Here is a 70,746-nt window from a genome sequence, read left to right as displayed (position 1 = left end):
AGCTTTGTGTCTGGGCGCCTATGGCTTGGAGTGACCGGCTAGGTCCTGAAAAGCTACGATAGGCAGGATGGTGACCAGACCCATGGTGGCACCAGTGCCAAGTTGGGCTGATTTGATAGTACCAAGTGGCTCCTGCAATCTGCCATCAAAAAGTTGGCAGGCGAGTTTTGTTTTCCAGGGAAAAGCGCCGTTGTTTCTGTTTGGGGGCCTATGGCTGGGAGTGGCCGGCTGGCTCCTTAGAATCCACGATACGCGGCATGGTTCCCAGACCAGAGGTGGCACCAGTGCCAAGTTGGGCTGGTTTGATGGTGAAAAGTGGCTCCTGCAATCTGCCATCCAGAAGCGGGGCAGCTTACTTTTGTTTCCCAGGGAAACGTGCCGAGGTTTTTCTCTGGGGGCCTATGGCTGGGAGTGACCGGCTGGCGCCTGAACAGCTACGACAGGCAGGATGGTGACCAGACCCATGGTGGCACCAGTGCCAAGTTGGGCTGATTTGATAGTAGCAAGTGGCTCCTGCAATCTGCCATCAAAATGTTGGCAGGCGAGTTTTGTTTTCCAGGGAAAAGCGCCGTTGTTTGTGTTTGGGGGCCTGTGGCTGGGAGTGGCCGGCTGGCTCCTTAGAATCCACGATACGCAGCATGGTTCCCAGACCAGAGGTGGCACCAGTGCCAAGTCGGGCTGGTTTGATAGTACCAAGTGGCTCCGGCAATCTGCCATCCAGAAGCGGGGTAGCTTACTTTTGTTTGCCAGGGAAACGGGCCGAGTATTGTGTCTGGGGGCCTATGGCTGCGAGTGACCGGCTGGCTCCTGAAAACTACGATAGGCAGGATGGTGACCAGACCCATGGTGGCACCAGTGCCAAGTTGGGCTGATTTGATAGTACCAAGTGGCTCCTGCAATCTGCCATCAAAGATTTGGCAGGCGAGTTTTGTTTTCCAGGGAAAAGCGACGTTGTTTGTGTCTGGGGGCCTGTGGCTGGAGTGGCCGGCTGGCTCTTTACAATGAACGATACGCAGGATGGTTCCCAGACCTGAGGTGGCACCAGTGCCAAGTCGGGCTAGTTTGATGGTGCAAAGTGGCTCCTGCAATCTGCCATCCAGAAGCGGGGTAGCTTACTTTTGTTTGCCAGGGAAACGGGCCGAGCTTTGTGTCTGGGCGCCTATGGCTTGGAGTGACCGGCTAGGTCCTGAAAAGCTACGATAGGCAGGATGGTGACCAGACCCATGGTGGCACCAGTGCCAAGTTGGGCTGGTTTGATAGTACCAAGTGGCTCCTGCAATCTGCCATCAAAAAGTTGGCAGGCGAGTTTTGTTTTCCAGGGAAAAGCGCCGTTGTTTGTGTTTGGGGGCCTGTGGCTGGGAGTGGCCGGCTGGCTCCTTAGAATCCACGATACGCGGCATGGTTCCCAGACCAGAGGTGGCACCAGTGCCAAGTTGGGCTGGTTTGATAGTACCAAGTGCGTCCTGCAATCTGCCATCCAGAAGCGGGGCAGCTTACTTTTGTTTGCCAGGGAAACGGGCCGAGGTTTGTGTCTCAGGGCCTATGGCTGGGAGTGACCGGCTGGCTCCTGAAAAGCTACGATAGGCAGGATGGTGACCAGACCCATGGTGGCACCAGTTCCAAGTTGGGCTGGTTTGATAGTACCAAGTGGCTCCTGCAATCTGCCATCAAAAAGTTGGCAGGCGAGTTTGTTATCCAGGGAAAGCGCCGTTGTTTGTGTTTGGGGGCCTGTGGCTGGGAGTGGCCGGCTGGCTCCTTAGAATCCACGATACGCAGGATGGTTCCCAGACCCAAGGTGGCACCAGTGCCAAGTCGGGCTGGTTTGATGGTGAAAAGTGGCTCCTGCAATCTGCCATCCAGAAGCGGGATAACTTACTTTTGTTTGCCAGGGAAACGGGCCGAGGTTTTTGTCTGGGGGCCAATGGCTGGGAGTGTTTGGCTGGCTCCTGAAAAGCTACGATAGGCAGGATGGTGACCAGACCCATGGTGGCACCAGTGCCAAGTTGGGCTGGTTTGATAGTACCAAGTGGCTCCTGCAATCTGCCATCAAAAAGTTGGCAGGCGAGTTTTGTTTTCCAGGGAAAAGCGCCGTTGTTTGTGTTTGGGGGCCTGTGGCTGGGAGTGGCCGGCTGTCTCCTTAGAATCCACGATACGCAGGATGGTTCCCAGACCAGAGGTGGCACCAGTGCCAAGTCGGGCTGGTTTGATGGTGCAAAGTGGTTCCTGCAATCTGCCATCCAGAAGCGGGGTAGCTTACTTTTGTTTGCCAGGGAAACGGGCCGAGGTTTGTGACTGGGGGCCTATGGCTGGGAGTGACCGGCTGGCTCCTGAAAAGCTACGATAGGCAGGATGGTTACCAGACTCATGGTGGCACCAGTGCCAAGTCGGGCTGGTTTGATGATACTAAATAGCTCCTGCAATCTGCCATCCAGACGCGGGGCAGCGGATTTTTGTTTGCTGGAGAAAAGTTCCGTGGTTTTTTTTTGGGGGTATATGGCTGGACGTGGCCGGCTGGCTCCTTAAAAAGCTCGATACGCAGGATTGTTCCCTGACCCAAGGTGGCATCAGTGCCAAGTCGGGCTGTTTTCGTAGTACCAAGTGCGTCCTGCAATTTGCCATCCAGAAGAGGGGCAGTTGAATTCTGTTTGCCAGAGCAAAGGGCCGTGGCATATGTTTGGGGGCATATGGTTGAGAGTGGCCGGCTGGCCCCTGAAAATCCACGATAGGCAGGATGGTTCACAGAACCAAGGTGGCACAAGTGCCATGTTGGCCTGGTTTGATAGTACCATGTGGCTCCTGCAATCTGCCATCCAGAAGCGGGGCTGCTTACTTTTGTTTGCCAGGGAAACGGGCCGAGGTATTTGTCAGGGGGCCTATGGCTGGGAGTGACCGGCTGGCTCCTGAAAAGCTACGATAGGCAGGATGGTGACCAGACCCATGGTGGCACCACTGCCAAGTTGGGCTGGTTTGATAGTACCAAGTGGCTCCTGCAATCTGCCATCAAAAAGTTGTAAGGCGAGTTTTGTTTTCCAGGGAAAAGCGCCGTTGTTTTTGTTTAGAGGCCTGTGGCTGGGACTGGCCGGCTGCCTCCTTTGAACCCAGGATACGTAGGATGGTTCCCAGAGCCAAGGTGGCACCAGTGCAAAATTGGGCTGGTTTGATAGTACCAAGTGTCTCCTGCAATCTGCCATCAAAAAGTTGTCAGGCGAGTATTGTTTTCCAGGGAAAAGCGCCGTTGCTTTTGTTTAGAGGCCTGTGGCAGGGAGTGGCCGCCTGTCCTCGTAGAATCTACGTTACGCAGCATGGTTCCCAGAGCCAAGGTGGCACCAGGGCCAAGTCGGGCTGGTTTGATAGTACCAAGTGCATCCTGCAATCAGCCATCCAAAAGCGGGGCAGCTTACTTTTGTTTGCCAGGGAAACGGGCCGAGGTTTGTGTCTGGGGGCCTATGGCTGGGAGGTACCGGCTGGCTCCTGAAAAGCTACGATAGGCAGGATTGTGACCAGACCCATGGTGGCTCCAGTGCCAAGTTGGGCTGGTTTGATAGTACCAAGTGGCTCCTGCAATCTGCCATCAAAATGTTGGCAGGCGAGTTTTGTTTTCCAGGGAAAAGCGCCGTTGTTTGTGTTTGGGGGCCTGTGGCTCAGAGTGGCCGGGTGGCTGCTTAGAATCCACGATACGCAGGATGGTTCCCAGACCCAAGGTGGCACCAGTGCCAAGTCGGGCTGGTTTGACACTACCAAGTGCGTCCTGCACTCTGCCATCCAGAATCGGGGCAGCTTAATTTTGTTTGCCAGGGAAACGGTCCGAGGTTTGTGTCTGGGGGCCTATGGCTGGGAGTGACCGGCTGGCTCCTGAAAAGCTACGATAGGCAGGATGTTTCCCAGATCCAAGATGGCACCAGTGCCAAGTCGGGGTGATTTGATGGTGCAAAGTGGCTCCTGCAATCTGCCATCCTGACGCGGGGCAGCGGATTTTTGTTTCCAAGAGAAATGGTCTGTGGTTTGTTTTTGGGGCTATATGGCTGGGCGTGCCTGCTGGCTCCTTAAAAAGCTACGATAGGCAGGATGGTTCCCTGACCCAAGGTGGCACCAGTGCCAAGTCGGGCGGTTTTCGTAGTACAAAGTGCGTCCTAAAATTTGCCATCCAGAAGAGGGTCAGTTGAGTTTTGTTTACCAGAGAAAAGGGCCGTGGTTTTTTTTTGGGGGCATATGGCTGATAGTGGCCGTCTGGCCCCTGAAAATCCACGATAGGCAGGATGGTTCCCAGACCAGAGGTGGCACCAGTGCCAAGTCGGGCTGGTTTGATAGTACTAAATAGCACCTGCAATCTGCCATGCAGAAGCAGGGCAGCTTACTTTTGTTTGCCAGGGAAACGGGCCGAGGTTTGTGTCTGGGGGCCTATGGCTGGGAGTGACAGCCTGGCTCCTGAAAAGCTACGATAGGCAGGATGGTGACCAGACCCATGGTGGCACCAGTGCCAAGTTGGGCTGGTTTGATAGTACCAAGTGGCTCCTGCAATCTGCCATCAAAAAGTTGGCAGGCGAGTTTTGTTTTCCAGGGAAAAGCGCCGTTGTTTGTGTTTGGGGGTCTGTGGGTGGGAGTGGCCGGCTGGCTCCTTAGAACACACGATACGCAGGATGGTTCCCAGACCCAAGGTGGCACCAGTGCCACGTCGGGCTGGTTTGATGGTGAAAAGTGGCTCCTGCAATCTGCCATCCTGAAGCGGGGTAGCTTACATTTGTGTACCAGGGAAACGGGCCGAGGTTTATGACTGGGGGCCTAGGGCTAGGAGTGACCGGCTGGCTCCTGAAAAGCAACAATAGGCAGGATGGTTCCCAGACCCAAGGTGGCACCAGTGTCAAGTTGGGCTGGTTTGATGGTACCAACTGGCTCCTGCAATCTGCCATCTAAAAGATGTCAGGCGAGTTTTGTTTTCCAGGGAAAAGCGCCGTTGATTTTGTTTGGAGGCCGGTGGCTGGCAGTGGCTGCCTGTCGTCTTAGAATCCGGGTTACGCAGCATGGTTCCCAGAGCCAAGGTGGCACCAGTGTCAAGTTGGGCTGGTTTGATAGTACCAAGTGGCTCCTGCAATCTGCCATCCAGAAGCGGGGCAGCTTACTTTTGTTTGCCAGGGAAACGGGCCGAGGTATTTGTCTGGGGACCTATGGCTGGGAGTGACCGGCTGGCTCCTGAAAAGCTACGATAGGCAGGATGGTGACCAGACCCATGGTGGCACCAGTGCCAAGTTGGGCTGGTTTGATAGTACCAAGTGGCTCCTGCAATCTGCCATCAAAAAGTTGGCAGGCCAGTTTTGTTTTCCAGGGAAAAGCGCCATTGTTTGTGTTTGGGGGACTGTGGCTGGGAGTGGCCGGCTGGCTCCTTAGAACACACGATACGCAGGATGGTTCCCAGACCCAAGGTGGCACCAGTGCCAAGTCGGGCTGGTTTGATAACACCAAGTGGCTCCTGCAATCTGCCATCCAGAAGCAGGGCAGCTTACTTTTTTTTTCCAGGGAAACGGACCGAGGTTTTTTTCTGGGGGCCTATGGCTGGGAGTGAAGGGCTGGCTCCTGAAAAGCTACGATAGGCAGGATGGTGACCAGACCCATGGTGGCACCAGTGCCAAGTTGGGCTGGTTTGATAGTACCAAGTGGCTCCTGCACTCTGCCATCAAAATGTTGGCAGGCGAGTTTTGTTTTCCAGGGAAAAGCGCCGTTGTTTGTGTTTGGAGACCTGTGGCTGGGAGTGGCCGGCTGGCTCCTTAGAATCCACGATACGCAGCATGGTTCCCAGACCAGAGGTGGCACCAGTGCCAAGTCGGGCTGGTTTGATGGTGCAAAGTGGCTCCTGCAATCTGCCATCCAGAAGTGCGGTAGCTTACTTTTGTGTGCCAGGGAAACAGGCCGAGGTTTGTGTCTGGGGGCCTATGGCTGGGAGTGACCGGCTGGCTCCTGAAAAGCTACGATAGGCAGGATGGTGACCAGACCCATGGTGGCACCAGTGCCAAGTTGGGCTGGTTTGATAGTACCAAGTGGCTCCTGCAATCTGCCATCAAAAAGTTGGCAGGCGAGTTTTGTTTTCCAGGGAAATGCGCCGTTGTGTGTGTTTTGGGGCCTGTGGCTGGGAGTGGCCAGCTGGCTCCTTAGAATCCACGATACGCAGGATGGTTCCCAGACCAGAGGTGGCACCAGTGCCAAGTCGGGCTGGTTTGTTAGTACCAAGTGGTTCCTGCAATCTTCCATCCAGAAGCGGGGCAGCTGAATTTTGTTTGCCAGAGAAAAAGGCTGTTGTTTGTGTTTCGGGGCCTGTGGCTGGCAGTGGACGGCTGGCTCCTTAAAATCCATGATACGCAGCATGGTTCCCAGACCCAAGGTGGCACCAGTGCCAAGTAGGGCTGGTTTCATAGTACCCAGTGTCTCCTGCAATCTGCCATCCAGAAGAGGGGCAGTTGAGTTTTGTTTTCCAGAGAAAAGGGCCGTGGTTTGTGTTTGGGGCCTATGGCTGAGAGTGACCGGCTGACCCCTGAAAATCCACTATACGCCGGATGGTTCCCAGATCCAAGGTGGCACCAGTGCCATGTTGTGCTGGTGTGATAGTCCCAAGTGGCTCCTGCAATCTGCCATCCAGAAGTGGGGCAGCTGAATTTTGTTTGCCAGAGAAAAAGGCTGTGGTTTTTGTTTGGGGGCCTATGGCTGGGAGTGGCCGGCTGGCTCCTGAAAATCCATGATACGCAGCATGGTTCCCAGACCCAAGGTGGCACCAGTGCCAAGTGGGGCTGGTTTCACAGTGTCATGTGCCTCCTTCAATCTCCCATCCAGAAGCGGGGCAGCTGAGTTTTGTTTGCCTGTGAAACGGGCCGTTGTTTTTGATTGGGGTCTGTGGCCGAGAGTGTTCAGCTGGCTCCTGACAATCCACAATACGCAGGATGGTTCCCAGACCCAAGGTGGCACCAGTGCCAAGTCGTGCTGGTTTGATAGTACCAAGTGGCTCCTGCAATCTGCCATCCAGAAGCGGTGCAGCTGAGTTTTGATTGCCAGAGGACAGGGCCGTGGGTTGTGTTCGGGGGCATATGGCTGGGAGTGGCCGGCTGTCTCATTAAAAAGATCGATACGCACGATGGTTCCCAGACCCAAGGTGGCACCAGTGCCAAGTCGGGCTGTTTTTATAGTACCAAGTGCGTCCTGCAATTTGCCATCCAGAAGAGGGGCAGTTGAGTTTTGTTTGCCAGAGAAAAGCGCCGTTGTTTGTGTTTGGGGGCTTGTGGCTGGGAGTGGCCGACTGGCGCCTTAGAATCTGCGATACGCAGCATGGTTCCCAGACCCAAGGTGGCACCAGTTCCAAGTTGGGCTGGTTTGATAGTACCAAGTGGCTCCTGCAATCTGCCATCCAGAAGCGGGGTAGCTTAGTTTTGTTTGCCAGGGAAACGGGCCGAGGTTTGTGACTGGGGGCCTATGGCTGGGAGTGACCGGCTGGCTCCTGAAAAGCTACGATAGGCAGGATGGTGACCAGACCCATGGTGGCACCAGTGCCAAGTTGGGCTGGTTTGATAGTACCAAGTGGCTCCTGCAATCTGCCATCAAAAAGTTGGCAGGCGAGTTTTGTTTTCCAGGGAAAAGCGCCGTTGTTTGTGTCAGGGGGCCTGTGGCTGGAGTGACCGGCTGGCTAATTAGAATCCACGATACGCAGGATGGTTCCCAGACCAGAGGTGGCACCAGTGCCAAGTCGGGCTGGTTTGATACTACCAAGCGCGTCCTGCAATCTGCCATGCAGAAGCGGGGCAGCTTACTTTTGTTTGCCAGGGAAACGGGCCGAGGTTTGTGTCTGGGGGCCTATGGCTGGGAGTGACCGCCTGGCTCCTGAAAAGCTACGATAGGCAGGATGGTGACCAGACCCATGGTGGCAACAGTGCCAAGTTGGGCTGGTTTGATAGTACCAAGTGGCTCCTGCAATCTGCCATCAAAAAGTTGTCAGGCGAGTTTTGTTTTCCAGGGAAAAGCGCCGTTGTTTGTGTTTGGGGGTCTGTGGGTGGGAGTGGCCGGCTGGCTCCTTAGAACACACGATACGCAGGATGGTTCCCAGACCCAAGGTGGCACCAGTGCCACGTCGGGCTGGTTTGATGGTGAAAAGTGGCTCCTGCAATCTGCCATCCTGAAGCGGGGTAGCTTACATTTGTGTACCAGGGAAACGGGCCGAGGTTTATGACTGGGGGCCTAGGGCTAGGAGTGACCGGCTGGCTCCTGAAAAGCAACAATAGGCAGGATGGTTCCCAGACCCAAGGTGGCACCAGTGCCAAGTTGGGCTGGTTTGATGGTACCAACTGGCTCCTGCAATCTGCCATCCAGAAGTGGGGCAGCTGAATTTTGTTTGCCAGAGAAAAAGGCTGTGGTTTTTGTTTGGGGGCCTATGGCTGGGAGTGGCCGGCTGGCTCCTGAAAATCCATGATACGCAGGATGGTTCCCAGACCCAAGGTGGCACCAGTGCCAAGTGGGGCTGGTTTCACAGTGTCAAGTGCCTCCTGCAATCTCCCATCCAGAAGCGGGGCAGCTGAGTTTTGTTTGCCTGTGAAACGGGCCGTTGTTTTTGATTGGGGTCTGTGGCCGAGAGTGTTCAGCTGGCTCCTGACAATCCACAATACGCAGGATGGTTCCCAGACCCAAGGTGGCACCAGTGCCAAGTCGTGCTGGTTTGATAGTACCAAGTGGCTCCTGCAATCTGCCATCCAGAAGCGGTGCAGCTGAGTTTTGTTTGCCAGAGGAAAGGGCCGTGGGTTGTCTTCGGGGGCATATGGCTGGGAGTGGCCAGCTGGCTCATTAAAAAGATCGATACGCACGATGGTTCCCAGACCCAAGGTGGCACCAGTGCCAAGTCGGGCTGTTTTTATAGTACCAAGTGCGTCCTGCAATTTGCCATCCAGAAGAGGGGCAGTTGAGTTTTGTTTGCCAGAGAAAAGCGCCGTTGTTTGTGTTTGGGGGCTTGTGGCTGGGAGTGGCCGACTGGCGCCTTAGAATCTGCGATACGCAGCATGGTTCCCAGACCCAAGGTGGCACCAGTGCCAAGTTGGGCTGGTTTGATAGTACCAAGTGGCTCCTGCAATCTGCCATCAAAAAGTTGGCAGGCGAGTTTTGTTTTCCAGGGAAAAGCGCCGTTGTTTTTGTCTGGGGGCCTGTGGCTGGAGTGACCGGCTGGCTCCTTAGAATCCACGATACGCAGGATGGTTCCCAGACCAGAGGTGGCACCAGTGCCAAGTTGGGCTGGTTTTATAGTACCAAGTGGTTCCTGCAATCTGCCATCCAGAAGCGGGGCAGCTTACTTTTGTGTGCCAGGGAAACGGGCCGAGCTTTGTGTCTGGGCGCCTATGGCTGGCAGTGACCGGCGAGGTCCTGAAAAGCTACGATAGGCAGGATGGTGACCACATCCATTGTGGCACCAGTGACAAGTTGGGCTGCTTTGATAGTAGCAAGTGGCTCCTGCAATCCGCCATCAAAAAGTTGGCAGGCGAGTTTTTTTTTCCAGGGAAAAGCGCCGTTGTTTGTGTTTGGGCGCCTGTGGCTGGGAGTGGCCGGCTGGCTCCTTAGAATCCACGATACGCGGCATGGTTCCCAGACCAGAGGTGGCACCAGAGACAAGTCGGGCTGGTTTGATAGTACCAAGGGCGTCCTGCAATCTGCCATCCAGAAGCGGGGCAGCTTACATTTGTTTGCCAGGGAAACGGGCCGAGGTTTGTGTCTGGGGGCCTATGGCTGGGAGTGACCGGCTGGCTCCTGAAAAGCTACGATAGGCAGGATGGTGAGCAGACCCATGGTGGCACCAGTGCCAAGTTGGGCTGGTTTGATAGTACCAAGTGGCTCCTGCAATCTGCCCTCAAAAAGTTGTCAGGCGAGTTTTGTTTTCCAGGGAAAAGCGCCGTTGTTTGTGTTTGGGGGCCTGTGGCTGGGAGTGGCCGGCTGGCTCCTTAGAATCCACGATACGCAGGATGGTTCCCAGACCTGACGTGGCACCAGTGCCAAGTCGGGCTGGTTTTATAGTACCAAGTGGTTCCTGCAATCTGCCATCCAGAAGCGGGGCAGCTTACTTTTGTTTGCCAGGGTAACGGGCCGAGGTTTTTGTCTGGGCGCCTATGGCTGGGAGTGACCTGCTAGGTCCTGAAAAGCTACGATAGGCAGGATGGTGACCATATCCATGGTGGCACCAGTGCCAAGTTGGGCTGGTTTGATAGTACCAAGTGGCTCCTGCAATCCGCCATCAAAAAGTTGGCAGGCGAGTTTTGTTTTCCAGGGAAAAGCGCCGTTGTTTGTGTTTGGGTGCCTGTGGCAGGGAGTGGCCGGCGGGCTCCTCAGAATCCACGATACGCAGGATGGTTCCCAGACCCAAGGTGGCACCAGTGCCAAGTTGGGCTGGTTTGATACTACCAAGTGCGTCCTGCAATCTGCCATCCAGAAGCGGGGTAGCTTACTTTTTTTTGCCAGGGAAACGGGCCGAGGTTTTTTTCTCGGGGCCTATGGCTGGGGGTGACCTGCTGGCTCCTGAAAAGCTACGATAGGCAGGATGGTGACCAGACCCATGGTGGCACCAGTGCCAAGTTGGGCTTATTTGATAGTACCAAGTGGCTCCTGCAATCTGCCATCAAAATGTTGGCAGGCGAGTTTTGTTTTCCAGGGAAAAGCGCCGTTGTTTGTGTTTGGGGGCCTGTGGCTGGGAGTGGCCGGCTGGCTAATTAGAATCCACGATACGCAGGATGGTTCCCAGACCAGAGGTGGCACCAGTGCCAAGTCGGGCTGGTTTGATACTACCAAGTGCGTCCTGCAATCTGCCATCCAGAAGCGGGGCAGCTTACTTTTGTTTGCCAGGGAAACGGGCCGAGGTTTGTGTCTGGGGGCCTATGGCTGGGAGTGACCGGCTGGCTCCTGAAAAGCTACGATAGGCAGGATGGTGACCAGACCCATGGTGGCACCAGTGCCAAGTTGGGCTGGTTTGATAGTACCAAGTGGCTCCTGCAATCTGCCATCAAAAAGTTGGCAGGCGAGTTTGTTATCTAGGGAAAAGCGCCGTTGTTTGTGTTTGGGGGCCTGTGGCTGGGAGTGGCCGGCTGGCTCCTTAGAATCCACGATACGCAGGATGGTTCCCAGACCCATGGTGGCACCAGTGCCAAGTTGGGCTGGTTCGATAGTACCAAGTGGCTCCTGCAATCTGCCATGAAAAATTGGCAGGCGAGTTTTGTTTTCCAGGGAAAAGCGCCATTGTTTGTGTTTGGGGGCCTGTGGGTGGGAGTGGCCGGCTGGCTCCTTAGAATCCACGATACGCAGGATGGTTCCCAGACCTGAGGTGGCACCAGTGCCAAGTCGGGCTAGTTTGATGCTGCAAAGTGGCTCCTGCAATCTGCCATCCAGAAGCGGGGTAGCTTACTTTTGTTTGCCAGGGAAACGGGCCGAGCTTTGTGTCTGGGGGCCTATGGCTGGGAGTGACCGGCTGGCTCCTGAAAAGCTACGATAGGCAGGATGGTGACCAGACCCATGGTGGCACCAGTGCCAAGTTGGGCTGGTTTGATAGTACCAAGTGGCTCCTGCAATCTGCCATCAAAATGTTGGCAGGCGAGTTTTGTTTTCCAGGGAAAAGCGCCGTTGTTTGTGTCTGGGGGCCTGTGGCTGGAGTGGCCGTCTGGTTCCTTAGACTCCACGATACGCAGCATGGTTCCCAGACCTGAGGTGGCACCAGTGCCAAGTCGGGCTAGTTTGATGGTGCAAAGTGGCTCCTGCAATCTGCCATCCAGAAGCGGGGCAGCTTACTTTTGTTTGCCAGGGAAACGGGCCGAGGTTTTTCTCTGGGGGCCTATGGCAGGGAGGGACCGGCTGGCTCCTGAAAAGCTACGATAGGAAGGATGGTGACCAGACCCATGGTGGCACCAGTGCCAAGTTGGGCTGATTTGATAGTAGCAAGTGGCTCCTGCAATCTGCCATCAAAATGTTGGCAGACGAGTTTTGTTTTCCAGGGAAAAGCGCCGTTGATTGTGTTTGGGGGCCTGTGGCTGGGAGTGACCGGCTGGCTCCTTTGAATCCACGATACGCAGGATGGTTCCCAGACCCAAGGTGGAACCACTGCCAAGTTGGGCTCGTTTGATAGTACCAAGTGATTCCTGCAATCTGCCGTCCAGATGCGGGGCAGCTTACTTTTGTTTGCCAGGGAAACGGGCCGAGCTTTGTGTCTGGGGGCCTATGGCTGGGAGTGACCGGCTGGCTCCTGAAAAGCTACGATAGGCAGGATGGTGACCAGACCCATGGTGGCACCAGTGCCAAGTTGGGCTGGTTTGATAGTACCAAGTGGCTCCTGCAATCTGCCATCAAAAAGTTGGCAGGCGAGTTTTGTTTTCCAGGGAAAAGCGCCGTTGATTGTGTTTGGGGGCCTGTGGCTGGGAGTGGCCGGCTTGCTAATTGGAATCCACGATACGCAGCATGGTTCCCAGACCTGAGGTGGCACCAGTGACAAGTCGGGCCAGTTTGATGGTGCAAAGTGGCTCCTGCAATCTGCCATCCAGAAGCGGGGCAGCTTACTTTTGTTTTCCAGGGAAAAGGGCCGAGGTTTTTCTCTGGGGGCCTATGGCTGGGAGTGACCGGCTGGCGCCTGAACAGCTACGATAGGCAGGATGGTTCCCAGACCCATGGTGGCACCAGTGCCATGTTGGGCTGATTTGATAGTACCAAGTGCCTCCTGCAATCTGCCATCAAAATGTTGGCAGGCGAGTTTTGTTTTCCAGGGAAAAGCGCTGTTGTTGTATTTGGGGGCCTGGGGCTGGGAGTGGCCGGCTGGCTCCTTAGAATGCACGATACGCAGGATGGTTCCCAGACCCAAGGTGGCACCAGTGCCAAGTTGGGCTGGTTTGATAGTACGAAGTCGTTCCTGCAATCTGCCATCCAGAAGCGGGGCAGCTTACTTTTGTTTGCCAGGGAAACGGGCCGAGGTTTTTGTCTGGGGGCCTATGGCTGGGAGTGTTTGGCTGGCTCCTGAAAAGCTACGATAGGCAGGATGGTGACCAGACCCATGGTGGCACCAGTGCCAAGTTGGGCTGGTTTGATAGTACCAAGTGGCTCCTGCAATCTGCCATCAAAAATTTGGCAGGCGAGTTTTGTTTTCCAGGGAAAAGCGCCGTTGTATGTGTTTGGGGGCCTGTGGCTGGGAGTGGCCGGCTTGCTAATTGGAATCCACGATACGCAGGATGGTTCCCAGACCCAAGGTGGCACCAGTGCCAAGTCGGGCTAGTTTGATGCTGCAAAGTGGCTCCTGCAATCTGCCATGCAGAAGCGGGGTAGCTTACTTTTGTTTGCCAGGGAAAATGTCCGAGGTTTTTGTCTGGGGGCCTATGGCTGGGAGTGACCGGCTGGCTCCTGAAAAGCTACGATAGGCAGGATGGTGACCAGACCCATGGTGGCACCAGTGCCAAGTTGGGCTGATTTGATAGTACCAAGTGGCTCCTGCAATCTGCCATCAAAATGTTGGCAGGCGAGTTTTGTTTTCCAGGGAAAAGCGCCGTTGATTTTGTTTGGGGGCCTGTGGCTGGGAGTGGCCGGCTGGCTCCTTAGAATCCACGATACGCAGGATGGTTCCCAGACCCAAGGTGGCACCACTGCCAAGTTGGGCTGGTTTCATAGTACCAAGTGCGTCCTGCAATCTGCCATCCAGAAGCGGGGTAGCTTACTTTTTCTTGCCAGGGAAACGGGCCGAGGTTTTTGTCTCGGGGCCTATGGCTGAGGGTGACCGGCTGGCTCCTGAAAAGCTACCATAGGCAGGATGGTGACCAGACCCATGGTGACACCAGTGCCAAGTTGGGCTGGTTTGATAGTACCAAGTGGCTCCTGCAATCTGCCATCAAAAAGTTGGCAGGCGAGTTTTGTTTTCCAGGGAAAAGCGCCGTTGTTTGTGTTTGGGGGCCTGTGGCTGTGAGTGGCCGGCTGGCTGCTTAGAATCCACGATACGCAGGATGGTTCCCAGACCAGAGGTGGCACCAGTGCCAAGTCGGGCTGGTCTGATAGTACCAAGTGCGTCCTGCAATCTGCCATCCAGAAGCGGGGCAGCTTAATTTTGTTTGCCAGGGAAACGGGCCGAGGTTTGTGTTTGGGGGCCTGTGGCTGGGAGTTGCCGACTGGCTCCTTAGAACCCATGATACGCAGGATGGTTCCCAGACCAGAGGTGGCACCAGTGCCAAGTTGGGCTAGTTTGATAGTACCAAGTGGCTTCTGCAATCTGCCATGCAGAAGCGGGGCAGCTTACTTTTGTTTGCCAGGGAAACGGGCCGAGGTTTGTGTCTCAGGGCCTATGGCTGGGAGTGACCGCCTGGCTCCTGAAAAGCTACGATAGGCAGGATGGTGACCAGACCCATGGTGGCAACAGTGCCAAGTTGGGCTGGTTTGATAGTACCAAGTGGCTCCTGCAATCTGCCATCAAAAAGTTGTCAGGCGAGTTTTGTTTTCCAGGGAAAAGCGCCGTTGTTTGTGTTTGGGGGTCTGTGGGTGGGAGTGGCCGGCTGGCTCCTTAGAACACACGATACGCAGGATGGTTCCCAGACCCAAGGTGGCACCAGTGCCACGTCGGGCTGGTTTGATGGTGAAAAGTGGCTCCTGCATTCTGCCATCCTGAAGCGGGGTAGCTTACATTTGTGTACCAGGGAAACGGGCCGAGGTTTATGACTGGGGGCCTAGGGCTAGGAGTGACCGGCTGGCTCCTGAAAAGCAACAATAGGCAGGATGGTTCCCAGACCCAAGGTGGCACCAGTGCCAAGTTGGGCTGGTTTGATGGTACCAACTGGCTCCTGCAATCTGCCATCTAAAAGATGTCAGGCGAGTTTTGTTTTCCAGGGAAAAGCGCCGTTGATTTTGTTTGGAGGTCGGTGGCTGGCAGTGGCTGCCTGTCGTCTTAGAATCCGGGTTACGCAGCATGGTTCCCAGAGCCAAGGTGGCACCAGTGTCAAGTTGGGCTGGTTTGATAGTACCAAGTGGCTCCTGCAATCTGCCATCCAGAAGCGGGGCAGCTTACTTTTGTTTGCCAGGGAAACGGGCCGAGGTATTTGTCTGGGGACCTATGGCTGGGAGAGACCGGCTGGCTCCTGAAAAGCTACGATAGGCAGGATGGTGACCAGACCCATGGTGGCACCAGTGCCAAGTTGGGCTGGTTTGATAGTACCAAGTGGCTCCTGCAATCTGCCATCAAAAAGTTGGCAGGCCAGTTTTGTTTTCCAGGGAAAAGCGCCATTGTTTGAGTTTGGGGGACTGTGGCTGGGAGTGGCCGGCTGGCTCCTTAGAACACACGATACGCAGGATGGTTCCCAGACCCAAGGTGGCACCAGTGCCAAGTCGGGCTGGTTTGATAACACCAAGTGGCTCCTGCAATCTGCCATCCAGAAGCAGGGCAGCTTACTTTTGTTTTCCAGGGAAACGGACCGAGGTTTTTTTCTGGGGGCCTATGGCTGGGAGTGAAGGGCTGGCTCCTGAAAAGCTACGATAGGCAGGATGGTGACCAGACCCATGGTGGCACCAGTGCCAAGTTGGGCTGGTTTGATAGTACCAAGTGGCTCCTGCACTCTGCCATCAAAATGTTGGCAGGCGAGTTTTGTTTTCCAGGGAAAAGCGCCGTTGTTTGTGTTTGGAGACCTGTGGCTGGGAGTGGCCGGCTGGCTCCTTAGAATCCACGATACGCGGCATGGTTCCCAGACCAGAGGTGGCACCAGTGCCAAGTCGGGCTGGTTTGATGGTGCAAAGTGGCTCCTGCAATCTGCCATCCAGAAGTGCGGTAGCTTACTTTTGTGTGCCAGGGAAACAGGCCGAGGTTTGTGTCTGGGGGCCTATGGCTGGGAGTGACCGGCTGGCTCCTGAAAAGCTACGATAGGCAGGATGGTGACCAGACCCATGGTGGCACCAGTGCCAAGTTGGGCTGGTTTGATAGTACCAAGTGGCTCCTGCAATCTGCCATCAAAAAGTTGGCAGGCGAGTTTTGTTTTCCAGGGAAAAGCGCCGTTGTGTGTGTTTTGGGGCCTGTGGCTGGGAGTGGCCAGCTGGCTCCTTAGAATCCACGATACGCAGGATGGTTCCCAGACCCAAGGTGGCACCAGTGCCAAGTCGGGCTGGTTTGTTAGTACCAAGTGGTTCCTGCAATCTGCCATCCAGAAGCGGGGCAGCTGAATTTTGTTTGCCAGAGAAAAAGGCTGTTGTTTGTGTTTCGGGGCCTGTGGCTGGCAGTGGACGGCTGGCTCCTGAAAATCCATGATACGCAGCATGGTTCCCAGACCCAAGGTGGCACCAGTGCCAAGTAGGGCTGGTTTCATAGTACCCAGTGTCTCCTGCAATCTGCCATCCAGAAGAGGGGCAGTTGAGTTTTGTTTTCCAGAGAAAAGGGCCGTGGTTTGTGTTTGGGGCCTATGGCTGAGAGTGACCGGCTGACCCCTGAAAATCCACTATACGCCGGATGGTTCCCAGATCCAAGGTGGCACCAGTGCCATGTTGTGCTGGTGTGATAGTCCCAAGTGGCTCCTGCAATCTGCCATCCAGAAGTGGGGCAGCTGAATTTTGTTTGCCAGAGAAAAAGGCTGTGGTTTTTGTTTGGGGGCCTATGGCTGGGAGTGGCCGGCTGGCTCCTGAAAATCCATGATACGCAGCATGGTTCCCAGACCCAAGGTGGCACCAGTGCCAAGTGGGGCTGGTTTCACAGTGTCAAGTGCCTCCTGCAATCTCCCATCCAGAAGCGGGGCAGCTGAGTTTTGTTTGCCTGTGAAACGGGCCGTTGTTTTTGATTGGGGTCTGTGGCCGAGAGTGTTCAGCTGGCTCCTGACAATCCACAATACGCAGGATGGTTCCCAGACCCAAGGTGGCACCAGTGCCAAGTCGTGCTGGTTTGATAGTACCAAGTGGCTCCTGCAATCTGCCATCCAGAAGCGGTGCAGCTGAGTATTGATTGCCAGAGGACAGGGCCGTGGGTTGTGTTCGGGGGCATATGGCTGGGAGTGGCCAGCTGGCTCATTAAAAAGATCGATACGCACGATGGTTCCCAGACCCAAGGTGGCACCAGTGCCAAGTCGGGCTGTTTTTATAGTACCAAGTGCGTCCTGCAATTTGCCATCCAGAAGAGGGGCAGTTGAGTTTTGTTTGCCAGAGAAAAGCGCCGTTGTTTGTGTTTGGGGGCTTGTGGCTGGGAGTGGCCGACTGGCGCCTTAGAATCTGCGATACGCAGCATGGTTCCCAGACCCAAGGTGGCACCAGTGCCAAGTTGGGCTGGTTTGATAGTACCAAGTGGCTCCTGCAATCTGCCATCAAAAAGTTGGCAGGCGAGTTTTGTTTTCCAGGGAAAAGCGCCGTTGTTTGTGTCTGGGGGCCTGTGGCTGGAGTGACCGGCTGGCTCCTTAGAATCCACGATACGCAGGATGGTTCCCAGACCAGAGGTGGCACCAGTGCCAAGTCGGGCTGTTTTTATAGTACCAAGTGCGTCCTGCAATTTGCCATCCAGAAGAGGGGCAGTTGAGTTTTGTTTGCCAGAGAAAAGCGCCGTTGTTTGTGTTTGGGGGCTTGTGGCTGGCAGTGGCTGCCTGTCGTCTTAGAATCCGGGTTACGCAGCATGGTTCCCAGAGCCAAGGTGGCACCAGTGTCAAGTTGGGCTGGTTTTATAGTACCAAGTGGTTCCTGCAATCTGCCATCCAGAAGCGGGGCAGCTTACTTTTGTGTGCCAGGGAAACGGGCCGAGCTTTGTGTCTGGGCGCCTATGGCTGGGAGTGACCGGCGAGGTCCTGAAAAGCTACGATAGGCAGGATGGTGACCACATCCATTGTGGCACCAGTGACAAGTTGGGCTGCTTTGATAGTAGCAAGTGGCTCCTGCAATCCGCCATCAAAAAGTTGGCAGGCGAGTTTTTTTTTCCAGGGAAAAGCGCCGTTGTTTGTGTTTGGGCGCCTGTGGCTGGGAGTGGCCGGCTGGCTCCTTAGAATCCACGATACGCGGCATGGTTCCCAGACCAGAGGTGGCACCAGAGACAAGTCGGGCTGGTTTGATAGTACCAAGGGCGTCCTGCAATCTGCCATCCAGAAGCGGGGCAGCTTACTTTTGTTTGCCAGGGAAACGGGCCGAGGTTTGTGTCTGGGGGCCTATGGCTGGGAGTGACCGGCTGGCTCCTGAAAAGCTACGATAGGCAGGATGGTGAGCAGACCCATGGTGGCACCAGTGCCAAGTTGGGCTGGTTTGATAGTACCAAGTGGCTCCTGCAATCTGCCCTCAAAAAGTTGGCAGGCGAGTTTTGTTTTCCAGGGAAAAGCGCCGTTGTTTGTGTTTGGGGGCCTGTGGGTGGGAGTGGCCGGCTGGCTCCTTAGAATCCACGATACGCAGGATGGTTCCCAGACCTGACGTGGCACCAGTGCCAAGTCGGGCTGGTTTTATAGTACCAAGTGGTTCCTGCAATCTGCCATCCAGAAGCGGGGCAGCTTACTTTTGTTTGCCAGGGTAACGGGCCGAGGTTTTTGTCTGTGCGCCTATGGCTGGGAGTGACCTGCTAGGTCCTGAAAAGCTACGATAGGCAGGATGGTGACCATATCCATGGTGGCACCAGTGCCAAGTTGGGCTGGTTTGATAGTACCAAGTGGCTCCTGCAATCCGCCATCAAAAAGTTGGCAGGCGAGTTTTGTTTTCCAGGGAAAAGCGCCGTTGTTTGTGTTTGGGTGCCTGTGGCAGGGAGTGGCCGGCGGGCTCCTCAGAATCCACGATACGCAGGATGGTTCCCAGACCCAAGGTGGCACCAGTGCCAAGTTGGGCTGGTTTGATACTACCAAGTGCGTCCTGCAATCTGCCATCCAGAAGCGGGGTAGCTTACTTTTTTTTGCCAGGGAAACGGGCCGAGGTTTTTTTCTCGGGGCCTATGGCTGGGGGTGACCTGCTGGCTCCTGAAAAGCTACGATAGGCAGGATGGTGACCAGACCCATGGTGGCACCAGTGCCAAGTTGGGCTTATTTGATAGTACCAAGTGGCTCCTGCAATCTGCCATCAAAATGTTGGCAGGCGAGTTTTGTTTTCCAGGGAAAAGCGCCGTTGTTTGTGTTTGGGGGCCTGTGGCTGGGAGTGGCCGGCTGGCTAATTAGAATCCACGATACGCAGGATGTTTCCCAGACCAGAGGTGGCACCAGTGCCAAGTCGGGCTGGTTTGATAGTACCAAGTGCGTCCTGCAATCTGCCATCCAGAAGCGGGGCAGCTTACTTTTGTTTGCCAGGGAAACGGGCCGAGGTTTGTGTCTGGGGGCCTATGGCTGGGAGTGACCGGCTGGCTCCTGAAAAGCTACGATAGGCAGGATGGTGACCAGACCCATGGTGGCACCAGTGCCAAGTTGGGCTGGTTTGATAGTACCAAGTGGCTCCTGCAATCTGCCATCAAAAAGTTGGCAGGCGAGTTTGTTATCTAGGGAAAAGCGCCGTTGTTTGTGTTTGGGGGCCTGTGGCTGGGAGTGGCCGGCTGGCTCCTTAGAATCCACGATACGCAGGATGGTTCCCCGACCCATGGTGGCACCAGTGCCAAGTTGGGCTGGTTCGAAAGTACCAAGTGGCTCCTGCAATCTGCCATGAAAAAGTTGGCAGGCGAGTTTTGTTTTCCAGGGAAAAGCGCCATTGTTTGTGTTTGGGGGCCTGTGGGTGGGAGTGGCCGGCTGGCTCCTTAGAATCCACGATACGCAGGATGGTTCCCAGACCTGAGGTGGCACCAGTGCCAAGTCGGGCTAGTTTGATGCTGCAAAGTGGCTCCTGCAATCTGCCATCCAGAAGCGGGGTAGCTTACTTTTGTTTGCCAGGGAAACGGGCCGAGCTTTGTGTCTGGGGGCCTATGGCTGGGAGTGACCGGCTGGCTCCTGAAAAGCTACGATAGGCAGGATGGTGACCAGACCCATGGTGGCACCAGTGCCAAGTTGGGCTGGTTTGATAGTACCAAGTGGCTCCTGCAATCTGCCATCAAAATGTTGGCAGGCGAGTTTTGTTTTCCAGGGAAAAGCGCCGTTGTTTGTGTCTGGGGGCCTGTGGCTGGAGTGGCCGTCTGGTTCCTTAGACTCCACGATACGCAGCATGGTTCCCAGACCTGAGGTGGCACCAGTGCCAAGTCGGGCTAGTTTGATGGTGCAAAGTGGCTCCTGCAATCTGCCATCCAGAAGCGGGGCAGCTTACTTTTGTTTGCCAGGGAAACGGGCCGAGGTTTTTCTCTGGGGGCCTATGGCAGGGAGGGACCGGCTGGCTCCTGAAAAGCTACGATAGGAAGGATGGTGACCAGACCCATAATGGCACCAGTGCCAAGTTGGGCTGATTTGATAGTACCAAGTGGCTCCTGCAATCTGCCATCAAAATGTTGGCAGGCGAGTTTTGTTTTCCAGGGAAAAGCGCCGTTGATTGTGTTTGGGGGCCTGTGGCTGGGAGTGACCGGCTGGCTCCTTTGAATCCACGATACGCAGGATGGTTCCCAGACCCAAGGTGGAACCACTGCCAAGTTGGGCTGGTTTGATAGTACCAAGTGATTCCTGCAATCTGCCGTCCAGATGCGGGGCAGCTTACTTTTGTTTGCCAGGGAAACGGGCCGAGCTTTGTGTCTGGGGGCCTATGGCTGGGAGTGACCGGCTGGCTCCTGAAAAGCTACGATAGGCAGGATGGTGACCAGACCCATGGTGGCACCAGTGCCAAGTTGGGCTGGTTTGATAGTACCAAGTGGCTCCTGCAATCTGCCATCAAAAAGTTGGCAGGCGAGTTTTGTTTTCCAGGGAAAAGCGCCGTTGTTTGTGTTTGGGGGCCTGTGGCTGGGAGTGGCCGGCTTGCTAATTGGAATCCACGATACGCAGCATGGTTCCCAGACCTGAGGTGGCACCAGTGACAAGTCGGGCCAGTTTGATGGTGCAAAGTGGCTCCTGCAATCTGCCATCCAGAAGCGGGGCAGCTTACTTTTGTTTTCCAGGGAAAAGGGCCGAGGTTTTTCTCTGGGGGCCTATGGCTGGGAGTGACCGGCTGGCGCCTGAACAGCTACGATAGGCAGGATGGTTCCCAGACCCATGGTGGCACCAGTGCCATGTTGGGCTGATTTGATAGTACCAAGTGCCTCCTGCAATCTGCCATCAAAATGTTGGCAGGCGAGTTTTGTTTTCCAGGGAAAAGCGCTGTTGTTGTATTTGGGGGCCTGTGGCTGGGAGTGGCCGGCTGGCTCCTTAGAATGCACGATACGCAGGATGGTTCCCAGACCCAAGGTGGCACCAGTGCCAAGTTGGGCTGGTTTGATAGTACCAAGTCGTTCCTGCAATCTGCCATCCAGAAGCGGGGCAGCTTACTTTTGTTTGCCAGGGAAACGGGCCGAGGTTTTTGTCTGGGGGCCTATGGCTGGGAGTGTTTGGCTGGCTCCTGAAAAGCTACGATAGGCAGGATGGTGACCAGACCCATGGTGGCACCAGTGCCAAGTTGGGCTGGTTTGATAGTACCAAGTGGCTCCTGCAATCTGCCATCAAAAATTTGGCAGGCGAGTTTTGATTTCCAGGGAAAAGTGCCGTTGTATGTGTTTGGGGGCCTGTGGCTGGGAGTGGCCGGCTTGCTAATTGGAATCCACGATACGCAGGATGGTTCCCAGACCCAAGGTGGCACCAGTGCCAAGTCGGGCTAGTTTGATGCTGCAAAGTGGCTCCTGCAATCTGCCATGCAGAAGCGGGGTAGCTTACTTTTGTTTGCCAGGGAAAATGGCCGAGGTTTTTGTCTGGGGGCCTATGGCTGGGAGTGACCGGCTGGCTCCTGAAAAGCTACGATAGGCAGGATGGTGACCAGACCCATGGTGGCACCAGTGCCAAGTTGGGCTGATTTGATAGTAGCAAGTGGCTCCTGCAATCTGCCATCAAAAAGTTGGCAGGCGAGTTTTGTTTTCCAGGGAAAAGCGCCGTTTTTTGTGTTTGGGGGCCTGTGGCTGGGAGTGACCGGCTGGCTCCTTAGAATCCACGATACGCAGGATGGTTCCCAGACCAGAGGTGGCACCAGTGCCAAGTCGGGCTGGTTTGATAGTACCAAGTGCGTCCTGCAATCTGCCATCCAGAATCGGGGTAGCTTACTTTTGTTTGCCAGGGAAACGGGCCGAGGTTTTTGTCTGGGGGCCTATAGCTGGGAGTGACTGGCTGGCTCCTGAAAAGCTACGATAGGCAGGATGGTGACCAGACCCATGGTGGCACCAGTGCCAAGTTGGGCTGATTTGATAGTACCAAGTGGCTCCTGCAATCTGCCATCAAAATGTTGGCAGGCGAGTTTTGTTTTCCAGGGAAAAGCGCCGTTGATTTTGTTTGGGGGCCTGTGGCTGGGAGTGGCCGGCTGGCTCCTTAGAATCCACGATACGCAGGATGGTTCCCAGACCCAAGGTGGCACCAGTGCCAAGTTGGGCTGGTTTCATAGTACAAAGTGCGTCCTGCAATCTGCCATCCAGAAGCGGGGTAGCTTACTTTTTCTTGCCAGGGAAACGGGCCGAGGTTTTTGTCTCGGGGCCTATGGCTGAGGGGGACCGGCTGGCTCCTGAAAAGCTACCATAGGCAGGATGGTGACCAGACCCATGGTGACACCAGTGCCAAGTTGGGCTGGTTTGATAGTACCAAGTGGCTCCTGCAATCTGCCATCAAAAAGTTGGCAGGCGAGTTTTGTTTTCCAGGGAAAAGCGCCGTTGTTTGTGTTTGGGGGCCTGTGGCTGTGAGTGGCCGGCTGGCTGCTTAGAATCCACGATACGCAGGATGGTTCCCAGACCAGAGGTGGCACCAGTGCCAAGTCGGGCTGGTCTGATAGTACCAAGTGCGTCCTGCAATCTGCCATCCAGAAGCGGGGCAGCTTAATTTTGTTTGCCAGGGAAACGGGCCGAGGTTTGTGTTTGGGGGCCTGTGGCTGGGAGTTGCCGACTGGCTCCTTAGAACCCATGATACGCAGGATGGTTCCCAGACCAGAGGTGGCACCAGTGCCAAGTTGGGCTAGTTTGATAGTACCAAGTGACTTCTGCAATCTGCCATCCAGAAGCGGGGCAGCTTACTTTTGTTTGCCAGGGAAACGGGCTGTTGTTTGTGTTTGGGGGCCTGTGGCTGGGAGTTGCCGACTGGCTCCTTAGAATCCACGATACGCGGGATGGTTCCCAGACCAGAGGTGGCACCAGTGCCTAGTCGGGCTGATTTGATAGTACCAAGTGGCTCCTGCAATCTGCCATCCAGAAGCGGGGCAGCTTACTTTTGTTTTCCAGGGAAAAGCGCCGTTGTTTGTGTTTGGGGGCCTGTGGGTGGGAGTGGCCGGATGGCTCCTTAGAATCCACGATACGCAGGATGGTTCCCAGACCAGAGGTGGCACCAGTGCCAAGTCGGGCTGGTTTGATAGTACCAAGTGGCTCCTGCAATCTGCCATCCAGAAGCGGGGCAGCTTACTTTTGTTTGCCAGGGAAACGGGCCGAGGTTTGTGTCTCAGGGCCTATGGCTGGGAGTGACCGGCTGGCTCCTGAAAAGTTACGATAGGCAGGATGGTGACCAGACCCATGGTGGCACCAGTGCCAAGTCGGGCTGGTTTGATAGTACCAAGTGGCTCCTGCAATCTGCCATGAAAAATTTGGCAGGCGAGTTTTGTTTTCCAGGGAAAAGCGCCGTTGTTTGTGTTTGGGGGCCTGTGGCCGGGAGTGGCCGGCTGGCTCCTTAGAATCCACGATACGCAGCATGGTATCCAGACCCAAGGTGGCACCAGTGCCAAGTTGGGCTGGTTTGATAATACCAAGTGGTTCCTGCAAACTCCATCAAAAAGTTGGCAGGCGTGTTTTGTTTTCCAGGGAACAGCGCCGTTGATTTTGTTTGGGGGCCTGTGGCTGGGAGTGGCCGGCTGGCTCCTTAGAATCCACGATACGCAGGATGGTTCCCAGACCCAAGGTGGCACCAGTGCCAAGTCGGGCTGGTTTGATTACACCAAGTGGCTCCTGCAATCTGCCATCCAGAAGTGAGGCAGCTAAGTTTTGTTTGCGAGAAAAAAGGGCCGTGGTTTTTGTTGGGGGCCTGTGGCTGGGAGTAGCCGGCTGGCTCCTTAAAATCCACGATAGGCAGGATGGTTCCCAGACCCAAGGTGGCACCAGTGCCAGTCGGGCTGGTTTGATAGTACCAAGTGGCTCCTGCAATCTGCCATCCAGAAGCGGGGCAGCTGAGTTTTGTTTGCCAGAGAAAAAGGCTGTGGTTTTTGTTTGGGGGCCTGTGGCTGGCAGTGGCCGGCTGGCTCCTGAAAATCCACGATACGCAGCATGGTTCCCAGACCCAAGGTGGCACCAGTACAAAGGGGGGCTCGTTTGACAGTGTCAAGTGCCTCCTGCAATCTCCCATCCAGAAGCGGGGCAGCTGAGTTTTTTTTGCCAGGGAAACGGACCTTTGTTTTTGATTGGGGTCTGTGGCCGAGAGTGGTCGGCTGTCTCCTGACAATCCACAATACGCAGGATGGTTCCCAGACCAAAGGTGGCACCAGTGCCAAGTCGGGCTGGTTTGATAGTACCAAGTGCCTCCTGCAATCTGCCATCCAGAAGCGGGGCAGCTGAGTTTTGTTTGCCAGAGAAAAGGGCCGTGGGTTGTGTTTGGGGGCATATGGCTGGGAGTGGCCACCTGGCTCCTTAAAATGCACGATACGCCGCATGGTAACCAGACGCAAGGTGGCACCAGTGCCAAGTCGGGCTGTTTTTGTAGTACCCAGTGGCTCCTGCAATTTGCCATCCAGAAGCGGGGCAGCTAAATTTTGTTTGCTAGAGAAAAGGGCTGTGGTTTGTGTTTGGGGGCCTATGGCCGAGAGTGGTAGGCTGGCCCCTGAAAATCAACGATAGGCAGGATGGTTCCCAGATCCAAGGTGGCACCAGTGCCAAGTAAGGCTGGTTGTATGGTTCAAAGTGACTCCTGCAATCTGCCATCCAGAAGCGGGACAGCTGAGTTTTTTTTGCCAGAGAAAAGGTCCGTGGTTTCTTTTTGGGGCATACGGCTGGGAATTGCCGGCTGGCTCCTTAAAATGCTCGATACGCAGGATGGTTCCCAGAGCCAAGGTGGCACCACTGCCAAGTCGGGCTCTTTTTGTAGTACCAAGTGCCTCCTGCAATTTGCCATCCAGAAGAGGGGCAGTTGAGTTTTGTTTGCCAGAGGAAAGGGCCGAGGTTTGTGTTTGGGAGCATATGGCTGGGAATGACCGGCTGGCCCCTGAAAATCCACGATACGCCGGATGGTTCCCAGATCCAAGGTGGTACCATTACCAAGTCGGGCTGGTTTGATAGTCCCAAGTGGCTCCTGCAAACTGCCATCCAGAAGCGGGGCAGCTGAGTTTTGTTTGCCAGGGAAATGGGCCGTTGTTTGTGTTTGGGGGCCTGTGGCTGGGAGTGTTCGGCTGGTTCCTGAATATGTACGATACGCAGGATTGTTCCCAGATCCAAGGTGGCAGCAGTGCCATGTTGTGCTGGTGTGATAGTCCCAAGTGGCTCCTGCAATCTGCCATCCAGAAGTGGGGCAGCTGATTTTTGTTTGCCAGAGAAAAGGTCCGTGGTTTGTGTTTGGGGGCATATGGCTGAGAGTGGCCGGCTGGCCCCTGAAAATCCACGATACACAGGATGGTTCCCAGATCCAAGGTGGCACCTGTGCCAAGTCGGGCTGATTTGATAGTACTAAGTAGCTCCTGCAATCTGCCATCCAGAAGCGGGGCAGCTTACTTTTGTTTGCCAGGGAAACGGGCCGAGGTTTCTGTTTGGGGGCCTATGGCTGGGAGTGACCGGCTGGCTCCTGAAAAGCTACAATAGGCAGGATGGTTCCCAGAGCCAAGGTGGCACCAGTGCCAAGTTGGGCTGGTTTGATAGTACCAAGTGGCTCCTGCAATCTGCCATCCAGAAGCAGGGCAGCTGAGTTTTGTTTGCCAGAGAAAAGGGCTTGGTTTGTGTTTGGGGGCATATGGCTGGGTGTGGCCAGCTGGCTCCTTAAAATGCACGATATGCAACATGGCTCCCAGACCCATAGTGGCACCAGTGCCAAGTCGGGCTGGTTTGATAGTACCAAGTGGCTCCTGCAATCTTCCATGATCACGTGGAGAAATACTTTCTGGTTTCAGCCATATGCTCTTTCTTCTCTCCCTCAACTTCTCTATCACCTCTCATCTGGTTCACATGCGCTGTCTTCAAGGTCCACAGGCTACTTTTCACAGAATCTTCTGGCCTGATGAAGTAAGAATGATGAATAGAACAGAGCTGGGATCTATTTTCCAGTTTGGATAAAATGCATTCTGCACACAAATCCAAGGAGAACGTGCTGCCTCAATGCCCAGAAAATCTTTCACTCCTGCTAGTGTTCTACGTCAACCGCAACTTAGTCTGAAAGAAAAGCTTTTTCTCTGAGAGCATCTGAGAGGTTTGCATGAAGCACTGATATCTGACATATGCAATTTTGAATAGGAGAGGAAAAAGAAAATGGCAAGGAGTTTTTAATTTTAGTGGTTTCAATTTTAATTTCCGTGCACTTTTTCAAAACTTGTCAGCTCAAATGCCCATCAACATCTTTTAGTCATCTGTAAGTCAGTATTCATATAAAATGTGCTTCAAATCCAAAGAATTTCAAATTTGCACTCCAAGCTTCTATGCCTAGATTTATGATTTCCTACACATATTAGATGAAAGGAAGGCCTTTTTTACTGTGGGAGTGCTGGAACACTGGAACAGGTTGCCCAGAGAAGTTGTGGGTGTCCCATCCCTGAAAGTATTCAAGGTCACCTTGGACGGGGCTTGGAGCAGCAACAAAGGAGAAGCTTGATGGTAGAGAAACAAAGTTGGACTATAGAAGAAACTCGGATTGAAGTATAGGATCAAGTTTTCTCTCAGCTCTTGGGGTAAATTCAAAGTTGTACAAAATGACATTTATCTGTGCTATTCACTACTGTAACAGAAAGTTTCATGAAAACTGTACAGAAGATAGTAAATTTTAAAAGAGATAAGAATTACAGCATAAAATCCATGGGATAGGTTACAACATGAGACACTCTCTAAGAGAAAATCTCTGTGTTTCAGCACTTCATCGGGGTAAGATTTCATGAAGTGCCAAAGAAGGCGGCAAAATATCATTCGGGACATTATTTACTGGAATTCAGCCTGGCCATTAGTAGGAACTGCCTTTGAACATATCATGTAGATATACCACACACGCTTTCCCTTCACTGAAAAATTACTGTTTACAACAAATAAGCAATTGACGATCAAAATTGATTGAAAGCATCTTAAACATGTCAAGTATTTCATTGTAGATGATCTGTGATCCAAATGCTTCTTCCACCTTCGAGAGGGACAGAAGAATTCTTCCATATCATGATGGTTTAAAATTGTATCAACCAATGTTTTCTGCTGAAAAGATATCATCTATTTTTTTCTATTTTTGGAAGAAAATATTCCTAGACATACAACAGGTGAGAACTAAGTAATTTTAAAGAAACAAATGAAATGAAAATATTCTGTAAATAGAATGAAATGAAAAGCTGTGTTTTAAATAGGAGCTAAATATTAAACAGAATTTTTGTACCAGGCATTTGAATTACTGCACCAGCTCTTTTGCCCATCAAGAGAGGCATTTAGCATTTCAGTCTTTTCCAAGGTGTTCATGATCTGCTATGCTGATCTCTGTGTGTGCCTAGGTGTGTGTGGAGGGGGGGGCATATGAAGGGGAGTGTGTATGTTTGCTTTACAATTGTTGTGGCAGATTCATGCCTCAGCTCCACATTTTGTTTTAAAAAGGTCACACCGAGTGGATATGAAGTTTACTATCAACAAGAGATCGATTCCCAAATCATCCATTTGACTCTCCCTTATAAATCATGTGCTTTGTTGCATATTTTATCAAATATACTTTCAAGCCAGATGGAGGAAGGAGGATGTGGGAATCCCTCCACCATCTTGCAACTTTTATGTAAGTAGGTTTTCAAGAAAATCATCATTTCTCTTTTAAATATGTCTGGAACAGGCATGATGGTAGTGTCAACCTGTTGGAGTTTTTGTTGCTGGAAGAAGTTGTACAAAAGGATTGGTTTTTACATTGACCAGTTACTGAATCAAGCGCAGGAATACATTGGAAATTTAGCTGGGGGTTCCTTTTCCCAGCAGACTACTTCTAGAACGAGCTTGTACACTGAAGCTGACTCTTTTGCTCTCTTTTTGTTTCTTTCCTATTTTCTTGGCTTCTTTGCCACTATCTAGACAATTTTGGAACTTTGTTCCCAACTAAAATGGTTTCAATAGTCTGATTGTGATCATACATTTTTACAAGGAATTTTTAAAATCTTTCCTCGAGTCCAGAAAGTCAAGGACTTAGATCTTTTTCTTCCCTTATCAATATTGCCATGAAATTGATAAATAAAGACCAACTCTTTATTTTTGTTTTTAACCCACGTAGATAATTCCCATCCATTAATCCATTTTGTGGACCAATAGCTGCCATTCTGATGGAAGCTGTCACTTCTTAACAATAGGCATTCTGTGACTATGTTGACTGCACTTTGGGTGAAGATCCTAACTGGTCTTAGATATACATAGGGAGAAATTTGCTCAGCCAGTGTCAGTCTTAAGCATGCGTATCAGAAGATCTTTCTAGAGCTGGGAATTTTCCCATGAAAGGGATTCAGTTAGGGAAGAGACACTTGTGCCAGAGTTTTACATTCTTCTTGAACACTGCTTAAGGAACTTAGATGCCATGTCCATTTGGATCTCTGTCTGCACAGAACTTTGTCATGCCAGTGCTTTGAAATGCATCTTGAAGAGAATTCACTAGCACAGAATGAAAGAGAGTGGAAGGGGTTGGTGGGGCTAACCAGGCCCAACCCCCCTGCCTAAACCAGGATACCTAGAGCCTCTTGCCCAGGATTCTATCTGGGTGTACTTTTAATGTCTTCAAAGATCCAGGCTCCACAATCTTTCTGGGCAGTCTGTGCCGTGGTTCAGTCACCCTGACAGTAAAGAAACATTTACTGATGTTCAAAGGCAATCTCCTGTATTTCAGTGTGTGCCCACTGCCTCTTGTCTTTTCCCTCAGCATCACTGAAAAGACACTGATTCCCTCCCCTTTGCACTATTGCTTCCATATGTATGTGTGATGCCATGTAGAGGTATGTCAAAAACCTCCCTGAAGCCCAGGCAGATAATATTCCCTTCATCTACCAGTCAAGTTGATTCATCAGAGGAGTTTAAAGTGATGTTCAGCATGAAATTCCCCTGAAAAATCATGCTAACTACATTATTTGGTCATCTGTCATGTGCCTGGCAAGGATTTCCAGGAAGAGCTGCTTCATCAACTTCCTGGGGATAAAAAAGAGGCTGGCTGGTTTGTACTATGGCGAGTCCTCTTAATTGCCTTTTTTGAAGATGGGTGTCATTTGCTAACATCCACTCTTTAGCCTCTCTTGTAGTCTACATCTTAGCAAAACGCTTTTCCACTATGTCTGGCTAGGAAAAACTGTGCCAGCACAGAAAACATCTCCCATCGTATTCTAGAAGTTGCACGGATGTCTGCCAAGTGTTTGGCAGGAAGAAAAGAAAAGTTGTCCAAAACAGCTTCCAATCGAATGTTCATGTGATTGGAAAAGTCAGGAGAGTGCAAAGGTACTGTTTTCTATCAGTTGGCAAGGTGCGCACACAATCCCAGTGTTGTACAGCTTGCTTCTTCACCTTCCCGAAGCTGCCGCTCTCGCCGGCTGCCGGAGCCCAAGAAGCGGCTTCTTCGCGCAAAGACGATTGTGCCGCTCACAGTGCTCTCCTTAGCGCGGCTTCTGCCGAAAGACGCCCGGCAGCGGCTCTTACCTCCGGAGAGCATCCTACCTTCGTCTTTAGCTCCTCTTCTCATCTACACCTCGGCAAAAAGCTTTTCCACTATGTCTGGCTAGGAAAAACTGTGCCAGCACAGAAAACATCTCCCATCGTGTTCTAGAAGTTGCACAGATGTCTGCCAAGTGTTTGGCAGGAAGAAAAGAAAAGTTGTCCAAAACAGCTTCCAATCGAATGTTCCTGTGATTGGAAAAGTCAGGAGAGTGCAAAGGTACTGTTTTCTATCAGTTGGCAAGGTGCGCACACAATCCCAGTGTTGTACAGCTTGCTTCTTCACCTTCCCGAAGCTGCCGCTCTCGCCGGCTGCCGGAGCCCAAGAAGCGGCTTCTTCGCGCAAAGACGATTGTGCCGCTCACAGGGCTCTCCTTAGCGCGGCTTCTGCCGAAAGACGCCCGGCAGCGGCTCTTACCTCCGGAGAGCATCCTACCTTCGTCTTTCGCGTCTTTTGTAGTCTACATCTTAGCAAAACGCTTTTCCACTATGTCTGGCTAGGAAAAACTGTGCCAGCACAGAAAACATCTCCCATCGTGTTCTAGAAGTTGCACGGATGTCTGCCAAGTGTTTGGCAGGAAGAAAAGAAAAGTTGTCCAAAACAGCTTCCAATCGAATGTTCCTGTGATTGGAAAAGTCAGGAGAGTGCAAAGGTACTGTTTTCTATCAGTTGGCAAGGTGCGCACACAATCCCAGTGTTGTACAGCTTGCTTCTTCACCTTCCCGAAGCTGCCGCTCTCGCCGGCTGCCGGAGCCCAAGAAGCGGCTTCTTCGCGCAAAGATGATTGTGCCGCTCACAGGGCTCTCCTTAGCGCGGCTTCTGCCGAAAGACGCCCGGCAGCGGCTCTTACCTCCGGAGAGCATCCTACCTTCGTCTTTAGCTCCTCTTCTCATCTACACCTCGGCAAAACGCTTTTCCACTATGTCTGGCTAGGAAAAACTGTGCCAGCACAGAAAACATCTCCCATCGTGTTCTAGAAGTTGCACGGATGTCTGCCAAGTGTTTGGCAGGAAGAAAAGAAAAGTTGTCCAAAACAGCTTCCAATCGAATGTTCCTGTGATTGGAAAAGTCAGGAGAGTGCAAAGGTACTGTTTTCTATCAGTTGGCAAGGTGCGCACACAATCCCAGTGTTGTACAGCTTGCTTCTTCACCTTCCCGAAGCTGCCGCTCTCACCGGCTGCCGGAGCCCAAGAAGCGGCTTCTTCGCGCAAAGACGATTGTGCCGCTCACAGTGCTCTCCTTAGCGCGGCTTCTGCCGAAAGACGCCCGGCAGCGGCTCTTACCTCCGGAGAGCATCCTACCTTCGTCTTTCGCGTCTTTTGTAGTCTACATCTTAGCAAAACGCTTTTCCACTATGTCTGGCTAGGAAAAACTGTGCCAGCACAGAAAACATCTCCCATCGTGTTCTAGAAGTTGCACGGATGTCTGCCAAGTGTTTGGCAGGAAGAAAAGAAAAGTTGTCCAAAACAGCTTCCAATCGAATGTTCCTGTGATTGGAAAATTCAGGAGAGTGCAAAGGTACTGTTTTCTATCAGTTGGCAAGGTGCGCACACAATCCCAGTGTTGTACAGCTTGCTTCTTCACCTTCCCGAAGCTGCCGCTCTCGCCGGCTGCCGGAGCCCAAGAAGCGGCTTCTTCGCGCAAAGACGATTGTGCCGCTCACAGTGCTCTCCTTAGCGCGGCTTCTGCCGAAAGACGCCCGGCAGCGGCTCTTACCTCCTGAGAGTGGCAGCTTCGGGAAGGTGAAGAAGCAAGCTGTACAACACTGGGATTGTGTGCGCACCTTGCCAACTGATAGAAAACAGTACCTTTGCACTCCTGACTTTTCCAATCACATGAACATTCGATTGGAAGCTGTTTTGGACAACTTTTCTTTTCTTCCTGCCAAACACTTGGCAGACATCCGTTCAACTTCTAGAACACGATGGGAGATGTTTTCTGTGCTGGCACGGTTTTTCCTAGCCAGACATAGTGGAAAAGCGTTTTGCTAAGGTGTAGACTACATAAGACGCGAAAGACGAAGGTAGGATGCTCTCCGGAGGTAAGAGCCGCTGCCGGGCGTCTTTCGGCAGAAGCCGCGCTAAGGAGAGCCCTGTGAGCGGCACAATCGTCTTTGCGCGAAGAAGCCGCTTCTTGGGCTCCGGCAGCCGGCGAGAGCGGCAGCTTCGGGAAGGTGAAGAAGCAAGCTGTACAACACTGGGATTGTGTGCGCACCTTGCCAACTGATAGAAAACAGTACCTTTGCAGTCTCCTGACTTTTCCAATCACAGGAACATTCGATTGGAAGCTGTTTTGGACAACTTTTCTTTTCTTCCTGCCAAACACTTGGCAGACATCCGTGCAACTTCTAGAACACGATGGGAGATGTTTTCTGTGCTGGCACAGTTTTTCCTAGCCAGACATAGTGGAAAAGCGTTTTGCCGAGGTGTAGATGAGAAGAGGAGCTAAAGACGAAGGTAGGATGCTCTCCGGAGGTAAGAGCCGCTGCCGGGCGTCTTTCGGCAGAAGCCGCGCTAAGGAGAGCCCTGTGAGCGGCACAATCGTCTTTGCGCGAAGAAGCCGCTTCTTGGGCTCCGGCAGCCGGCGAGAGCGGCAGCTTCGGGAAGGTGAAGAAGCAAGCTGTACAACACTGGGATTGTGTGCGCACCTTGCCAACTGATAGAAAACAGTACCTTTGCACTCTCCTGACTTTTCCAATCACAGGAACATTCGATTGGAAGCTGTTTTGGACAACTTTTCTTTTCTTCCTGCCAAACACTTGGCAGACATCCGTGCAACTTCTAGAACACGATGGGAGATGTTTTCTGTGCTGGCACAGTTTTTCCTAGCCAGACATAGTGGAAAAGCGTTTTGCCGAGGTGTAGATGAGAAGAGGAGCTAAAGACGAAGGTAGGATGCTCTCCGGAGGTAAGAGCCGCTGCCGGGCGTCTTTCGGCAGAAGCCGCGCTAAGGAGAGCCCTGTGAGCGGCACAATCGTCTTTGCGCGAAGAAGCCGCTTCTTGGGCTCCGGCAGCCGGCGAGAGCGGCAGCTTCGGGAAGGTGAAGAAGCAAGCTGTACAACACTGGGATTGTGTGCGCACCTTGCCAACTGATAGAAAACAGTACCTTTGCACTCTCCTGACTTTTCCAATCACATGAACATTCGATTGGAAGCTGTTTTGGACAACTTTTCTTTTCTTCCTGCCAAACACTTGGCAGACATCCGTGCAACTTCTAGAACACGATGGGAGATGTTTTCTGTGCTGGCACAGTTTTTCCTAGCCAGACATAGTGGAAAAGCGTTTTGCCGAGGTGTAGATGAGAAGAGGAGCTAAAGACGAAGGTAGGATGCTCTCCGGAGGTAAGAGCCGCTGCCAGGCGTCTTTCGGCAGAAGCCGCGCTAAGGAGAGCACTGTGAGCGGCACAATCGTCTTTGCGCGAAGAAGCCGCTTCTTGGGCTCCGGCAGCCGGCGAGAGCGGCAGCTTCGGGAAGGTGAAGAAGCAAGCTGTACAACACTGGGATTGTGTGCGCACCTTGCCAACTGATAGAAAACAGTACCTTTGCACTCTCCTGACTTTTCCAATCACAGGAACATTCGATTGGAAGCTGTTTTGGACAACTTTTCTTTTCTTCCTGCCAAACACTTGGCAGACATCCGTGCAACTTCTAGAACACGATGGGAGATGTTTTCTGTGCTGGCACAGTTTTTCCTAGCCAGACATAGTGGAAAAGCTTTTTGCCGAGGTGTAGATGAGAAGAGGAGCTAAAGACGAAGGTAGGATGCTCTCCGGAGGTAAGAGCCGCTGCCGGGCGTCTTTCGGCAGAAGCCGCGCTAAGGAGAGCACTGTGAGCGGCACAATCGTCTTTGCGCGAAGAAGCCGCTTCTTGGGCTCCGGCAGCCGGCGAGAGCGGCAGCTTCGGGAAGGTGAAGAAGCAAGCTGTACAACACTGGGATTGTGTGCGCACCTTGCCAACTGATAGAAAACAGTACCTTTGCACTCTACTGACTTTTCCAATCACATGAACATTCGATTGGAAGCTGTTTTGGACAACTTTTCTTTTCTTCCTGCCAAACACTTGGCAGACATCCGTGCAACTTCTCGAACACGATGGGAGATGTTTTCTGTGCTGGCACAGTTTTTCCTAGCCAGACATAGTGGAAAAGCGTTTTGGTAAGATGTAGACGACAAGAGAGGCTAAAGAGTGGATGTTAGCAAATGACACCCATCTTCAAAAAAGGCAATTAAGAGGACTCGCCATAGTACAAACCAGCCAGCCTCTTTTTTATCCCCAGGAAGTTGATGAAGCAGCTCTTCCTGGAAATCCTTGCCAGGCACATGACAGATGACCAAATAATGTAGTTAGCATGATTTTTCAGGGGAATTTCATGCTGAACATCACTTTAAACTCCTCTGATGAATCAACTTGACTGGTAGATGAAGGGAATATTATCTGCCTGGGCTTCAGGGAGGTTTTTGACATACGTCTACATGGCATCACACATACATATGGAAGCAATAGTGCAAAGGGGAGGGAATCAGTGTCTTTTCAGTGATGCTGAGGGAAAAGACAAGAGGCAGTGGGCACACACTGAAATACAGGAGATTGCCTTTGAACATCAGTAAATGTTTCTTTACTGTCAGGGTGACTGAACCACGGCACAGACTGCCCAGAAAGATTGTGGAGCCTGGATCTTTGAAGACATTAAAAGTACACCCAGATAGAATCCTGGGCAAGAGGCTCTAGGTATCCTGGTTTAGGCAGGGGGGTTGGGCCTGGTTAGCCCCACCAACCCCTTCCACTCTCTTTCATTCTGTGCTAGTGAATTCTCTTCAAGATGCATTTCAAAGCGCTGGCATGACAAAGTTCTGTGCAGACAGAGATCCAAATGGACATGGCATCTAAGTTCCTTAAGCAGTGTTCAAGAAGAATGTAAAACTCTGGCACAAGTGTCTCTTCCCTAACTGAATCCCTTTCATGGGAAAATTCCCAGCTCTAGAAAGATCTTCTGATACGCATGCTTAAGACTGACACTGGCTGAGCAAATTTCTCCCTATGTATATCTAAGACCAGTTAGGATCTTCACCCAAAGTGCAGTCAACATAGTCACAGAATGCCTATTGTTAAGAAGTGACAGCTTCCATCAGAATGGCAGCTATTGGTCCACAAAATGGATTAATGGATGGGAATTATCTACGTGGGTTAAAAACAAAAATAAAGAGTTGGTCTTTATTTATCAATTTCATGGCAATATTGATAAGGGAAGAAAAAGATCTAAGTCCTTGACTTTCTGGACTCGAGGAAAGATTTTAAAAATTCCTTGTAAAAATGTATGATCACAATCAGACTATTGAAACCATTTTAGTTGGGAACAAAGTTCCAAAATTGTCTAGATAGTGGCAAAGAAGCCAAGAAAATAGGAAAGAAACAAAAAGAGAGCAAAAGAGTCAGCTTCAGTGTACAAGCTCGTTCTAGAAGTAGTCTGCTGGGAAAAGGAACCCCCAGCTAAATTTCCAATGTATTCCTGCGCTTGATTCAGTAACTGATCAATGTAAAAACCAATCCTTTTGTACAACTTCTTCCAGCAACAAAAACTCCAACAGGTTGACACTACCATCATGCCTGTTCCAGACATATTTAAAAGAGAAATGATGATTTTCTTGAAAACCTACTTACATAAAAGTTGCAAGATGGTGGAGGGATTCCCACATCCTCCTTCCCCCATCTGGCTTGAAAGTATATTTGATAAAATATGCAACAAAGCACATGATTTATAAGGGAGAGTCAAATGGATGATTTGGGAATCGATCTCTTGTTGATAGTAAACTTCATATCCACTCGGTGTGACCTTTTTAAAACAAAATGTGGAGCTGAGGCATGAATCTGCCACAACAATTGTAAAGCAAACATACACACTCCCCTTCATATGCCCCCCCCTCCACACACACCTAGGCACACACAGAGATCAGCATAGCAGATCATGAACACCTTGGAAAAGACTGAAATGCTAAATGCCTCTCTTGATGGGCAAAAGAGCTGGTGCAGTAATTCAAATGCCTGGTACAAAAATTCTGTTTAATATTTAGCTCCTATTTAAAACACAGCTTTTCATTTCATTCTATTTACAGAATATTTTCATTTCATTTGTTTCTTTAAAATTACTTAGTTCTCACCTGTTGTATGTCTAGGAATATTTTCTTCCAAAAATAGAAAAAAATAGATGATATCTTTTCAGCAGAAAACATTGGTTGATACAATTTTAAACCATCATGATATGGAAGAATTCTTCTGTCCCTCTCGAAGGTGGAAGAAGCATTTGGATCACAGATCATCTACAATGAAATACTTGACATGTTTAAGATGCTTTCAATCAATTTTGATCGTCAATTGCTTATTTGTTGTAAAAAGTAATTTTTCAGTGAAGGGAAAGCGTGTGTGGTATATCTACATGATATGTTCAAAGGCAGTTCCTACTAATGGCCAGGCTGAATTCCAGTAAATAATGTCCCGAATGATATTTTGCCGCCTTCTTTGGCACTTCATGAAATCTTACCCCGATGAAGTGCTGAAACACAGAGATTTTCTCTTAGAGAGTGTCTCATGTTGTAACCTATCCCATGGATTTTATGCTGTAATTCTTATCTCTTTTAAAATTTACTATCTTCTGTACAGTTTTCATGAAACTTTCTGTTACAGTAGTGAATAGCACAGATAAATGTCATTTTGTACAACTTTGAATTTACCCCAAGAGCTGAGAGAAAACTTGATCCTATACTTCAATCCGAGTTTCTTCTATAGTCCAACTTTGTTTCTCTACCATCAAGCTTCTCCTTTGTTGCTGCTCCAAGCCCCGTCCAAGGTGACCTTGAATACTTTCAGGGATGGGACACCCACAACTTCTCTGGGCAACCTGTTCCAGTGTTCCAGCACTCCCACAGTAAAAAAGGCCTTCCTTTCATCTAATATGTGTAGGAAATCATAAATCTAGGCATAGAAGCTTGGAGTGCAAATTTGAAATTCTTTGGATTTGAAGCACATTTTATATGAATACTGACTTACAGATGACTAAAAGATGTTGATGGGCATTTGAGCTGACAAGTTTTGAAAAAGTGCACGGAAATTAAAATTGAAACCACTAAAATTAAAAACTCCTTGCCATTTTCTTTTTCCTCTCCTATTCAAAATTGCATATGTCAGATATCAGGGCTTCATGCAAACCTCTCAGATGCTCTCAGAGAAAAAGCTTTTCTTTCAGACTAAGTTGCGGTTGACGTAGAACACTAGCAGGAGTGAAAGATTTTCTGGGCATTGGGGCAGCACGTTCTCCTTGGATTTGTGTGCAGAATGCATTTTATCCAAACTGGAAAATAGATCCCAGCTCTGTTCTATTCATCATTCTTACTTCATCAGGCCAGAAGATTCTGTGAAAAGTAGCCTGTGGACCTTGAAGACAGCGCATGTGAACCAGATGAGAGGTGATAGAGAAGTTGAGGGAGAGAAGAAAGAGCATATGGCTGAAACCAGAAAGTATTTCTCCACGTGATCATGGAAGATTGCAGGAGCCACTTGGTACTATCAAACCAGCCCGACTTGGCACTGGTGCCACTATGGGTCTGGGAGCCATGTTGCATATCGTGCATTTTAAGGAGCCAGCTGGCCACACCCAGCCATATGCCCCCAAACACAAACCAAGCCCTTTTCTCTGGCAAACAAAACTCAGCTGCCCTGCTTCTGGATGGCAGATTGCAGGAGCCACTTGGTACTATCAAACCAGCCCAACTTGGCACTGGTGCCACCTTGGCTCTGGGAACCATCCTGCCTATTGTAGCTTTTCAGGAGCCAGCCGGTCACTCCCAGCCATAGGCCCCCAAACAGAAACCTCGGCCCGTTTCCCTGGCAAACAAAAGTAAGCTGCCCCGCTTCTGGATGGCAGATTGCAGGAGCTACTTAGTACTATCAAATCAGCCCGACTTGGCACAGGTGCCACCTTGGATCTGGGAACCATCCTGTGTATCGTGGATTTTCAGGGGCCAGCCGGCCACTCTCAGCCATATGCCCCCAAACACAAACCACGGACCTTTTCTCTGGCAAACAAAATTCAGCTGCCCCACTTCTGGATGGCAGATTGCAGGAGCCACTTGGGACTATCACACCAGCACAACATGGCACTGCTGCCACCTTGGATCTGGGAACAATCCTGCGTATCGTACATATTCAGGAACCAGCCGAACACTCCCAGCCACAGGCCCCCAAACACAAACAACGGCCCATTTCCCTGGCAAACAAAACTCAGCTGCCCCGCTTCTGGATGGCAGTTTGCAGGAGCCACTTGGGACTATCAAACCAGCCCGACTTGGTAATGGTACCACCTTGGATCTGGGAACCATCCGGCGTATCGTGGATTTTCAGGGGCCAGCCGGTCATTCCCAGCCATATGCTCCCAAACACAAACCTCGGCCCTTTTCTCTGGCAAACAAAACTCAACTGCCCCTCTTCTGGATGGCAAATTGCAGGAGGCACTTGGTACTACAAAAAGAGCCCGACTTGGCAGTGGTGCCACCTTGGCTCTGGGAACCATCCTGCGTATCGAGCATTTTAAGGAGCCAGCCGGCAATTCCCAGCCGTATGCCCCAAAAAGAAACCACGGACCTTTTCTCTGGCAAAAAAAACTCAGCTGTCCCGCTTCTGGATGGCAGATTGCAGGAGTCACTTTGAACCATACAACCAGCCTTACTTGGCACTGGTGCCACCTTGGATCTGGGAACCATCCTGCCTATCGTTGATTTTCAGGGGCCAGCCTACCACTCTCGGCCATAGGCCCCCAAACACAAACCACAGCCCTTTTCTCTAGCAAACAAAATTTAGCTGCCCCGCTTCTGGATGGCAAATTGCAGGAGCCACTGGGTACTACAAAAACAGCCCGACTTGGCACTGGTGCCACCTTGCGTCTGGTTACCATGCGGCGTATCGTGCATTTTAAGGAGCCAGGTGGCCACTCCCAGCCATATGCCCCCAAACACAACCCACGGCCCTTTCCTCTGGCAAACAAAACTCAGCTGCCCCGCTTCTGGATGGCAGATTGCAGGAGGCACTTGGTACTATCAAACCAGCCCGACTTAGCACTGGTGCCACCTTTGGTCTGGGAACCATCCTGCGTATTGTGGATTGTCAGGAGACAGCCGACCACTCTCGGCCACAGACCCCAATCAAAAACAAAGGTCCGTTTCCCTGGCAAAAAAAACTCAGCTGCCCCGCTTCTGGATGGGAGATTGCAGGAGGCACTTGACACTGTCAAACGAGCCCCACTTTGTACTGGTGCCACCTTGGGTCTGGGAACCATGCTGCGTATCGTGGATTTTCAGGAGCCAGCCGGCCACTGCCAGCCACAGGCCCCCAAACAAAAACCACAGCCTTTTTCTCTGGCAAACAAAACTCAGCTGCCCCGCTTCTGGATGGCAGATTGCAGGAGCCACTTGGTACTATCAAACCAGCCCGACTTGGCACTGGTGCCACCTTGGGTCTGGGAACCATCCTGGCTATCGTGGATTTTAAGGAGCCAGCCGGCTACTCCCAGCCACAGGCCCCCAACAAAAACCACGGCCCTTTTTTCTCGCAAACAAAACTTAGCTGCCTCACTTCTGGATGGCAGATTGCAGGAGCCACTTGGTGTAATCAAACCAGCCCGACTTGGCACTGGTGCCACCTTGGGTCTGGGAACCATCCTGCGTATCGTGGATTCTAAGGAGCCAGCCGGCCACTCCCAGCCACAGGCCCCCAAACAAAATCAACGGCGCTGTTCCCTGGAAAACAAAACACGCCTGCCAACTTTTTGATGGAGTTTGCAGGAACCACTTGGTATTATCAAACCAGCCCAACTTGGCACTGGTGCCACCTTGGGTCTGGATACCATGCTGCGTATCGTGGATTCTAAGGAGCCAGCCGGCCACTCCCAGCCACAGGCCCCCAAACACAAACAACGGCGCTTTTCCCTGGAAAACAAAACTCGCCTGCCAACTTTTTGATGGCAGATTGCAGGAGCCACTTGGTACTATCAAACCAGCCCAACTTGGCACTGGTGTCACCATGGGTCTGGTCACCATCCTGCCTATGGTAGCTTTTCAGGAGCCAGCCGGTCACCCTCAGCCATAGGCCCCGAGACAAAAACCTCGGCCCCTTTCCCTGGCAAAAAAAAGTAAGCTACCCCGCTTCTGGATGGCAGATTGCACTTGGTACTATCAAACCAGCCCAACTTGGCACTGGTGCCACCTTGGGTCTGGGAACCATCCTGCGTATCGTGGATTCTAAGGAGCCAGCCGGTCACTCCCAGCCACAGGCCCCCAAACAAAATCAACGGCGCTTTTCCCTGGAAAACAAAACTCGCCTGCCAACATTTTGATGGCAGATTGCAGGAGCCACTTGGTACTATCAAATCAGCCCAACTTGGCACTGGTGCCACCATGGGTCTGGTCACCATCCTGCCTATCGTAGCTTTTCAGGGGCCAGCCGGTCACTCCCAGCTATAGGCCCCCAGACAAAAACCTCGGCCCCTTTCCCTGGCATACAAAAGTAAGCTACCCCGCTTCTGGATGGCAGATTGCAGGAGCCACTTGGTACTATCAAACCAGCCCGACTTGGCACTGGTGCCACCTCTGGTCTGGGAACCATCCTGCGTATCGTGGATTCTAAGGAACCAGCCGGTCACTCCCAGCCACAGGCCCCCAAACAAAATCAACGGTGCTTTTCCCTGGAAAACAAAACTCGCCTGCCTACATTTTGATGGCAGATTGCAGGAGCCACTTGGTACTATCAAATCAGCCCAACTTGGCACTGGTGCCACCATGGGTCTGGTCACCATCCTGCCTATCGTAGCTTTTCAGGAGCCAGCCGGTCACTCCCAGCCATAGGCCCAGACAAAAACCTCGGCCATTTTCCCTGGCAAACAAAAGTAAGCTACCCCGCTTCTGCATGGCAGATGGCAGGAGCCACTTTGCAGCATCAAACTAGCCCGACTTGGCACTGGTGCCACCTCTGGTCTGGGAACCATCCTGCGTATCGTGGATTCCAATTAGCAAGCCGGCCACTCCCAGCCACAGGCCCCCAAACAAAAACAACGGCGCTTTTCCCTGGAAATCAAAACTCGCCTGCCAACATTTTGATGGCAGATTGCAGGAGCCACTTGGTACTATCAAACCAGCCCAACTTGGCACTGGTGCCACCATGGGTCTGGTCACCATCCTGCCTATCGTAGCTTTTCAGGAGCCAGCCGGTCACTCCCAGCCATAGGCCCCCAGACACAAAGCTCGGCCCGTTTCCCTGGCAAACAAAAGTAAGCTGCCCCGCTTCTGGATGGCAGATTGCAGGAACCACTTGGTACTATCAAACCAGACAACTTGGCACTGGTGCCACCTTGGGTCTGGGAACCATCCTGCGTATCGTGGATTCTAAGCAGCCAGCCGGCCACTCCCAGCCACAGGCCCCCAAATACAACAACGGCGCTTTTCCCTGGAAAACAAAACTCGCCTGCCAACATTTTGATGGCAGATTGCAGGAGGCACTTGGTACTATCAAACCAGCCCAACTATGCACTGGTGCCACCATGGGTCTGGGAACCATCCTGCCTATCGTAGCTGTTCACGCGCCAGCCGGTCACTCCCAGCCATAAGCCCCCAGAGAAAAACCTCGGCCTTTTTCCCTGGAAAACAAAAGTAAGCTGCCCCGCTTCTGGATGGCAGATTGCAGGAGCCACTTTGCACCATCAAACTGGCCCGACTTGTCACTGGTGCCACCTCTGGTCTGGGAACCATGCTGCGTATCGTGGATTCTAAGGAGCCAGCCGGTCACTCCCAGCCACAGGCCCCCAAACAAAATCAACGGCGCTTTTCCCTGGAAAACAAAACTCGCCTGCCAACATTTTGATGGCAGATTGCAGGAGCCACTTGGTACTATCAAATCAGCCCAACTTGGCACTGGTGCCACCATGGGTCTGGTCACCATCCTGCCTATCGTAGCTTTTCAGGGGCCAGCCGGTCACTCCCAGCTATAGGCCCCCAGACATAAACCTCGGCCCCTTTCCCTGGCATACAAAAGTAAGCTACCCCGCTTCTGGATGGCAGATTGCAGGAGCCACTTGGTACTATCAAACCAGCCCGACTTGGCACTGGTGCCACCTCTGGTCTGGGAACCATCCTGCGTATCGTGGATTCTAAGGAACCAGCCGGTCACTCCCAGCCACAGGCCCCCAAACAAAATCAACGGCGCTTTTCCCTGGAAAACAAAACTCGCCTGCCAACTTTTTGATGGCAGATTGCAGGAGCCACTTGGTACTATCAAATCATCCCAACTTGGCACTGGTGCCACCATGGGTCTGGGAACCATCCTGCCTATCGTAGCTGTTCACGCGCCAGCCGGTCACTCCCAGCCATAGGCCCCAGACAAAAACCTCGGCCATTTTCCCTGGCAAACAAAAGTAAGCTACCCCGCTTCTGCATGGCAGATTGCAGGAGCCACTTTGCAGCATCAAACTAGCCCGACTTGGCACTGGTGCCACGTCAGGTCTGAGAACCATCCTGCGTATCGTGGATTCCAATTAGCAAGCCGGCCACTCCCAGCCACAGGCCCCCAAACACAATCAACGGCGCTTTTCCCTGGAAATCAAAACTCGCCTGCCAAATTTTTGATGGCAGATTGCAGGAGCCACTTGGTACTATCAAACCAGCCCAACTTGGCACTGGTGCCACCATGGGTCTGGTCACCATCCTGCCTATCGTAGCTTTTCAGGAGCCAGCCGGTCACTCGCAGCCATAGGCCCCCAGACACAAAGCTCGGCCCGTTTCCCTGGCAAACAAAAGTAAGCTGCCCCGCTTCTTGATGGCAGATTGCAGGAACCACTTGGTACTATCAAACCAGACAACTTGGCACTGGTGCCACCTTGGGTCTGGGAACCATCCTGCGTATCGTGGATTCTAAGCAGCCAGCCGGCCACTCCCAGCCACAGGCCCCCAAATACAACAACGGCGCTTTTCCCTGGAAAACAAAACTCGCCTGCCAACATTTTGATGGCAGATTGCAGGAGGCACTTGGTACTATCAAATCAGCCCAACATGGCACTGGTGCCACCATGGGTCTGGGAACCATCCTGCCTATCGTAGCTGTTCACGCGCCAGCCGGTCACTCCCAGCCATAGGCCCCCAGAGAAAAACCTCGGCCCTTTTCCCTGGAAAACAAAAGTAAGCTGCCCCGCTTCTGGATGGCAGATTACAGGAGCCACTTTGCACCATCAAACTGGCCCGACTTGTCACTGGTGCCACCTCTGGTCTGGGAACCATGCTGCGTATCGTGGATTCTAAGGAGCCAGCCGGCCACTCCCAGCCACAGGCCCCCAAACACAAACAACGGCGCTTTTCCCTGGAAAACAAAACTCGCCTGCCAACTTTTTGATGGCAGATTGCAGGAGCCACTTGGTACTATCAAACCAGCCCAACTTGGCACTGGTGCCACCATGGGTCTGGTCCCCATCCTGCCTATCGTAGCTTTTCAGGAGCCAGCCGGTCACTCCCAGCCATAGGCCCCCAGACACAAAGCTCGGCCCGTTTCCCTGGCAAACAAAAGTAAGCTGCCCGGCATCTGGACGGCAGATTGCAGGAATCACTTGGTACTATCAAACCAGCCCAACTTGGCAGTGGTTCCACCTCTGGTCTGGGAACCATCCTGCGTATCGTGGATTCTAAGGAGCCAGCCGGTCACTCCCAGCCACAGGCCCCCAAACACAAACAACGGCGCTTTTCCCTGGAAAACAAAACTCGCCTGCCAACATTTTGATGGCAGATTGCAGGAGCCACTTGCTACTATCAAATCAGCCCAACTTGGCACTGGTGCCACCATGGGTCTGGTCACCATCCTGCCTATCGTAGCTTTTCAGGAGCCAGCCGGTCCCTCCCTGCCATAGGCCCCCAGAGAAAAACCTCGGCCTGTTTCCCTGGGAAACAAAAGTAAGCTGCCCTGCTTCTGGATGGCAGATTGCAGGAACCACTTGGTACTATCAAACCAGCAAAACTTGGCACTGGTGCCACCTTGGGTCTGGATACCATGCTGCGTATCGTGGATTCTAAGGAGACAGCCGGCCACTCCCAGCCACAGGCCCCCAAACACAAACAACGGCGCTTTTCCCTGGAAAACAAAACTCTCCTGCCAAATTTTGATGGCAGATTGCAGGAGCCACTTGGTTTTATCAAATCAGCCCAACTTGGCACTGGTGCCACCATGGGTCTGGTCACCATCCTGCCTATCGTAGCTTTTCAGGAGCCAGCCGGTCACTCCCAGCCATACGCCCCCAGACAAAAATCTCGGCCCGTTTCCCGGGCAAACAAAAGTAAGCTACCCCGCTTCTGGATGGCAGATTGCAGGAGCCACTTTGCACCATCAAACTAGCCCGTCTCGGCACTGGTCCCACCTCTGGTCTGGGAACCATCCTGCGTATCGTGGATTCTAATTAGCCAGCCGGCCACTCCCTACCACAGGCCCCCAAACACAAACAACGGCGCTTTTCCCTGGAAAACAAAACTCGCCTACCAACTATTTGATGGCAGATTACAGGAGCCACTTGGTACTATCAAACCAGCCCAACTTGGCACTGGTGCCACCATGGGTCTGGTCAGCATCCTGCCTATCGTAACTTTTCAGGAGCCAGCCGGTCACTCCCAGCCATAGGTCCCCAGTCACAAACCTCGGCCCGTTTCCCTGGCAAACAAAAGTAAGCTGCCCCGCTTCTGGATGGCAGATTGCAGGAGCCACTTGGTACTATCAAACCAGCCCGACTTGGCACTGGTGCCACCTCTGGTCTGGGAACCATGCTGCGTATCGTGGATTTTAAGGAGCCAGTCGGCAACTCCCAGCCTTACGCCTCCAAACACAAACAACGGTCCGCTTCCCTGGCAAACAAAAGTAAGCTGCCCCGCTTCTGGATGTCAGATTGCAGGAACCACTTGTTGCCAAGTTGGGGTGGTTTGATAGTACCAAGTGGCTCCTGCAATCTGCCATCAAAAAGTTGGCAAGCGAGTTTTGTTTTCCAGGGAAAAGCGCCGTTGTTTGTGTTTAGGGGCCTGTGGCTGGGAGTGGCCAGCTGTCTCCTTAGAATCCACGATACGCAGGATGGGTCCCAGACCAGAGGTGGCACCAGTGCCAAGTCGGGCTGGTTTGATGGTGCAAAGTGACTCCTGCAATCTGCCATCCAGAAGCGGGGCAGCTTACTTTTGTTTGCCAGGGAAACGGGCAGAGCTTTGTGTCTGGGGGCCTATGGCTGGGAGTGACCGCCTGGCTCCTGAAAAGCTACGATAGGCAGGATGGTGACCAGACCCATGGTGGCACCAGTGCCAAGTTGGGCTGGTTTGATAGTACCAAGTGGCTCCTGCAATCTGCCATCAAAATGTTGGCAGGTGAGTTTTGTTTTCCAGGGAAAAGCGCCGTTGTTTGTGTTTGGGGGCCTGTGGCTGGGAGTGGCCGGCTGGCCCCTGAAAATCCACGATAGGCAGGATGGTTCCCAGAACCAAGGTGGCACCAGTGCCATGTTGGCCTGGTTTGATAGTACCATGTGGCTCCTGCAATCTGCCATCCAGAAGCGGGGCTGCTTACTTTTGTTTGCCAGGGAAACGGGCCGAGATATTTGTCTGGGGACCTATGGCTGGGAGTGAGCGGCTGGCTCCTGAAAAGCTACGATAGGCAGGATGGTGACCAGACCCATGGTGGCACCAGTGCCAAGTTGGGCTGGATTGATAGTACCAAGTGGCTCCTGCAATCTGCCATCAAAAAGTAGGCAGGCGAGTTTTGTTTTCCAGGGAAAAGCGCCGTTGTTCTTGTTTAGAGGCCTGTGGCTGGGAGTGGCCGGCTGCCTCCTTTGAACCCAGGATACGCAGGATGGTTCCCAGAGCCGAGGTGGCACCAGTGCCAAGTTGGGCTGGTTTGATAGTACCAAGTGGCTCCTGCAATCTGCCATCCAGAAGCGGGACAGCTTACTTTTGTTTCCCAGGGAAATGGGCCGAGGTATTTTTCTGGGGGCCTATGGCTGGGAGTGACCGGCTGGCTACTGAAAAGCTACGATAGGCAGGATGGTTACCAGACTCATGGTGGCACCAGTGCCAAGTCGGGCTGGTTTGATAATACTAAATAGCTCCTGAAATCTGCCATTCAGACGCGGGGCAGCGGATTTTTGTTTGCTGGAGAAAAGTTCCGTGGTTTTTTTTGGGGGTATATGGCTGGACGTGGCCGGCTGGCTCCTTAAAAAGATCGATACGCAGGATTGTATCCTGACCCAAGGTGGCATCAGTGCCAAGTCGGGCTGTTTTCGTAGTACCAAGTGCGTCCTGCATTTTGCCATCCAGAATAGGGGCAGTTGAGTTTTGTTTGCCAGAGCAAAGGGCCGTGGTATGTGTTTGGGGGCATATGGCTGAGAGTGGCCGGCTGGCCCCTGAAAATCCACGATAGGCAGGATGGTTCCCAGAGCCAAGGTGGCACCAGTGCCATGTTGGCCTGGTTTGATAGTACCATGTGGCTCCTGCAATCTGCCATCCAGAAGCGGGGCAGCTTACTTTTGTTTGCCAGGGAAACGGGCCGAGATATTTGTCTGGGGGCCTATGGCTGGGAGTGACCGGCTGGCTCCTGAAAAGCTACGATAGGCAGGATGGTGACCAGACCCAAAGTGGAACCAGTACCAAGTTGGGCTGGTTTGATAGTACCAAGTGGCTCCTGCAATCTGCCATCAAAAATTTGGCAGGCGAGTTTTGTTTTCCAGGGAAAAGCGCCGTTGTTTTTGTTTAGAGGCCTGTGGCTGGGAGTGGCCGCCTGTCCTCGTAGAATCTACGTTACGCAGCATGGTTCCCAGAGCCAAGGTGGCACCAGGGCCAAGTCGGGCAGGTTTGATAGTACCAAATGCATCCTGCAATCTGCCATCCAGAAGCGGGGCAGCTTACTTTTGTTTGCCAGGGAAACGGGCCGAGGTTTGTGTCTGGGGGCCTATGGCAGGGAGTGACCGTCTGGCTCCTGAAAAGCTACGATAGGCAGGATGTTTACCAGACCCATGGTGGCACCAGTGCCAAGTTGGGCTGATTTGATAGTACCAAGTGGCTCCTGCAATCTGCCATCCAGAATCGGGGCAGCTTACTTTTGTTTTCCAGGGAAACGGGCCGAGGTTTGTGTCTGGGGGTCTATGGCTGGGAGTGACCGGCTGGCTCCTGAAAAGCTACGATAGGCAGGATGGTGACCAGACCCATGGTGGCACCAGTGCCAAGTTGGGCTGGTTTGATAGCACCAAGTGGCTCCTGCAATCTGCCATCAAAAAGTTGGCAGGCGAGTTTTGTTTTCCAGGGAAAAGCGCCGTTGTTTGTGTTTGGGCGCCTGTGGGTCAGAGTGGCCGGGTGGCTGCTTAGAATCCACGATACGCCGGATGGTTCCCAGACCCAAGGTGGCACCAGTGCCAAGTCGGGCTGGTTTGACACTACCAAGTGGCTCCTGCAATCTGCCATCCAGAATCGGGGCAGCTTACTTTTGTTTGCCAGGGAAACGGGCCGAGGTTTGTGTCTGGGGGCCTATGGCTGGGAGTGACCGGCTGGCTCCTGAAATGCTACAATAGGCAGGATGGTTCCCAGACCCATAGTGGCACCAGTGCCAAGTTGGGATGATTTGATAGTACCAAGTGGCTCCTGCAATCTGCCATCAAAAAGCTGGCAGGCGAGTTTTGTTTTCCAGGGAAAAGCGCCGTTGTTTGTGTTTGGGGGCCTGTGGCTGGGAGTGGCCGGCTGGCTCCTTAGAATCCACGATATGCAGGATGGTTCCCAGACCCAAGGTGGCACCAGTGCCAAGTCGGGCTGGTTTGATGGTGCAAAGTGGCTCCTGCAATCTGCCATCCAGACGCGGGGCAGCGGATTTTTGTTTCCATGAGAAATGGTCCGTGGTTTGTTTTTGGGGGTATATGGCTGGGCCTGGCCGGCTGGCTCCTTAAAAAGCTCGATATGCAGGATGGTTCCCTGACACAAGGTGGCACCAGTGCCACGTCGGGCGGTTTTCGTAGTACAAAGTGCGTCCTAAAATTTGCCATCCAGAAGAGGGGCAGTTGAGTTTTGTTTGCCAGAGAAAGGGCCGTGGTTTGTTTTTGGGGGCATATGGCTGATAGTGGCCGGCTGGCCCCTGAAAATCCACGATAGGCAGGATGGTTCCCAGACCAGAGGTGTCACCAGTGCCAAGTCGGGCTGGTTTGATAGTACTAAATAGCTCCTGCAATCTGCCATGCAGAAGCGGGGCAGCTTACTTTTGTTTGCCAGGGAAACGGGCCGAGGTTTGTGTCTGGGGGTCTATGGCTGCGAGTGACCGGCTGGCTCCTGAAAAGCTACGATAGGCAGGATGGTGACCAGACCCATGGTGGCACCAGTGCCAAGTTGAGCTGGTTTGATAGTACCAAGTGGCTCCGGCAATCTGCCATCAAAAAGTTGGCAGGCGAGTTTTGTTTTCCAGGGAAAAGCGCCGTTGTTTCTGTTTGGGGGCCTGTGGCTGGGAGTGGCCAGCTGGCTCCGTAGAACCCACGATACGCATGATGGTTCCCAGACCAGAGGTGGCACCAGTGCCAAGTTGGGCTGGTTTGATGGTGCAAAGTGGCTCCTGCAATCTGCCATCCAGAAGCGGGGTAGCTTACTTTTGTTTGCCAGGGAAACGGGCCGAAATATTTGTCTAGGGGCCTCTGGCTGGGGGTGGCTGGCTGGCACCTGAAAAGCTACGATAGGCAGGATGGTGACCAGACCCATGGTGGCACCAGTGCCAAGTTGGGCTGATTTGATAAAACCAAGTGGCTCCTGCAATCTGCCATCAAATGTTTGGAAGGCGAGTTTTGTTTTCCAGGGAAAAGCACAGTTGTGTGTGTTTTGGGGCCTGTGGCTGGGAGTGGCCAGATGGCTCCTTAGAATCCACGATACGCAGGATGGTTCCCAGACCCAAGGAGGCACCAGTGCCAAGTCAGGCTGGTTTGTTAGTACCAAGTGGTTTCTGCAATCTGCCATCCAGAAGCGGGGCAGCTGAATTTTGTTTGCCAGAGAAAAAGGCTGTTGTTTGTGTTTCGGGGCCTGTGGCTGGCAGTGGCCGGCTGGCTCCTGAAAATCCATGATACGCAGCATGGTTCCCAGACCCAAGGTGGCACCAGTGCCAAGTAGGGCTGGTTTCATAGTACCCAGTGGCTCCTGCAATCTCCCATCAGGAAGAGGGGCAGTTGAGTTTTGTTTTCCAGAGAAAAGGGCCGTGGTTTGTGTTTGGGGCCTATGGCTGAGAGTGGCCGGCTGGCCCCTGAAAATCCACGATAGGAAGGATGGTTCCCAGATCCAAGGTGGCAGCAGTGCCATGTTGTGCTGGTGTGATAGTCCCAAGTGGCTCCTGCAATCTGCCATCCAGAAGCGGGGCAGCTTACTTTTGTTTGCCAGAGAAAAAGGCTGTGGTTTGTGTTTGGGGGCCTGTGGCTGGGAGTAGCCGGCTGGCTCCTTAAAATCCACGATAGGCAGGATGGTTCCCAGACCCAAGGTGGCACCAGTGCCAAGTTGGGCTGGTTTTTAGGTACCAACTGGCTCCTGCAATCTGCCATCTAAAAGTTGTCAGGCGAGTTTTGTTTTCCAGGGAAAAGCGCCGTTGATTTTGTTTGGAGGGCGGTGGCTGGCAGTGGCTGCCTGTCGTCTTAGAATCCGGGTTACGCAGCATGGTTCCCAGAGCCAAGGTGGCACCAGTGTCAAGTTGGGCTGGTTTGATAGTACCAAGTGGCTCCTGCAATCTGCCATCCAGAAGCGGGGCAGCTGACTTTTGTTTGCCAGGGAAACGGGCCGAGGTATTTGTCTGGGGACCTATGGCTGGGAGTGACCGGCTGGCTCCTGAAAAGCTACGATAGGCAGGATGGTGACCAGACCCATGGTGGCACCAGTGCCAAGTTGGGCTGGTTTGATAGTACCAAGTGGCTCCTGCAATCTGCCATCAAAAATTGGCAGGCCAGTTTTGTTTTCCAGGGAAAAGCGCCGTTGTTTGTGTTTGGGGGACTGTGGCTGGGAGTGGCCGGCTGGCTCCTTAGAATCCACGATACGCAGGATGGTTCCCAGACCCAAGGTGGCACCAGTGCCAAGTCGGGCTGGTTTGATAACACCAAGTGGCTCCTGCAATCTGCCATCCAGAAGCAGGGCAGCTTACTTTTGTTTTCCAGGGAAACGGACCGAGGTTTTTTTCTGGGGGCCTATGGCTGGGAGTGACCGGCTGGCTCCTGAAAAGCTACGATAGGCAGGATGGTGACCAGACCCATGGTGGCACCAGTGCATAGTTGGGCTGGTTTGATAGTACCAAGTGGCTCCTGCACTCTGCCATCAAAATGTTGGCAGGCGAGTTTTGTTTTCCAGGGAAAAGCGCCGTTGTTTGTGTTTGGGGGCCTGTGGCTGGGAGTGGCCGGCTGGCTCCTTAGAATCCACGATACGCAGCATGGTTCCCAGACCAGAGGTGGCACCAGTGCCAAGTCGGGCTGGTTTGATGGTGCAAAGTGGCTCCTGCAATCTGCCATCCAGAAGTGCGGTAGCTTACTTTTGTGTGCCAGGGAAACAGGCCGAGGTTTGTGTCTGGCGGCCTATGGCTGGGAGTGACCGGCTGGCTCCTGAAAAGCTACGATAGGCAGGATGGTGACCAGACCCATGGTGGCACCAGTGCCAAGTTGGGCTGGTTTGATAGTACCAAGTGGCTCCTGCAATCTGCCATCAAAAAGTTGGCAGGCGAGTTTTGTTTTCCAGGGAAAAGCGCCGTTGTGTGTGTTTTGGGGCCTGTGGCTGGGAGTGGCCAGCTGGCTCCTTAGAATCCACGATACGCAGGATGGTTCCCAGACCCAAGGTGGCACCAGTGCCAAGTCGGGCTGGTTTGTTAGTACCAAATGGTTCCTGCAATCTGCCATCCAGAAGCGGGGCAGCTGAATTTTGTTTGCCAGAGAAAAAGGCTGTTGTTTGTGTTTCGGGGCCTGTGGCTGGCAGTGGACGGCTGGCTCCTGAAAATCCATGATACGCAGCATGGTTCCCAGACCCAAGGTGGCACCAGTGCCAAGTAGGGCTGGTTTCATAGTACCCAGTGTCTCCTGCAATCTGCCATCCAGAAGAGGGGCAGTTGAGTTTTGTTTTCCAGAGAAAAGGGCCGTGGTTTGTGTTTGGGGCCTATGGCTGAGAGTGACCGGCTGACCCCTGAAAATCCACTATACGCCGGATGGTTCCCAGATCCAAGGTGGCACCAGTGCCATGTTGTGCTGGTGTGATAGTCCCAAGTGGCTCCTGCAATCTGCCATCCAGAAGTGGGGCAGCTGAATTTTGTTTGCCAGAGAAAAAGGCTGTGGTTTTTGTTTGGGGGCCTATGGCTGGGAGTGGCCGGCTGGCTCCTGAAAATCCATGATACGCAGCATGGTTCCCAGACCCAAGGTGGCACCAGTGCCAAGTGGGGCTGGTTTCACAGTGTCAAGTGCCTCCTGCAATCTCCCATCCAGAAGCGGGGCAGCTGAGTTTTGTTTGCCTGTGAAACGGGCCGTTGTTTTTGATTGGGGTCTGTGGCCGAGAGTGTTCAGCTGGCTCCTGACAATCCACAATACGCAGGATGGTTCCCAGACCCAAGGTGGCACCAGTGCCAAGTCGTGCTGGTTTGATAGTACCAAGTGGCTCCTGCAATCTGCCATCCAGAAGCGGTGCAGCTGAGTTTTGTTTGCCAGAGGAAAGGGCCGTGGGTTGTGTTCGGGGGCATATGGCTGGGAGTGGCCGGCTGTCTCATTAAAAAGATCGATACGCACGATGGTTCCCAGACCCAAGGTGGCACCAGTGCCAAGTCGGGCTGTTTTTATAGTACCAAGTGCGTCCTGCAATTTGCCATCCAGAATAGGGGCAGTTGAGTTTTGTTTGCCAGAGAAAAGCGCCGTTGTTTGTGTTTGGGGGCTTGTGGCTGGGAGTGGCCGACTGGCGCCTTAGAATCTGCGATACGCAGCATGGTTCCCAGACCCAAGGTGGCACCAGTTCCAAGTTGGGCTGGTTTGATAGTACCAAGTGGCTCCTGCAATCTGCCATCCAGAAGCGGGGTAGCTTAGTTTTGTTTGCCAGGGAAACGGGCCGAGGTTTGTGACTGGGGGCCTATGGCTGGGAGTGACCGGCTGGCTCCTGGAAAGCTACGATAGGCAGGATGGTGACCAGACCCATGGTGGCACCAGTGTCAAGTAGGGCTGGTTTGATAGTACCAAGTGGCTCCTGCAATCTGCCATCAAAAAGTTGGCAGGCGAGTTTTGTTTTCCAGGGAAAAGCGCCGTTGTTTGTGTTTGGGGGCCTGTGGCTGGGAGTGGCCGGCTGGCTCCTTAGAATCCACGATACGCGGCATGGTTCCCAGACCAGAGGTGGCACCAGTGACAAGTCGGGCTGGTTTGATAGTACCAAGTGCGTCCTGCAATCTGCCATCCAGAAGCGGGGCAGCTTACTTTTGTTTGCCAGGGAAACGGGCCGAGGTTTGTGTCTGGGGGCCTATGGCTGGGAGTGACCGGCTGGCTCCTGAAAAGCTACGATAGGCAGGATGGGGAGCAGACCCATGGTGGCACCAGTGCCAAGTTGGGCTGGTTTGATAGTACCAAGTGGCTCCTGCAATCTGCCCTCAAAAAGTTGGCAGGCGAGTTTTGTTTTCCAGGGAAAAGCGCCGTTGTTTGTGTTTGGGGGCCTGTGGCTGGGAGTGGCCGGCTGGCTCCTTAGAATCCACGATACGCAGGATGGTTCCCAGACCTGACGTGGCACCAGTGCCAAGTCGGGCTGGTTTTATAGTACCAAGTGGTTCCTGCAATCTGCCATCCAGAAGCGGGGCAGCTTACTTTTGTTTGCCAGGGAAACGGGCCGAGGTTTTTGTCTGGGCACCTATGGCTGGGAGTGACCTGCTAGGTCCTGAAAAGCTACGATAGGCAGGATGGTGACCATATCCATGGTGGCACCAGTGCCAAGTTGGGCTGGTTTGATAGTACCAAGTGGCTCCTGCAATCCGCCATCAAAATGTTGGCAGGCGAGTTTTGTTTTCCAGGGAAAAGCGCCGTTGTTTGTGTTTGGGTGCCTGTGGCAGGGAGTGGCCGGCTGGCTAATTAGAATCCACGATACGCAGGATGGTTCCCAGACCCAAGGTGGCACCAGTGCCAAGTTGGGCTGGTTTGATACTACCAAGTGCGTCCTGCAAACTGCCATCCAGAAGCGGGGTAGCTTACTTTTTTTTGCCAGGGAAACGGGCCGAGGATTTTTTCTCGGGGCCTATGGCTGGGGGTGACCTGCTGGCTCCTGAAAAGCTACGATAGGCAGGATGGTGACCAGACCCATGGTGGCACCAGTGCCAAGTTGGGCTGATTTGATAGTACCAAGTGGCTCCTGCAATCTGCCATCAAAATGTTGGCAGGCGAGTTTTGTTTTCCAGGGAAAAGCGCCGTTGTTTGTGTTTGGGGGCCTGTGGCTGGGAGTGGCCGGCTGGCTAATTAGAATCCACGATACGCAGGATGGTTCCCAGACCAGAGGTGGCACCAGTGCCAAGTCGGGCTGGTTTGATAGTACCAAGTGCGTCCTGCAATCTGCCATCCAGAAGCGGGACAGCTTACTTTTGTTTGCCAGGGAAACGGGCCGAGGTTTGTGTCTGGGGGCCTATGGCTGGGAGTGACCGGCTGGCTCCTGAAAAGCTACGATAGGCAGGATGGTGACCAGACCCATGGTGGCACCAGTGCCAAGTTGGGCTGGTTTGATAGTACCAAGTGGCTCCTGCAATCTGCCATCAGAAATTAGGCAGGCGAGTTTGTTATCTAGGGAAAAGCGCCGTTGTTTGTGTTTGGGGGCCTGTGGCTGGGAGTGGCCGGTTGGCTCCTTAGAATCCACGATACGCAGGATGGTTCCCAGACCAGAGGTGGCACCAGTGCCAAGTCGGGCTGGTCTGATAGTACCAAGTGCGTCCTGCAATCTGCCATCCAGAAGCGGGGCAGCTTAATTTTGTTTGCCAGGGAAACGGGCCGAGGTTTGTGTTTGGGGGCCTGTGGCTGGGAGTTGCCGACTGGCTCCTTAGAACCCATGATACGCAGGATGGTTCCCAGACCAGAGGTGGCACCAGTGCCAAGTTGGGCTAGTTTGATAGTACCAAGTGGCTTCTGCAATCTGCCATCCAGAAGCGGGGCAGCTTACTTTTGTTTGCCAGGGAAACGGGCCGTTGTTTGTGTTTGGGGGCCTGTGGCTGGGAGTTGCCGACTGGCTCCTTAGAATCCACGATACGCGGGATGGTTCCCAGACCAGAGGTGGCACCAGTGCCAAGTTGGGCTGGTTTGATAGTACCAAGTGGCTCCTGCAATCTGCCATCCAGAAGCGGGGCAGCTTACTTTTTTTTCCAGGGAAAAGCGCCGTTGTTTGTGTTTGGGGGCCTGTGGTTGGGAGTGGCCGGATGGCTCCTTAGAATCCACGATACGCAGGATGGTTCCCAGACCAGAGGTGGCACCAGTGCCAAGTTGGGCTGGTTTGATAGTACCAAGTGGCTCCTGCAATCTGCCATCCAGAAGCGGGGCAGCTTACTTTTGTTTGCCAGGGAAACGGGCCGAGGTTTGTGTCTCAGGGCCTATGGCTGGGAGTGACCTGCTGGCTCCTGAAAAGTTACGATAGGCAGGATGGTGACCAGACCCATGGTGGCACCAGTGCCAAGTCGGGCTGGTTTGATAGTACCAAGTGGCTCCTGCAATCTGCCATGAAAAAGTTGGCAGGCGAGTTTTGTTTTCCAGGGAAAAGCGCCGTTGTTTGTGTTTGGGGGCCTGTGGCTGGGAGTGGCCGGCTGGCTCCTTAGAATCCACGATACGCAGCATGGTATCCAGACCCAAGGTGGCACCAGTGCCAAGTTGGGCTAGTTTGATAATACCAAGTGGTTCCTGCAAACTCCATCAAAAAGTTGGCAGGCGTGTTTTGTTTTCCAGGGAACAGCGCCGTTGATTTTGTTTGGGGGCCTGTGGCTGGGAGTGGCCGGCTGGCTCCTTAGAATCCACGATACGCAGGATGGTTCCCAGACCCAAGGTGGCACCAGTGCCAAGTCGGGCTGGTTTGATTACACCAAGTGGCTCCTGCAATCTGCCATCCAGAAGTGAGGCAGCTAAGTTTTGTTTGCGAGAAAAAAGGGCCGTGGTTTTTGTTGGGGGCCTGTGGCTGGGAGTAGCTGGCTGGCTCCTTAAAATCCACGATAGGCAGGATGGTTCCCAGACCCAAGGTGGCACCAGTGCCAAGTCGGGCTGGTTTGATAGTACCAAGTGGCTCCTGCAATCTGCCATCCAGAAGCGGGGCAGCTGAGTTTTGTTTGCTAGAGAAAATGGCTGTGGTTTTTGTTTGGGGGCCTGTGGCTGGCAGTGGCCGGCTGGCTCCTGAAAATCCACGATATGCAGCATGGTTCCCAGACCCAAGGTGGCACCAGTACAAAGTGGGGCTCGTTTGACAGTGTCAAGTGCCTCCTGCAATCTCCCATCCAGAAGCGGGGCAGCTGAGTTTTTTTTGCCAGGGAAACGGACCTTTGTTTTTGATTGGGGTCTGTGGCCGAGAGTGGTCGGCTGTCTCCTGACAATCCACAATACGCAGGATGGTTCCCAGACCAAAGGTGGCACCAGTGCCAAGTCGGGCTGGTTTGATAGTACCAAGTGCCTCCTGCAATCTGCCATCCAGAAGCGGGGCAGCTGAGTTTTGTTTGCCAGAGAAAAGGGCCATGGGTTTTGTTTGGGGGCATATGGCTGGGAGTGGCCACCTGGCTCCTTAAAATGCACGATACGCCGCATGGTAACCAGACGCAAGGTGGCACCAGTGCCAAGTCGGGCTGTTTTTGTAGTACCCAGTGGCTCCTGCAATTTGCCATCCAGAAGCGGGGCAGCTAAATTTTGTTTGCTAGAGAAAAGGGCTGTGGTTTGTGTTTGGGGGCCTATGGCCGAGAGTGGTAGGCTGGCCCCTGAAAATCAACGATAGGCAGGATGGTTCCCAGATCCAAGGTGGCACCAGTGCCAAGTAAGGCTGGTTGTATGGTTCAAAGTGACTCCTGCAATCTGCCATCCAGAAGCGGGACAGCTGAGTTTTTTTTGCCAGAGAAAAGGTCCGTGGTTTCTTTTTGGGGCATACGGCTGGGAATTGCCGGCTGGCTCCTTAAAATGCTCGATACGCAGGATGGTTCCCAGAGCCAAGGTGGCACCACTGCCAAGTCGGGCTCTTTTTGTAGTACCAAGTGCGTCCTGCAATTTGCCATCCAGAAGAGGGGCAGTTGAGTTTTGTTTGCCAGAGAAAAGGGCCGAGGTTTGTGTTTGGGAGCATATGGCTGGGAATGACCGGCTGGCCCCTGAAAATCCACGATACGCCGGATGGTTCCCAGATCCAAGGTGGTACCATTACCAAGTCGGGCTGGTTTGATAGTCCCAAGTGGCTCCTGCAAACTGCCATCCAGAAGCGGGGCAGCTGAGTTTTGTTTGCCAGGGAAATGGGCCGTTGTTTGTGTTTGGGGGCCTGTGGCTGGGAGTGTTCGGCTGGTTCCTGAATATGTACGATACGCAGGATTGTTCCCAGATCCAAGGTGGCAGCAGTGCCATGTTGTGCTGGTGTGATAGTCCCAAGTGGCTCCTGCAATCTGCCATCCAGAAGTGGGGCAGCTGATTTTTGTTTGCCAGAGAAAAGGTCCGTGGTTTGTGTTTGGGGGCATATGGCTGAGAGTGGCCGGCTGGCCCCTGAAAATCCACGATACACAGGATGGTTCCCAGATCCAAGGTGGCACCTGTGCCAAGTCGGGCTGATTTGATAGTACTAAGTAGCTCCTGCAATCTGCCATCCAGAAGCGGGGCAGCTTACTTTTGTTTGCCAGGGAAACGGGCCGAGGTTTCTGTTTGGGGGCCTATGGCTGGGAGTGACCGGCTGGCTCCTGAAAAGCTACAATAGGCAGGATGGTTCCCAGAGCCAAGGTGGCACCAGTGCCAAGTTGGGCTGGTTTGATAGTACCAAGTGGCTCCTGCAATCTGCCATCCAGAAGCAGGGCAGCTGAGTTTTGTTTGCCAGAGAAAAGGGCTTGGTTTGTGTTTGGGGGCATATGGCTGGGTGTGGCCAGCTGGCTCCTTAAAATGCACGATATGCAACATGGCTCCCAGACCCATAGTGGCACCAGTGCCAAGTCGGGCTGGTTTGATAGTACCAAGTGGCTCCTGCAATCTTCCATGATCACGTGGAGAAATACTTTCTGGTTTCAGCCATATGCTCTTTCTTCTCTCCCTCAACTTCTCTATCACCTCTCATCTGGTTCACATGCGCTGTCTTCAAGGTCCACAGGCTACTTTTCACAGAATCTTCTGGCCTGATGAAGTAAGAATGATGAATAGAACAGAGCTGGGATCTATTTTCCAGTTTGGATAAAATGCATTCTGCACACAAATCCAAGGAGAACGGGCTGCCTCAATGCCCAGAAAATCTTTCACTCCTGCTAGTGTTCTACGTCAACCGCAACTTAGTCTGAAAGAAAAGCTTTTTCTCTGAGAGCATCTGAGAGGTTTGCATGAAGCACTGATATCTGACATATGCAATTTTGAATAGGAGAGGAAAAAGAAAATGGCAAGGAGTTTTTAATTTTAGTGGTTTCAATTTTAATTTCCGTGCACTTTTTCAAAACTTGTCAGCTCAAATGCCCATCAACATCTTTTAGTCATCTGTAAGTCAGTATTCATATAAAATGTGCTTCAAATCCAAAGAATTTCAAATTTGCACTCCAAGCTTCTATGCCTAGATTTATGATTTCCTACACATATTAGATGAAAGGAAGGCCTTTTTTACTGTGGGAGTGCTGGAACACTGGAACAGGTTGCCCAGAGAAGTTGTGGGTGTCCCATCCCTGAAAGTATTCAAGGTCACCTTGGACGGGGCTTGGAGCAGCAACAAAGGAGAAGCTTGATGGTAGAGAAACAAAGTTGGACTATAGAAGAAACTCGGATTGAAGTATAGGATCAAGTTTTCTCTCAGCTCTTGGGGTAAATTCAAAGTTGTACAAAATGACATTTATCTGTGCTATTCACTACTGTAACAGAAAGTTTCATGAAAACTGTACAGAAGATAGTAAATTTTAAAAGAGATAAGAATTACAGCATAAAATCCATGGGATAGGTTACAACATGAGACACTCTCTAAGAGAAAATCTCTGTGTTTCAGCACTTCATCGGGGTAAGATTTCATGAAGTGCCAAAGAAGGCGGCAAAATATCATTCGGGACATTATTTACTGGAATTCAGCCTGGCCATTAGTAGGAACTGCCTTTGAACATATCATGTAGATATACCACACACGCTTTCCCTTCACTGAAAAATTACTGTTTACAACAAATAAGCAATTGACGATCAAAATTGATTGAAAGCATCTTAAACATGTCAAGTATTTCATTGTAGATGATCTGTGATCCAAATGCTTCTTCCACCTTCGAGAGGGACAGAAGAATTCTTCCATATCATGATGGTTTAAAATTGTATCAACCAATGTTTTCTGCTGAAAAGATATCATCTATTTTTTTCTATTTTTGGAAGAAAATATTCCTAGACATACAACAGGTGAGAACTAAGTAATTTTAAAGAAACAAATGAAATGAAAATATTCTGTAAATAGAATGAAATGAAAAGCTGTGTTTTAAATAGGAGCTAAATATTAAACAGAATTTTTGTACCAGGCATTTGAATTACTGCACCAGCTCTTTTGCCCATCAAGAGAGGCATTTAGCATTTCAGTCTTTTCCAAGGTGTTCATGATCTGCTATGCTGATCTCTGTGTGTGCCTAGGTGTGTGTGGAGGGGGGGGCATATGAAGGGGAGTGTGTATGTTTGCTTTACAATTGTTGTGGCAGATTCATGCCTCAGCTCCACATTTTGTTTTAAAAAGGTCACACCGAGTGGATATGAAGTTTACTATCAACAAGAGATCGATTCCCAAATCATCCATTTGACTCTCCCTTATAAATCATGTGCTTTGTTGCATATTTTATCAAATATACTTTCAAGCCAGATGGAGGAAGGAGGATGTGGGAATCCCTCCACCATCTTGCAACTTTTATGTAAGTAGGTTTTCAAGAAAATCATCATTTCTCTTTTAAATATGTCTGGAACAGGCATGATGGTAGTGTCAACCTGTTGGAGTTTTTGTTGCTGGAAGAAGTTGTACAAAAGGATTGGTTTTTACATTGACCAGTTACTGAATCAAGCGCAGGAATACATTGGAAATTTAGCTGGGGGTTCCTTTTCCCAGCAGACTACTTCTAGAACGAGCTTGTACACTGAAGCTGACTCTTTTGCTCTCTTTTTGTTTCTTTCCTATTTTCTTGGCTTCTTTGCCACTATCTAGACAATTTTGGAACTTTGTTCCCAACTAAAATGGTTTCAATAGTCTGATTGTGATCATACATTTTTACAAGGAATTTTTAAAATCTTTCCTCGAGTCCAGAAAGTCAAGGACTTAGATCTTTTTCTTCCCTTATCAATATTGCCATGAAATTGATAAATAAAGACCAACTCTTTATTTTTGTTTTTAACCCACGTAGATAATTCCCATCCATTAATCCATTTTGTGGACCAATAGCTGCCATTCTGATGGAAGCTGTCACTTCTTAACAATAGGCATTCTGTGACTATGTTGACTGCACTTTGGGTGAAGATCCTAACTGGTCTTAGATATACATAGGGAGAAATTTGCTCAGCCAGTGTCAGTCTTAAGCATGCGTATCAGAAGATCTTTCTAGAGCTGGGAATTTTCCCATGAAAGGGATTCAGTTAGGGAAGAGACACTTGTGCCAGAGTTTTACATTCTTCTTGAACACTGCTTAAGGAACTTAGATGCCATGTCCATTTGGATCTCTGTCTGCACAGAACTTTGTCATGCCAGTGCTTTGAAATGCATCTTGAAGAGAATTCACTAGCACAGAATGAAAGAGAGTGGAAGGGGTTGGTGGGGCTAACCAGGCCCAACCCCCCTGCCTAAACCAGGATACCTAGAGCCTCTTGCCCAGGATTCTATCTGGGTGTACTTTTAATGTCTTCAAAGATCCAGGCTCCACAATCTTTCTGGGCAGTCTGTGCCGTGGTTCAGTCACCCTGACAGTAAAGAAACATTTACTGATGTTCAAAGGCAATCTCCTGTATTTCAGTGTGTGCCCACTGCCTCTTGTCTTTTCCCTCAGCATCACTGAAAAGACACTGATTCCCTCCCCTTTGCACTATTGCTTCCATATGTATGTGTGATGCCATGTAGAGGTATGTCAAAAACCTCCCTGAAGCCCAGGCAGATAATATTCCCTTCATCTACCAGTCAAGTTGATTCATCAGAGGAGTTTAAAGTGATGTTCAGCATGAAATTCCCCTGAAAAATCATGCTAACTACATTATTTGGTCATCTGTCATGTGCCTGGCAAGGATTTCCAGGAAGAGCTGCTTCATCAACTTCCTGGGGATAAAAAAGAGGCTGGCTGGTTTGTACTATGGCGAGTCCTCTTAATTGCCTTTTTTGAAGATGGGTGTCATTTGCTAACATCCACTCTTTAGCCTCTCTTGTCGTCTACATCTTAGCAAAACGCTTTTCCACTATGTCTGGCTAGGAAAAACTGTGCCAGCACAGAAAACATCTCCCATCGTGTTCTAGAAGTTGCACGGATGTCTGCCAAGTGTTTGGCAGGAAGAAAAGAAAAGTTGTCCAAAACAGCTTCCAATCGAATGTTCATGTGATTGGAAAAGTCAGGAGAGTGCAAAGGTACTGTTTTCTATCAGTTGGCAAGGTGCGCACACAATCCCAGTGTTGTACAGCTTGCTTCTTCACCTTCCCGAAGCTGCCGCTCTCGCCGGCTGCCGGAGCCCAAGAAGCGGCTTCTTCGCGCAAAGACGATTGTGCCGCTCACAGTGCTCTCCTTAGCGCGGCTTCTGTCGAAAGACGCCCGGCAGCGGCTCTTACCTCCGGAGAGCATCCTACCTTCGTCTTTAGCTCCTCTTCTCATCTACACCTCGGCAAAAAGCTTTTCCACTATGTCTGGCTAGGAAAAACTGTGCCAGCACAGAAAACATCTCCCATCGTGTTCTAGAAGTTGCACGGATGTCTGCCAAGTGTTTGGCAGGAAGAAAAGAAAAGTTGTCCAAAACAGCTTCCAATCGAATGTTCCTGTGATTGGAAAAGTCAGGAGAGTGCAAAGGTACTGTTTTCTATCAGTTGGCAAGGTGCGCACACAATCCCAGTGTTGTACAGCTTGCTTCTTCACCTTCCCGAAGCTGCCGCTCTCGCCGGCTGCCGGAGCCCAAGAAGCGGCTTCTTCGCGCAAAGACGATTGTGCCGCTCACAGGGCTCTCCTTAGCGCGGCTTCTGCCGAAAGACGCCCGGCAGCGGCTCTTACCTCCGGAGAGCATCCTACCTTCGTCTTTAGCTCCTCTTCTCATCTACACCTCGACAAAAAGCTTTTCCACTATGTCTGGCTAGGAAAAACTGTGCCAGCACAGAAAACATCTCCCATCGTGTTCTAGAAGTTGCACGGATGTCTGCCAAGTGTTTGGCAGGAAGAAAAGAAAAGTTGTCCAAAACAGCTTCCAATCGAATGTTCCTGTGATTGGAAAAGTCAGGAGAGTGCAAAGGTACTGTTTTCTATCAGTTGGCAAGGTGCGCACACAATCCCAGTGTTGTACAGCTTGCTTCTTCACCTTCCCGAAGCTGCCGCTCTCGCCGGCTGCCGGAGCCCAAGAAGCGGCTTCTTCGCGCAAAGACGATTGTGCCGCTCACAGTGCTCTCCTTAGCGCGGCTTCTGCCGAAAGACGCCCGGCAGCGGCTCTTACCTCCGGAGAGCATCCTACCTTCGTCTTTCGCGTCTTTTGTAGTCTACATCTTAGCAAAACGCTTTTCCACTATGTCTGGCTAGGAAAAACTGTGCCAGCACAGAAAACATCTCCCATCGTGTTCTAGAAGTTGCACGGATGTCTGCCAAGTGTTTGGCAGGAAGAAAAGAAAAGTTGTCCAAAACAGCTTCCAATCGAATGTTCCTGTGATTGGAAAAGTCAGGAGAGTGCAAAGGTACTGTTTTCTATCAGTTGGCAAGGTGCGCACACAATCCCAGTGTTGTACAGCTTGCTTCTTCACCTTCCCGAAGCTGCCGCTCTCGCCGGCTGCCGGAGCCCAAGAAGCGGCTTCTTCGCGCAAAGACGATTGTGCCGCTCACAGTGCTCTCCTTAGCGCGGCTTCTGCCGAAAGACGCCCGGCAGCGGCTCTTACCTCCGGAGAGCATCCTACCTTCGTCTTTCGCGTCTTTTGTAGTCTACATCTTAGCAAAACGCTTTTCCACTATGTCTGGCTAGGAAAAACTGTGCCAGCACAGAAAACATCTCCCATCGTGTTCTAGAAGTTGCACGGATGTCTGCCAAGTGTTTGGCAGGAAGAAAAGAAAAGTTGTCCAAAACAGCTTCCAATCGAATGTTCCTGTGATTGGAAAAGTCAGGAGAGTGCAAAGGTACTGTTTTCTATCAGTTGGCAAGGTGCGCACACAATCCCAGTGTTGTACAGCTTGCTTCTTCACCTTCCCGAAGCTGCCGCTCTCGCCGGCTGCCGGAGCCCAAGAAGCGGCTTCTTCGCGCAAAGACGATTGTGCCGCTCACAGGGCTCTCCTTAGCGCGGCTTCTGCCGAAAGACGCCCGGCAGCGGCTCTTACCTCCGGAGAGCATCCTACCTTCGTCTTTCGCGTCTTTTGTAGTCTACATCTTAGCAAAACGCTTTTCCACTATGTCTGGCTAGGAAAAACTGTGCCAGCACAGAAAACATCTCCCATCGTGTTCTAGAAGTTGCACGGATGTCTGCCAAGTGTTTGGCAGGAAGAAAAGAAAAGTTGTCCAAAACAGCTTCCAATCGAATGTTCCTGTGATTGGAAAAGTCAGGAGAGTGCAAAGGTACTGTTTTCTATCAGTTGGCAAGGTGCGCACACAATCCCAGTGTTGTACAGCTTGCTTCTTCACCTTCCCGAAGCTGCCGCTCTCGCCGGCTGCCGGAGCCCAAGAAGCGGCTTCTTCGCGCAAAGACGATTGTGCCGCTCACAGGGCTCTCCTTAGCGCGGCTTCTGCCGAAAGACGCCCGGCAGCGGCTCTTACCTCCGGAGAGCATCCTACCTTCGTCTTTAGCTCCTCTTCTCATCTACACCTCGACAAAAAGCTTTTCCACTATGTCTGGCTAGGAAAAACTGTGCCAGCACAGAAAACATCTCCCATCGTGTTCTAGAAGTTGCACGGATGTCTGCCAAGTGTTTGGCAGGAAGAAAAGAAAAGTTGTCCAAAACAGCTTCCAATCGAATGTTCCTGTGATTGGAAAAGTCAGGAGAGTGCAAAGGTACTGTTTTCTATCAGTTGGCAAGGTGCGCACACAATCCCAGTGTTGTACAGCTTGCTTCTTCACCTTCCCGAAGCTGCCGCTCTCGCCGGCTGCCGGAGCCCAAGAAGCGGCTTCTTCGCGCAAAGACGATTGTGCCACTCACAGGGCTCTCCTTAGCGCGGCTTCTGCCGAAAGACGCCCGGCAGCGGCTCTTACCTCCGGAGAGCATCCTACCTTCGTCTTTCGCGTCTTTTGTAGTCTACATCTTAGCAAAACGCTTTTCCACTATGTCTGGCTAGGAAAAACTGTGCCAGCACAGAAAACATCTCCCATCGTGTTCTAGAAGTTGCACGGATGTCTGCCAAGTGTTTGGCAGGAAGAAAAGAAAAGTTGTCCAAAACAGCTTCCAATCGAATGTTCCTGTGATTGGAAAAGTCAGGAGAGTGCAAAGGTACTGTTTTCTATCAGTTGGCAAGGTGCGCACACAATCCCAGTGTTGTACAGCTTGCTTCTTCACCTTCCCGAAGCTGCCGCTCTCGCCGGCTGCCGGAGCCCAAGAAGCGGCTTCTTCGCGCAAAGACGATTGTGCCGCTCACAGGGCTCTCCTTAGCGCGGCTTCTGCCGAAAGACGCCCGGCAGCGGCTCTTACCTCCGGAGAGCATCCTACCTTCGTCTTTCGCGTCTTTTGTAGTCTACATCTTAGCAAAACGCTTTTCCACTATGTCTGGCTAGGAAAAACTGTGCCAGCACAGAAAACATCTCCCATCGTGTTCTAGAAGTTGCACGGATGTCTGCCAAGTGTTTGGCAGGAAGAAAAGAAAAGTTGTCCAAAACAGCTTCCAATCGAATGTTCCTGTGATTGGAAAAGTCAGGAGAGTGCAAAGGTACTGTTTTCTATCAGTTGGCAAGGTGCGCACACAATCCCAGTGTTGTACAGCTTGCTTCTTCACCTTCCCGAAGCTGCCGCTCTCGCCGGCTGCCGGAGCCCAAGAAGCGGCTTCTTCGCGCAAAGACGATTGTGCCGCTCACAGGGCTCTCCTTAGCGCGGCTTCTGCCGAAAGACGCCCGGCAGCGGCTCTTACCTCCGGAGAGCATCCTACCTTCGTCTTTAGCTCCTCTTCTCATCTACACCTCGGCAAAAAGCTTTTCCACTATGTCTGGCTAGGAAAAACTGTGCCAGCACAGAAAACATCTCCCATCGTGTTCTAGAAGTTGCACGGATGTCTGCCAAGTGTTTGGCAGGAAGAAAAGAAAAGTTGTCCAAAACAGCTTCCAATCGAATGTTCCTGTGATTGGAAAAGTCAGGAGAGTGCAAAGGTACTGTTTTCTATCAGTTGGCAAGGTGCGCACACAATCCCAGTGTTGTACAGCTTGCTTCTTCACCTTCCCGAAGCTGCCGCTCTCGCCGGCTGCCGGAGCCCAAGAAGCGGCTTCTTCGCGCAAAGACGATTGTGCCACTCACAGGGCTCTCCTTAGCGCGGCTTCTGCCGAAAGACGCCCGGCAGCGGCTCTTACCTCCGGAGAGCATCCTACCTTCGTCTTTCGCGTCTTTTGTAGTCTACATCTTAGCAAAACGCTTTTCCACTATGTCTGGCTAGGAAAAACTGTGCCAGCACAGAAAACATCTCCCATCGTGTTCTAGAAGTTGCACGGATGTCTGCCAAGTGTTTGGCAGGAAGAAAAGAAAAGTTGTCCAAAACAGCTTCCAATCGAATGTTCCTGTGATTGGAAAAGTCAGGAGAGTGCAAAGGTACTGTTTTCTATCAGTTGGCAAGGTGCGCACACAATCCCAGTGTTGTACAGCTTGCTTCTTCACCTTCCCGAAGCTGCCGCTCTCGCCGGCTGCCGGAGCCCAAGAAGCGGCTTCTTCGCGCAAAGACGATTGTGCCGCTCACAGTGCTCTCCTTAGCGCGGCTTCTGCGAAAGACGCCCGGCAGCGGCTCTTACCTCCTGAGAGTGGCAGCTTCGGGAAGGTGAAGAAGCAAGCTGTACAACACTGGGATTGTGTGCGCACCTTGCCAACTGATAGAAAACAGTACCTTTGCACTCCTGACTTTTCCAATCACATGAACATTCGATTGGAAGCTGTTTTGGACAACTTTTCTTTTCTTCCTGCCAAACACTTGGCAGACATCCGTGCAACTTCTAGAACACGATGGGAGATGTTTTCTGTGCTGGCACGGTTTTTCCTAGCCAGACATAGTGGAAAAGCGTTTTGCTAAGATGTAGACTACATAAGACGCGAAAGACGAAGGTAGGATGCTCTCCGGAGGTAAGAGCCGCTGCCGGGCGTCTTTCGGCAGAAGCCGCGCTAAGGAGAGCCCGGTGAGCGGCACAATCGTCTTTGCGCGAAAAAGCCGCTTCTTGGGCTCCGGCAGCCGGCGAGAGCGGCAGCTTCGGGAAGGTGAAGAAGCAAGCTGTACAACACTGGGATTGTGTGCGCACCTTGCCAACTGATAGAAAACAGTACCTTTGCACTCTCCTGACTTTTCCAATCACAGGAACATTCGATTGGAAGCTGTTTTGGACAACTTTTCTTTTCTTCCTGCCAAACACTTGGCAGACATCCGTGCAACTTCTAGAACACGATGGGAGATGTTTTCTGTGCTGGCACAGTTTTTCCTAGCCAGACATAGTGGAAAAGCTTTTTGCCGAGGTGTAGATGAGAAGAGGAGCTAAAGACGAAGGTAGGATGCTCTCCGGAGGTAAGAGCCGCTGCCGGGCGTCTTTCGGCAGAAGCCGCGCTAAGGAGAGCCCGGTGAGCGGCACAATCGTCTTTGCGCGAAGAAGCCGCTTCTTGGGCTCCGGCAGCCGGCGAGAGCGGCAGCTTCGGGAAGGTGAAGAAGCAAGCTGTACAACACTGGGATTGTGTGCGCACCTTGCCAACTGATAGAAAACAGTACCTTTGCACTCTCCTGACTTTTCCAATCACAGGAACATTCGATTGGAAACTGTTTTGGACAACTTTTCTTTTCTTCCTGCCAAACACTTGGCAGACATCCGTGCAACTTCTAGAACACGATGGGAGATGTTTTCTGTGCTGGCACAGTTTTTCCTAGCCAGACATAGTGGAAAAGCGTTTTGCTAAGATGTAGACGACAAGAGAGGCTAAAGAGTGGATGTTAGCAAATGACACCCATCTTCAAAAAAGGCAATTAAGAGGACTCGCCATAGTACAAACCAGCCAGCCTCTTTTTTATCCCCAGGAAGTTGATGAAGCAGCTCTTCCTGGAAATCCTTGCCAGGCACATGACAGATGACCAAATAATGTAGTTAGCATGATTTTTCAGGGGAATTTCATGCTGAACATCACTTTAAACTCCTCTGATGAATCAACTTGACTGGTAGATGAAGGGAATATTATCTGCCTGGGCTTCAGGGAGGTTTTTGACATACCTCTACATGGCATCACACATACATATGGAAGCAATAGTGCAAAGGGGAGGGAATCAGTGTCTTTTCAGTGATGCTGAGGGAAAAGACAAGAGGCAGTGGGCACACACTGAAATACAGGAGATTGCCTTTGAACATCAGTAAATGTTTCTTTACTGTCAGGGTGACTGAACCACGGCACAGACTGCCCAGAAAGATTGTGGAGCCTGGATCTTTGAAGACATTAAAAGTACACCCAGATAGAATCCTGGGCAAGAGGCTCTAGGTATCCTGGTTTAGGCAGGGGGGTTGGGCCTGGTTAGCCCCACCAACCCCTTCCACTCTCTTTCATTCTGTGCTAGTGAATTCTCTTCAAGATGCATTTCAAAGCGCTGGCATGACAAAGTTCTGTGCAGACAGAGATCCAAATGGACATGGCATCTAAGTTCCTTAAGCAGTGTTCAAGAAGAATGTAAAACTCTGGCACAAGTGTCTCTTCCCTAACTGAATCCCTTTCATGGGAAAATTCCCAGCTCTAGAAAGATCTTCTGATACGCATGCTTAAGACTGACACTGGCTGAGCAAATTTCTCCCTATGTATATCTAAGACCAGTTAGGATCTTCACCCAAAGTGCAGTCAACATAGTCACAGAATGCCTATTGTTAAGAAGTGACAGCTTCCATCAGAATGGCAGCTATTGGTCCACAAAATGGATTAATGGATGGGAATTATCTACGTGGGTTAAAAACAAAAATAAAGAGTTGGTCTTTATTTATCAATTTCATGGCAATATTGATAAGGGAAGAAAAAGATCTAAGTCCTTGACTTTCTGGACTCGAGGAAAGATTTTAAAAATTCCTTGTAAAAATGTATGATCACAATCAGACTATTGAAACCATTTTAGTTGGGAACAAAGTTCCAAAATTGTCTAGATAGTGGCAAAGAAGCCAAGAAAATAGGAAAGAAACAAAAAGAGAGCAAAAGAGTCAGCTTCAGTGTACAAGCTCGTTCTAGAAGTAGTCTGCTGGGAAAAGGAACCCCCAGCTAAATTTCCAATGTATTCCTGCGCTTGATTCAGTAACTGGTCAATGTAAAAACCAATCCTTTTGTACAACTTCTTCCAGCAACAAAAACTCCAACAGGTTGACACTACCATCATGCCTGTTCCAGACATATTTAAAAGAGAAATGATGATTTTCTTGAAAACCTACTTACATAAAAGTTGCAAGATGGTGGAGGGATTCCCACATCCTCCTTCCTCCATCTGGCTTGAAAGTATATTTGATAAAATATGCAACAAAGCACATGATTTATAAGGGAGAGTCAAATGGATGATTTGGGAATCGATCTCTTGTTGATAGTAAACTTCATATCCACTCGGTGTGACCTTTTTAAAACAAAATGTGGAGCTGAGGCATGAATCTGCCACAACAATTGTAAAGCAAACATACACACTCCCCTTCATATGCCCCCCCCTCCACACACACCTAGGCACACACAGAGATCAGCATAGCAGATCATGAACACCTTGGAAAAGACTGAAATGCTAAATGCCTCTCTTGATGGGCAAAAGAGCTGGTGCAGTAATTCAAATGCCTGGTACAAAAATTCTGTTTAATATTTAGCTCCTATTTAAAACACAGCTTTTCATTTCATTCTATTTACAGAATATTTTCATTTCATTTGTTTCTTTAAAATTACTTAGTTCTCACCTGTTGTATGTCTAGGAATATTTTCTTCCAAAAATAGAAAAAAATAGATGATATCTTTTCAGCAGAAAACATTGGTTGATACAATTTTAAACCATCATGATATGGAAGAATTCTTCTGTCCCTCTCGAAGGTGGAAGAAGCATTTGGATCACAGATCATCTACAATGAAATACTTGACATGTTTAAGATGCTTTCAATCAATTTTGATCGTCAATTGCTTATTTGTTGTAAACAGTAATTTTTCAGTGAAGGGAAAGCGTGTGTGGTATATCTACATGATATGTTCAAAGGCAGTTCCTACTAATGGCCAGGCTGAATTCCAGTAAATAATGTCCCGAATGATATTTTGCCGCCTTCTTTGGCACTTCATGAAATCTTACCCCGATGAAGTGCTGAAACACAGAGATTTTCTCTTAGAGAGTGTCTCATGTTGTAACCTATCCCATGGATTTTATGCTGTAATTCTTATCTCTTTTAAAATTTACTATCTTCTGTACAGTTTTCATGAAACTTTCTGTTACAGTAGTGAATAGCACAGATAAATGTCATTTTGTACAACTTTGAATTTACCCCAAGAGCTGAGAGAAAACTTGATCCTATACTTCAATCCGAGTTTCTTCTATAGTCCAACTTTGTTTCTCTACCATCAAGCTTCTCCTTTGTTGCTGCTCCAAGCCCCGTCCAAGGTGACCTTGAATACTTTCAGGGATGGGACACCCACAACTTCTCTGGGCAACCTGTTCCAGTGTTCCAGCACTCCCACAGTAAAAAAGGCCTTCCTTTCATCTAATATGTGTAGGAAATCATAAATCTAGGCATAGAAGCTTGGAGTGCAAATTTGAAATTCTTTGGATTTGAAGCACATTTTATATGAATACTGACTTACAGATGACTAAAAGATGTTGATGGGCATTTGAGCTGACAAGTTTTGAAAAAGTGCACGGAAATTAAAATTGAAACCACTAAAATTAAAAACTCCTTGCCATTTTCTTTTTCCTCTCCTATTCAAAATTGCATATGTCAGATATCAGTGCTTCATGCAAACCTCTCAGATGCTCTCAGAGAAAAAGCTTTTCTTTCAGACTAAGTTGCGGTTGACGTAGAACACTAGCAGGAGTGAAAGATTTTCTGGGCATTGAGGCAGCCCGTTCTCCTTGGATTTGTGTGCAGAATGCATTTTATCCAAACTGGAAAATAGATCCCAGCTCTGTTCTATTCATCATTCTTACTTCATCAGGCCAGAAGATTCTGTGAAAAGTAGCCTGTGGACCTTGAAGACAGCGCATGTGAACCAGATGAGAGGTGATAGAGAAGTTGAGGGAGAGAAGAAAGAGCATATGGCTGAAACCAGAAAGTATTTCTCCACGTGATCATGGAAGATTGCAGGAGCCACTTGGTACTATCAAACCAGCCCGACTTGGCACTGGTGCCACTATGGGTCTGGGAGCCATGTTGCATATCGTGCATTTTAAGGAGCCAGCTGGCCACACCCAGCCATATGCCCCCAAACACAAACCAAGCCCTTTTCTCTGGCAAACAAAACTCAGCTGCCCTGCTTCTGGATGGCAGATTGCAGGAGCCACTTGGTACTATCAAACCAGCCCAACTTGGCACTGGTGCCACCTTGGCTCTGGGAACCATCCTGCCTATTGTAGCTTTTCAGGAGCCAGCCGGTCACTCCCAGCCATAGGCCCCCAAACAGAAACCTCGGCCCGTTTCCCTGGCAAACAAAAGTAAGCTGCCCCGCTTCTGGATGGCAGATTGCAGGAGCTACTTAGTACTATCAAATCAGCCCGACTTGGCACAGGTGCCACCTTGGATCTGGGAACCATCCTGTGTATCGTGGATTTTCAGGGGCCAGCCGGCCACTCTCAGCCATATGCCCCCAAACACAAACCACGGACCTTTTCTCTGGCAAACAAAAATCAGCTGCCCCACTTCTGGATGGCAGATTGCAGGAGCCACTTGGGACTATCACACCAGCACAACATGGCACTGCTGCCACCTTGGATCTGGGAACAATCCTGCGTATCGTACATATTCAGGAACCAGCCGAACACTCCCAGCCACAGGCCCCCAAACACAAACAACGGCCCATTTCCCTGGCAAACAAAACTCAGCTGCCCCGCTTCTGGATGGCAGTTTGCAGGAGCCACTTGGGACTATCAAACCAGCCCGACTTGGTAATGGTACCACCTTGGATCTGGGAACCATCCGGCGTATCGTGGATTTTCAGGGGCCAGCCGGTCATTCCCAGCCATATGCTCCCAAACACAAACCTCGGCCCTTTTCTCTGGCAAACAAAACTCAACTGCCCCTCTTCTGGATGGCAAATTGCAGGACGCACGTGGTACTACAAAAAGAGCCCGACTTGGCAGTGGTGCCACCTTGGCTCTGGGAACCATCCTGCGTATCGAGCATTTTAAGGAGCCAGCCGGCAATTCCCAGCCGTATGCCCCAAAAAGAAACCACGGACCTTTTCTCTGGCAAAAAAAACTCAGCTGTC

This window comes from Melospiza melodia, chromosome 5 (genome assembly GCF_035770615.1).
Source record: "Melospiza melodia melodia isolate bMelMel2 chromosome 5, bMelMel2.pri, whole genome shotgun sequence".
Taxonomy (NCBI): Eukaryota; Metazoa; Chordata; class Aves; order Passeriformes; family Passerellidae; genus Melospiza; species Melospiza melodia.
This window is presented reverse-complemented; position numbering follows the sequence as displayed.